The 70,374-nt window shown below is 39.6% G+C and overlaps 6 protein-coding genes and 3 long non-coding RNA genes across 13 annotated transcripts in view; 5 read left to right on the top strand and 4 right to left on the bottom strand.

Moving 5' to 3' along the window:
- Nucleotides 1–528, bottom strand: part of dnaja1 (DnaJ heat shock protein family (Hsp40) member A1) — an 11,195-nt gene extending 10,667 nt beyond the window's left edge. Inside the window, exon 1 of the mRNA XM_079675713.1 lies at nucleotides 389–528. The gene's annotated coding sequence lies outside the window, so the exon portion shown is untranslated. The remainder of the gene's footprint in view (nucleotides 1–388) is intronic.
- Nucleotides 529–532: 4 nt separating this feature from the next.
- aptx (aprataxin) lies at nucleotides 533–3,850 on the top strand. Of its 2 annotated transcripts, XM_079675735.1 has the most exons (7): nucleotides 533–704; nucleotides 1,582–1,628; nucleotides 1,745–2,023; nucleotides 2,159–2,218; nucleotides 2,314–2,540; nucleotides 3,175–3,278; nucleotides 3,385–3,850. In XM_079675735.1, the coding sequence occupies exons 1-7, from the start codon at nucleotides 575–577 to the stop codon at nucleotides 3,537–3,539; spliced, it is 1,002 nt and encodes a 333-aa protein (XP_079531861.1). In that variant the 5' UTR covers nucleotides 533–574; the 3' UTR covers nucleotides 3,540–3,850. The 2 variants fall into 2 exon arrangements, with proteins under 2 accessions (XP_079531861.1, XP_079531862.1); XM_079675736.1 differs by lacking the exon at nucleotides 1,582–1,628 and having other exon boundaries at nucleotides 1,862–2,023.
- A 3,910-nt stretch (nucleotides 3,851–7,760) lies between these two features.
- scpp1 (secretory calcium-binding phosphoprotein 1) lies at nucleotides 7,761–15,968 on the bottom strand. The gene is made up of 10 exons (XM_079675753.1): nucleotides 15,830–15,968; nucleotides 10,865–10,973; nucleotides 10,531–10,585; nucleotides 10,156–10,203; nucleotides 9,792–9,845; nucleotides 9,207–9,233; nucleotides 9,042–9,083; nucleotides 8,751–8,792; nucleotides 8,580–8,639; nucleotides 7,761–8,487 (listed from the first exon to the last, which is right to left on the bottom strand). Exons 3-10 carry the CDS (start codon nucleotides 10,582–10,584, stop codon nucleotides 8,059–8,061), a joined length of 756 nt encoding a protein of 251 aa, XP_079531879.1. The 5' UTR covers nucleotide 10,585; nucleotides 10,865–10,973; nucleotides 15,830–15,968; the 3' UTR covers nucleotides 7,761–8,058.
- On the top strand, nucleotides 13,302–19,696 carry sparcl1 (SPARC-like 1). Its single transcript, XM_079675697.1, has 11 exons — nucleotides 13,302–13,401; nucleotides 14,406–14,461; nucleotides 14,575–14,640; nucleotides 14,737–15,705; nucleotides 16,801–16,909; nucleotides 17,271–17,392; nucleotides 17,483–17,603; nucleotides 17,706–17,842; nucleotides 17,966–18,114; nucleotides 18,426–18,574; nucleotides 19,043–19,696. The coding sequence occupies exons 2-11, from the start codon at nucleotides 14,408–14,410 to the stop codon at nucleotides 19,069–19,071; spliced, it is 1,905 nt and encodes a 634-aa protein (XP_079531823.1). The 5' UTR covers nucleotides 13,302–13,401; nucleotides 14,406–14,407; the 3' UTR covers nucleotides 19,072–19,696.
- A 9,660-nt stretch (nucleotides 19,697–29,356) lies between these two features.
- Nucleotides 29,357–31,611, top strand: odam (odontogenic, ameloblast associated; the record flags this gene model as incomplete). The annotated part of the gene is made up of 10 exons (XM_079649339.1): nucleotides 29,357–29,478; nucleotides 29,595–29,660; nucleotides 29,743–29,778; nucleotides 29,882–29,929; nucleotides 30,043–30,288; nucleotides 30,409–30,465; nucleotides 30,553–30,675; nucleotides 31,217–31,249; nucleotides 31,353–31,436; nucleotides 31,576–31,611. The coding sequence occupies exons 2-10, from the start codon at nucleotides 29,601–29,603 to the stop codon at nucleotides 31,609–31,611; spliced, it is 723 nt and encodes a 240-aa protein (XP_079505465.1). The 5' UTR covers nucleotides 29,357–29,478; nucleotides 29,595–29,600.
- Nucleotides 31,612–31,830: 219 nt separating this feature from the next.
- Nucleotides 31,831–38,517, bottom strand: LOC307041527 (uncharacterized protein). Of its 4 annotated transcripts, none has more exons than XM_079684994.1 (15): nucleotides 38,403–38,517; nucleotides 37,260–37,300; nucleotides 35,323–35,426; nucleotides 35,154–35,234; nucleotides 33,680–33,796; nucleotides 33,366–33,386; nucleotides 33,246–33,266; nucleotides 33,110–33,136; nucleotides 32,964–32,990; nucleotides 32,836–32,865; nucleotides 32,712–32,741; nucleotides 32,519–32,554; nucleotides 32,400–32,435; nucleotides 32,085–32,150; nucleotides 31,831–31,980 (listed from the first exon to the last, which is right to left on the bottom strand). In XM_079684994.1, exons 3-14 carry the CDS (start codon nucleotides 35,410–35,412, stop codon nucleotides 32,097–32,099), a joined length of 570 nt encoding a protein of 189 aa, XP_079541120.1. In that variant the 5' UTR covers nucleotides 35,413–35,426; nucleotides 37,260–37,300; nucleotides 38,403–38,517; the 3' UTR covers nucleotides 31,831–31,980; nucleotides 32,085–32,096. The 4 variants fall into 4 exon arrangements, 3 of the variants coding, with proteins under 3 accessions (XP_079541120.1, XP_079541122.1, XP_079541121.1); XM_079684996.1 differs by having other exon boundaries at nucleotides 32,836–32,862; XR_013808773.1 differs by lacking the exon at nucleotides 31,831–31,980 and having other exon boundaries at nucleotides 32,084–32,150; nucleotides 32,707–32,741.
- Nucleotides 38,518–43,584: 5,067 nt separating this feature from the next.
- Nucleotides 43,585–44,547, top strand: LOC307040528. Its single transcript, XR_013808529.1, has 2 exons — nucleotides 43,585–43,721; nucleotides 44,275–44,547. It is a non-coding gene; the product is annotated as an uncharacterized lncRNA (long non-coding RNA).
- A 5,206-nt stretch (nucleotides 44,548–49,753) lies between these two features.
- LOC307025370 lies at nucleotides 49,754–53,229 on the bottom strand. Its single transcript, XR_013804140.1, has 3 exons — nucleotides 52,950–53,229; nucleotides 51,437–52,051; nucleotides 49,754–50,977 (listed from the first exon to the last, which is right to left on the bottom strand). It is a non-coding gene; the product is annotated as an uncharacterized lncRNA (long non-coding RNA).
- A 2,376-nt stretch (nucleotides 53,230–55,605) lies between these two features.
- LOC307041586 lies at nucleotides 55,606–57,217 on the top strand. The gene is made up of 3 exons (XR_013808802.1): nucleotides 55,606–55,691; nucleotides 56,120–56,461; nucleotides 56,979–57,217. It is a non-coding gene; the product is annotated as an uncharacterized lncRNA (long non-coding RNA).
- The last annotated feature ends 13,157 nt before the right edge of the window (nucleotides 57,218–70,374 follow it).

Raw genomic sequence — 70,374 nt, 5'->3', positions numbered from 1 at the left:
ACGTGTACGATGCAGTTACGAAACTTAACAGATGTGCCTTTCGTCAACAACTACCCTTGAGCTTTTCTAACTATGTTGATCTAAACGTAATCAAGATTGTAATTTTGACATTTTTACCAATATAATAATAAAAAAATGTGAAAGTATGTTTAACGAAGAGTCAATTGCTATTGTGTCTTAACACTGATTCACAACAAGAGAAGCACAAACACGTAAATGCAGAGGCTAAGCCTACGATTATAAAGCTAACTTCATCGTGTACTAGCCAAACCCCTGATAGCAAGGCTAATGCTAACATGCTAGCTCTATGCTTTTTCTGACCACAAATTACTGAATAAACTGTGAAGCTGATATATACACCATATTAAGCATATTATCATTTCCTCACCTTGTATGGAAACAGTAGTTTGAATCCTTACAGCCTCAGTTTACAGAAAGGCTCTTCCAGAAGCTTCCAACTCGCCTCTACAAAAAGCTGATTCAGTGACGTCTATTTCCTGCGACCCGGCTCACCAAAACAAAGCGTGGGCTGAAACCGTTTTGTGACTGTTAAAATCGCACATAATATGCTAAAATGCCGATTTGCTGGCTTATCAGCGAGGAGGGAAATCATAAACCCATCCGACTGCCTCACTTGCAGACTGTGGTCCTGGGTCGAGGTCCAGAGACGAGTATTAAAGACAAAAAATGCTCTCGGCACCAAGGTAACGTAACAAAAAACGATACATTTCTTTTGATGCACTGGCTATGTTAGCTAACATCATCAGTCAAACGTAAACAAATAGTGAAATGCCATAAAAAAAAAAATGCATAGAGACAACATTTCATGCTTCCACCATGGGGTATTGTTTATCATAGTTTTTTCCAACAGACATATATTACATTATACAATGCAGTATAACCAGAGGTGGCACAAGTACTAACATTGTGTACTGAAGTAAAAGTAGAAACACCAGAGTGTAGGAGTACTCAGCATTCAAAATGTTACTCAAGTAAAAGTACAAAAGTATTAGCATCACAATATCCTTAAAGTACAAATAGTAAAAGTTATCTTTATACAGATTGGTCAATTTTAGTAGAATATATGTTATACATTTTGATTATAATTATTGATGCATTAAAGTGTTTATCAATGCTGGTAGATCGGCAGCTAGTGATAATCACATTGTTTACTGCAGGGTAGCTTGTGAATCTACTCCAGGTCTAACTAAAGTCTGATTTAAGTGATTATTATATTGCACATCATTAATCAACATCTGTAAAGTAACTTTATGTAGGCTACTAAATAAATGTAGTGGAGTAAAAGTACATTATTTACCTCTGAATTGTAGTGGAGTAGAAGTACAATGTAACATGGAAATACTCAAGTAAAGTACAAGTATCTCAACATTTTACTTGAGTAAATGTACTTTGTAACTGTAGACCTCTGTTTATAACATAGTACACATAATATGATCAACAGCTGGTTTCAGGCTATCATATACACAATAACACACAAAACACATATTCCTCTCTAATTTCATATACTGTTCTTTTTTATTCAAACTTTAATACTTGCATATTGTATCCCTTCCCAACCAGTTGAATTGAAAGCAGAATGCAACAAAGGTTATGTCAAAGTTAAACAGGTAAGACGCATGTCAGCTTGAAACTCATGCAATGATTGTTTGGTATGCTCAGTCTGAATTACTTTTAATCCACCACTCTCTATTTATCACTCAACATCTTCTGTCTTTATTCCAAGCTGGGCTTGAACCCAACATCCATAGACTCTGTGGTGGTGGGTAAGGACAGTGAGATCAAAATGAAGGCAGGACAGAAGCTTCATATTGTCAACCAGCTCTACCCATACACTGTACAGTTCAAGGAGGATACCACCGGGGGCCACGGGGGAAACAAAAGACCCCGAGAGCTGGCTTCAGAGGAGAGAGAGAGCCACAGAGAGGCTCTGAGTGTGAAAGCAGCCAAACAGACAGAAAAGACCTCTGTGCCAGACAGCCTGGGAGAAAACATAAAAAACACAGTGAGAGAAGAAACTTTTTTGAAATATATATTTTTTAATTACGTCCAAATGTCCAATTATCTTGAATACATTTTCTTAAGACCTGGTACGAGTATGTTACACAGAAAAAAAATCATAATGTTACATTTTTTGCAGGAAAGTTTTGCACCTTGGAGCCAAGGTCTGAAGACCTCAATGCAAGACCCAAAGATGCAGGTAGCTTTTATAAAAAAAACTAAATAACAGTTGCTACAATACTTACTGATCTGGATGTTATCAAATGTTATCAAATAACTGTCTTCATTCTCTAGGTGTATAAGGATGATAAAGTAGTAGTCATTAAAGATAAATACCCCAAAGCTCGCTACCACTGGTTGGTCCTCCCCTGGCAGACCATTTCCAGCCTGAAGGCCTTGCGAGAGGAGCACTGCGATCTAGTGAAACACATGCATCAAGTCGCTGAGCAGATGGTTCAACAATGCCCAGATGCTAAATCATTACGCTTCCGCACCGGGTACCATGCCATCCCCAGTATGAGGTAAGTAATAAAGACCCGGCTGGTGTTTCAGGATTTATTTTAAATACTAGTATTTTACCGGCATTATTTCTACAGGATATTATCTGTTAACATCATGGTTTTTCACTTATAGACAGCCACTGATATCTGTTAAAGCTAGTACAGTAACAGAATAGTTTAAGATAGGCTGCCTTTGACTAAACTAAAAGCATTTATCATTTTCCACCTTGTCTTTACCAGTCTAGATTTATTTTCTGTGATTTCTTCCTTTTGAAATAGTTTCTTCCCTTTTTTAAATCGTCTTTTATTGTTTTATTCAACACTTACCCAAGTTAATTCTCTTTGAGTATTTAATTTGCAGTATCAATGCACTGGCCTCACTCTGCTTTACACGGTACGGCCAAAGCAGGTCACATAATGGCAATAAAATGTTATTATCAAAAGTAAGCCTGTTTTGCTCATTTACTTAAGACAGAAATCAGAAGTCATTGTTGGTGGTGTGCACATTTCATTTACCCCAATACCACCAAAAACAAAAAAACGGTAGTACCCATTTTGCAAATTTGACGCCATAGTTAATGAGCAAAATGGTTAATACATATTTGCTGTAAATGTATATGAAATTAACACATTTTGTGTATATTTTCTCTTACAGTCACGTACACCTGCATGTGATCAGCCAAGACTTCGACTCGCCTTCTTTAAAGAACAAGAAACACTGGAACTCATTCACAACTGACTATTTCATGGACTCCCAAGGTGAAAACAAATTACAAATCTTATAAGTTGACGACTTGAATCATAGTGGTAAATTGTTTCTATAACTACAATATCTCTAACTTTTGACATTTTTTGTTATTTACAGATGTCATTCAGATGCTTGGAACAGATGGGAAAGTAACCGTCAAAGAAGGAACCAGCGAGTTATTGAAACTTCCTCTCCGCTGTCACAACTGTCGTAAAGAGCTTCCCACCATACCAGCGCTAAAGGAACACCTGAAGTCTCACCTCCCCAGATAAGAAAGTGACCTCAAAGGGAACACATGCCTCAGTTAATGTTGGGTTCATTTCAAAATGTAGTCAATTGGGCAATTTTTTTTCAGATTCTAAAGTGACTAGAGCACTATGTTGTAGCTGAAGTTGTATTTTCAACTAGAAAGACACATGTAAGACACATATAATCCCTTTTTGACACAAGAGACAGACAAGCCAACAGAACAAATTCAATTTATGTTAGATTTCCTTAGCCAACTCTCTGGTTTGGAGAATGCCAAAACATTGTATATTTTGGTTTAAATATGTTCTATTAAAAATATTTTCTAAAAACAAAATACGAGGTTCAAATTTGTATTGAAATGATGGCATGTTTTCTCCTATAGAGCAATAACTGTGTACACACCCTTGTGTAAAGCATGATGTCAGTCTGAAAAGCTTTGGAGATTCTTATTCTGTTGTGAATTTAACAGGCTTTTGAGGAGTATGAAGTATCACTGTCAAATATGTCATTAAATGAATTATGATATAAGAAGAGATATTAAGAAGGGTTGGAGCATTACCTCACAGGTAATAATACCAGTGTTTGGAAAAAGACAGTTTTATTCAAGTGAAAGGTGACTTGGAGTTGGATTTTATTCCTTTAGAAGAAGATTTTAAATAACACCCCCCCCCCCCCCCCCCCCGCAAACAATACTTACATATGCTTACAAAATCATTTTCACAACTAAAGAAGAAGCTATGTTACACTGCTGCAAAAATATTTTTGGAATTTAGGCGACCAACCAAATTTGTTGAACTGGTAACTGTGACAAATATTTCTTTAATTTAATTAAATTAAAATATAGGAAATTGAATATTGGTCTCATCATACGGAATAAGTTCAATATTAGTGAGTGATTATTGTGGCTTTAGAGCAGCATTAATGGTTGACTGTCACCATCTAGTGTCAGTTTGTATGTGAGCAGGACTTTACAAACAGCTCCCGGATTTGAGAGCTCTATTTCTGTTCACAAAAATGTTCAAAAAGAGGTAACTACAAAGCGATATTTAACTGAAAATACTAAGGAAATGTTTACTCAGAATTTTTCTTCCACATTTGCCCCTGCTAACATCTCAGTAAATGAGCTAATAGATCATTTTAATTCAAAAATTCAAAAATGTTATAGATGCCATTGCTCCAACTAAGGTAAAGGAAGTGTCTGGCAAGAAAATATCTCCATGGAGAAAGGCCATGACCGTGAGAACAGAGAAGAAAGAGTGTTGAAAAGCTGAACGCAGTTGGCGAAAAACAAATCTCCAGGTTCACTTTGAAATCTATAAAGAGAGACTTGGCCTTTATAATTTGGAATTGAAAAACGCACGACAGTCTTTCTTCTCTGACACCATTACCAAAAACAAAGCACGTGCCTTGTTTGCTACTGTCGACAGACTAACTAACCCCCCAGTGTCAGTAGCCTCTGAATTTCTATCCACCAGGGCGTGCAATGATTTTTCCTCCTTCTTCACTGACAAAATTCAGAAAATCAGACAAGCAGTCAGTGCCTTTGCATCAGGTACAGCACATGTGTGGTCCCTATGTCCACCTAATATCAATTCAGACATCATGACACAATTCCATCAGATTAATGATAAAAACCTAGAGGACATTATTCAACTTCTGAAAACCTCCTCCTGCTGCCTTGATATTATTCCAACAGGATGTGTTTCCTTGCATGGCCTCAGATCTATTTCATATAGTAAACACATCTCTTCACTCAGGTATTTTTCCACAGGCCCTGAAAACTGCAGTCATTAAATCGCTATTAAAAAAGAATAATCTAGATGCTTCAGTAATGAACAATTACAGGCCCATATCAAACCTGCCATTTCTAGGTAAAATCATTGAAAAAGTTGTTTTTCAACAGTTGAGTAATTTCTTGCATTTAAATAACTGTTTCGATGTGTTCCAGTTAGGCTTTCGTCCAAACCACAGCACTGAGACTGCTCTTGTAAAGGTCTTCAATGACATCCACTTAAACACAGACAGTGGCAGAACTTCAGTGTTAGTATTATTAGATCTCAGTGCTGCGTTTGACACTGTTGACCACAACATATTACTAGACCGACTAGAAAACTGGGTGGGACTTTCATCAACAGTTCTACATTGGTTTGAATCCTACTTAAAGGACAGAAACAACTTTGTTTCTATCGGTAAATACACATCTGAGTTGACAAATATGACATGTGGGGTTCCGCAAAGCTCCATCGTGGGGCCTCTTCTCTTTAACGTCTACATGCTACCACTGGCTCAGATAATGAAGAACAACAAAATAAGTTACCATAGCTATGCAGATGACACACAAATTTACGTAACAATTTCACCAGGAGACTATGCTCCAATTCAAACACTGAGTAAGTGCATTGAACAAATCAATGAATGGATGTGTCAGAACTTTCTCCAATTAAACAAAGATAAAACTGAAGTAATGGTTTTTGGAGCCAAGGCAGAACGTATCAAAGTTAGCGCTGAGCTTCAGTCTGCAATGTTCAAAACAAAAGATAAAGCCAGAAATCTAGATGTAGTCATGTACTCTGACCTGAGTTTCAACAGTCACATTAAAACAGTTACTAAAGCCTACTATCACCTAAAGAACATATCTAGGATTAAAAGACTAATGTCACAGCAGGATTTGGAAAAACTTGTACATGCTTTTATCTTCAGTAGACTCGACTACTGCAATGGTGTCTTCACAGGTCTCAATAAAAAATCTATTAGAAAGCTGCAGCTGATTCAGAACACCGCTGCTCGAGTCCTCACTGACACTAAGAAAGTGGATCACATCGCTCCTGTTCTGAAGTCTTTACACTGGCTTCCTGTGTGTCAAAGAATAGATTTCAAAATACTGCTGCTGGTTTATAAAGCTTTGAATGGTTTAGGCCCAAAATACATTTCTGACCTCCTGCTAAATTATGAACCATCCAGATCTCTCAGGTCTTCAGGGACTGGTCAGCTTTCTGTCCCCAGAGTCAGAACTAAACATGGTAAAGCAGCGTTCAGTTATTATGCTCCAAATATCTGCAACAAACTCCCAGAAACCTGCAGGTCCGCTGCAACTCTTACTACTTTTAAATCCAGGCTGAAGACTTTTGTCGCTGCTTTTAATTGAACTATTCATATCTTAGACTGCACTGTAACTTTTATCCATGTATTTTTTTTCTTTTAATGTTTATTTTATTAACTTTTCTTTTTAATGACTGATTTTAAATGTCATTTTCTTAATGTCTTTCATTTTTTGTAAAGCACTTTGAATTGCCTTGTGTTGAAAAGTGCTATATAAATAAACTTGCCTTGCCTTGCCTTCCCATATGATGGTCCTGCGGAAAAAATGTAATGATACATTGTACACATTGGTTAAATTGTAACTCCTCCATGAAAAAAAAGAGTCAGAAGCGAAAAGGATAGATGGCCAGTACGGGTATCGAACCCGCGACCTTGGCGTTATTAGCACCACGCTCTAACCAACTGAGCTAACCGGCCACGTTTGCCTTTTTCAAAATAAAGGTATTTCAATCCTATTTTAAACAATCCGATACACGCTGTCCTCTGAAATGGACAAGGGGTCCCAGGGGCCCCTACAAAGTCAAACGTCGAAACGACCTTCTACAAAAATATTATTTCATCAAGTAACAAGAGGACATCCCCTTTTGCAGTGCTATCAAATTCACTCCACACATTAATGGTCTCTCGTTGGTTAAAGTCACAGATTTTATGGTTAAAATACACAAATCTAGCTTAATCGTGGTGATACAGTAAAGTACCGAAACACTTTAAACATCAATGGTCTACTACCGGTTATATTTCATAACACTTGAAGAAATATGTTTTTTTGTCTTCTTTACAAGAGTCCTGGAATCATTTCTCTATATGGCTGGCCAGTGTCTAAACAAAATCTCTCCTAATACAAACGTACACAGACTGGACAATATGGCAACTTACTGAGTCCTTACCTTCGTTTCCATTGATTTTCTCTCACCAGTAAATGGAAAGAGACAGATTTTTTTTGTTTTGCTTTTTACCTTACTGAACTGTCAAGTTAAGTATAGCTGATGACAAAACATGTTATGTATGTGTGACAAACCCTGGGCCCCTGCATAATTAACCAATCTTTAGACCCTTAAACCAGAGAGAGAGATAGTTGAAGTTAATATACTACACCGTATACTACACTCTGAATGATTATACAAAAAATGTCCAGCAACCAATACCATGGTTACATTATATGTTTATTATTATCAAAACAAAAGTAAATGCTTAATCTTAATCACAGTAATAATCGCACGCACGCACGCACGCACGCACGCACGCACGCACACACACACACACACATATACACACACACACACACATATATATAATTCAGCTGCAGGTAACAGTATATTGCCAAAATTAACATTCAAAGCGATGGGCAAGATTAAAATGTAGCATCCTGAAGTCTTCAAGCAGGCCATTTAATTGTGCAGTAGTTCATAGTGGTAAAACAAAAAGCTGCACAAGAGCATCTCCTCATCTCCTTAAACGTAGCTCCCTTTCAGCCTCCTCTGGCATCATTAGATTGTCCACTGAGTACTGAGCATCGTCTCCTATATCCTGGAAGAAATACTCTTCACTTTCACAGCTTTGAGTTCCCTTCACACAGTCTGGGGCTTTGATTTGCTGCAGCTCATCGCTGTCAATAGCATTACTGTCCTCCAAGCTCTTGCTTTCCTCGCTGCTGCTGTCACTCTCCTCACTGGTCTCGTTGGTCTGGTCGCTTTCACTGCTGGTGCTCTCACTGCTGGTGCTCTCACTGCTGCTTTCGGTGTTGTTCGTGCTGGTGGAGGTAAGAGTGGGCTGTTTCTCAGTCAGGTGGTCTGGTTGAGCCTTGACCTCCATGCTGCTGTTTTCCTCTGCACTCAGGTCTTTGATGACACTTGCGAACTGTTGAACCCAACTCTGATGCAGAGAAAAAGCAGAGCATAGTGTTCACTTTTTATCTTTTAGTTAAATATGGAAATGTAAATAATAAAACTCATTTTTGATCCCACCTTTCGAATATTCTCCTCGCTGCCCATGCTATCATCTCTGGTTTCAATCATAAGATCAATCTGTGGAAATGCAGTGAATAGGATGAGCTTAGAAGAGTCCAGCATTAGGCTGCGTCACATTAACAATTGGCCAACATACTAGATTTGACAAAATACTTGATTTGGTCTTACCGCAACATCCTCATCTGATTGGCTGTTACTCTCCTCTGAAGTCTGCTTGTGGGAAAGGAAAATAAGTATAGGAATATATTCTACATTTTATTTCCACAGATCAGTACAGTATTTCTTAATTTGGTTGTGCTTACTGGGCTTCTCATCACTAAAGATACTACTAGAGTCTGTGCTATAACATCCTCAACTCTTAAAATAAGATGAATTTGAGGTTATGAAACAACCAGGAACATGCTTAATGTAATTTAGTTTACTAATGACAATAATGTTAAAAGTGATTATCCAACCCACCTTGTCCTCTGACGTGGATTCTGATGATTCTGACTCTGAGCTCTGAAAATATGAAAAGGATAATTCAGACATTTATACAGAACATCCTTCATTTAATTATATCAAAAAGATTCAATGTTTCCCTCTTAGGGTCATGCATAATATTGACAAATCCAACTAACTTACTTGAATAGAGTTACTTTCTTCAGAGCTCTGCAACAGAAAAAGGAATACATATCAGTTAAGGTTTAGATCAGCAATGAAAAGTGATGCAAAACTCAATCTGCATCAGAGAATAATAATGTCCTCCTTCCTGGGATAAATGTGTGCATTACACCCCAACCATACACTGTTTATCCCCCTATGTGGCACCCGCTCTGGGACATGCTACCGCAGTCTCCCGGGTAGAACCAACAGGACTACGCACAGCTTCTTCCCTTCAGCAGTCAGACTGCTGACAATGAACCCCACGCTGTCCCAGTGTCGCATACTGCCTAGTTGTTGTCGTGTGTTGTGCTGAAGCGCAATTATTCTTGTACGTTACTGTTTTATATACAGTACTGTATTCACTGTATTTATTATTATCTGTGTATTTATTCTTATTTATACATTTCCCATCTATTTACCTTTATTTTCGTATCATTTATTTTGTACATACTTCTGATAATTGTGTATATAACTGACTGTTTTGCACCCTGGTTAGACCCTCCTTAATTTCGTTACACTGTGCTTGCATTTTGTATTGACAATAAAGTAATGTAATCTAATTACCTGAAGCTCTGAGGTGTCATTTTCTGAAGATTGTGAAACCGACAAACTTTCAGTCTGTGAAGGAGAAACAAAGTAAGCATATATCGCAATATATTTAATTATACCTTACAACTGCAAAAGAAACAATCATCACATTCAAGCTATGGCTGCAGACACATAGTATAGTAAACAATACTGTCTGGAATGGGAATTGTCTTGAGATCTTTGAGCAACCACACCTATTGTTGGGTTTTCTGCTTACTAAGACGGAGGAGCCATGGTGCCTGCAGTCAATGATTTATGTTTAAACAATGTTGAGTTCCTATGCTGAAATCCAAAGAGTCAAATATGATATTAGGAAAGTGCGATTTAGAAAAGCACTCACCGAGTTTGAGTCAAGCGAATTTGTTTCCGAAATGGCACTGAAAAAAATCTGTTGGAGAGAAATAACAGGTCAGTTGATAATCAAAGATAAATGTTTGTTTTAACTCTAATATGTTTTCTTGAATGACTGAGCCTTCCTGCTCTGCTGTTATCTAGTTATAGTTATTATATAATATACATATTTTACTGCGGGCTGAAATGCTCACATGTGCACTTAAGGGTTGTAAAGTAAACTCTCTAATTTGTTTGCCATACGTATATTATGCATATTCCTTAGTAGAACAAATAATATATTATGTGCAAAATGTGCATTGAATTGTATATTATTTTCATCAAAAAGTACATCTTACACTAATTGTATTATTTTCATACTTACTGGGTTGGCAAAAACTGCTCCAATCAGGCAAAACATTACTACGGTACCCCTCATTCTGTAACAGACATACAGTATGTGATTAATATTATTACACATTTGATTCAATAACATTTGAAATACTTCTCCTTTGTATGTTTCCCAAAAGGAAATTTGGGGCAAGTAAAAAAAACCAAATTCACAAAAAGGAAACATTAATAAATAATCAATAAACAATGAATACATACTCTAAAATATATATATAAATAATACAAATTAAAGCAATGGCAGTTTGAAATAATGTTAACCCATCGTAATATATCAGCAACATAAACCTGTGTAATATGTGAAAGTGTACCTCTTTGTTTGTTAGTTGCAGAGCTGCTGAGAGAAATGTTGTCAGTGGTCCTTGTTCAGTGTGTGTAGCAGCAAACAGGAGAACCCAGAGCCTTTTCTGAGCTGGAGAGCTGGTGGTTGAGGCAGTAAAAGCACAATGTGTGGATATGCTGAAGGAAACTCCAAGGATCACTCTATATAAGTAATTAAAACGATTGCATCACTTCCTCCCGGATGTCTCCTTTCCACACATGAAGGTGTATTTGTTCCGGTGAAAAAAAACATCCACACACACTGGCAAGATAGTGGTTGCACATACACACCGCAAATACACGCACACACAGTTATTTCATTCAGTCACTACTAGTTCTCCACCCCCTCTGAAGTCGCTAGTGAAATATAGTTCAGCGCACTAAAACATAGGTTTGTGGCCTGTTGAGAAAACAAACTCACCCACTCGGAGAGGAAAGGAGGGCCAGATTGGGTCATGTTTGTTTCCGGTGAAGTGGATGTTTTTCTCTCCTTATACTATCTAGTCTACAATTAGTTATATTATTTTTTATAATAGTTGTACAACTTGAATAGTATTTTCACATTAACCACATGAGGAATGACTTGAAGGATTGAAAAAAAAACAAATACACGTTTTGTAAACCATTCTCTTACACTATTGTATCTGTTTTATTTGTTCTATATATACAGTATATGTTGCACTGTTGGAAGAGCCTGTGACCTAAGTTTATGTAGCTATAGCTAATGTTCAAAAGACAATAAAGGCTTGAAACTTGAATTGTCCTCAGCGTTATATGATGTTTTTGGATAAACCTCGTTCTTGCAAATAGAGCATGTACAGTAGAAAGGCTAAATAAAGATTTCTATATTTCCTCTCTCAGGCTCATAATTGCTTCCTGGATCTCCATATATGGTGAGGCCTTAAATATGATTAAAGAATTCCTTGTTTAACCTCACATAGGATTTCAACCGTGCAAACGAAACATGTAATTAGACTGGATGTTCAGCAGTCTGGAGCTGTTTGCCAGAAACCACAGCTACCAGTTGTTGTAAAGTCCTGCTTTAGAAAAAAGGGAGGAGTGAGTAGAGGACGACTGATGCTCGTTGTGGCAGTCAACAGTGTCTGCCCAAAGGTTACTCAAGTATTTATAAAATATTGATGCATTCAGCCAGACATCTGATGCATTTAGGTTATCGCTTGCAACTGGAGATTTACACCAAGAAAAACTACTAATAGAGCAGTGGTATTTACATCTGATCCTTAAGGGACAAGTGATGCAGGTTTTAGTTGTCTCCTGTTTTTTATTGAGCACCATCTTGGTCAACTAAAGTTAGTTAGTGCACTGTAATGAAAGTATTAAGTCTTGATCTCAGTTATGGGCAGTCTGAAAATGTAGCTATTGTACTTGATTACAATATATAGGGACTGTACTTGACCATTATCATTTTATGCCTAACCCATTACTTTTCAGTGTCAAGTATTAAGCAGTGGCTGACAACAAATCTCACCTCAAGGTCCATTTTATTAACTTTTCTGAAATCAGAAAATCTATATTTTCATTACAAATCTAACTTAACATAAAAATGATCTGTCAATTAATACTACTGAGTTATTATTAGAAGATTTGAAAAAGTCTTGCAATAGTGAACATAACTGCAACTCATTCTGTCGTAATGAGTAGTGGATCACAGGCATAGCAGCGACATCTAGTGGCTAAAATTATTTCTGTCCTAAAAACGCATTTCGTTTAAGAAGTATCAGACGTTGGCTTGGTTTTATTCTGTCATTAACAAGCTACCGAAACAACTTCAGTCAAATATTCACTAAACACAAAATCAATCCAACTTGAGAGATAGACATTACATTCAAAAATTGCAGACATCCCTGATAAGGAAAAGAGCACTAAAGCAAGAGTTAAAATTACATTACTCATTTATCTTTTTCTATATTATCCTTTGTGTGATTTAACAATGTGTCTACATATCATAAGCTTATCCTCAACAACACACTTTAATCTTATTATATAGTCAGATTTTCATTTTGTGGTTATTGTTTTGTATACATTCCAATACAAAATAGTCAATACAAATGAAAGACAAAGGAAGTGTAACAAAATAAATTGTTGTTGTTGAAACAAAGCACCAAACTGACATTCAGTACAGGATCTGTTGCCCTCCCTCTTTCTGAATCTCTATAGCCCAAAGACCCTCCCAAAGTAAAAAAAAAGTGTTGGCACCCTAAGCCCAGAAAACTGTGTATGTGTATGTGTATGTGTATGTGTATGTGTATGTGTGTGTGTGTGTGTGTGTGTGTGTGTGTGTGTGTGTGTGTGTGTGTGTGTGTGTGTGTGTGTGTGTGTGTGTGTGTGTGTGTGTGTGTGTGTGTGCGTGTGCGTGTGCGTGTGTGTGTGTGTGTGTGTGTGTGTGTGTTTGTACAGCTTGCCAGTTTATGTAGACAGTGTGAGCGCTGTTTCTAATACAAAAGGACACCTTCACAGGTTCAACACAGACGAGGATTCTCATTTCTCTTGTTACCGCCAGCCTCAGGTAAAATCCAAATAACTAAAATCTTCCATTGATTTGTATGTAGATTAGTTAATGATCAAATCTAGATGTGTAATGAAATGCTGCTGTTTACCAACTTTGTGTTTTTCATTAAGCATAAGCTGCCTTGTTTATACTGGAGATTTGTTATGATAGCCTTTACTTTATATTGAACTTAAATTTGTGTAATGGGAAGCCCTATTTAATTTTATGTAAAGAGATAGTGACTAGATGTATACTAATAAGCTGTGTATAATAAAGAAACATTCAAATTAAGCCCTCTTACGGTTGTATATAACCTATACCTTAAGCATTGTAAATATTAAAGTTTTCGTGAAAAAATCCTTAAACGATCAAATGTTTTAAATATAATAATGTTATATATATATTTAAGAATATGATTTAAAATATAAAATGAATGCTGAAGTGTTTCTTTTTTAACATTACTTTATTATTGTTAATATTAAATAAAATAGTTTGATTTACCACTTTGGGTGGATTTTCATACACCCCCCCTGTCTGCACCTATTTGGTGTTTAGTGGGCCGAGCCAGAGAGCCATTGTTCTCCTGGACAGGCCCATAGTGTCTGTTTTGTTTCCATCCAGAGAGACAAAAAGTGTGTGGACTAAGTCCACTTTTTTCCAGTCTGGTAGTTTCTGATGTTTACTTTAGCTCTGAATGTGACTTTTGAGAGAGAGGCGCATCTCAAGCCTGTAACCTTGACAACAGTGGAGGCCATTCCCGCAACTCTGCTCATCATGAAAGTATTGTCAGGACACACATTCACTCATTCATTTGAACTTTGAGAGATTTGCCAAGTTCTTGTCTTTGTTTTTGACTGTATAGGAGTCAGATTATATTGTATTGGTTGTTCATAATGTGCTCTGTTTAGGCAGTATTGAGGTTTCATCTCGGCAGTAACTCCCAGTAATGTTAATGAGCATATATAAATAAATGTTGTCTCGATTTTTGTCGAATTTATAAACTACTCTTTTCATTGTTTCAGGTATGAGGGCCTGCTTAGTATTCATTTGCTTACTGTCAGCAACATTTGCCCTGTCTGTGAGTAATATCTTTCTTACTTATACTGACAAATGTGAGGGGGTTTGTTGTTATTTGGAGTTTTGACCTTAACTGAATGAATGTTCATAATCAACTATCCCCACAACATATAGGTCAAAAGTAAACATCATGGAAAACATCATGGATTGCATAAGACTTCACATAAAACAAAAGAAAAGGTAGAGCAGGCCTCTTAACTAATTTATCAAAATTATATTTTAAACATAAAATGATTCCTTGTTGTAAAATGTATATTCTCTTTCCTCAAAAATAAGGACATCGTCGCAGAGGAGGCCAACGAGCCACAGATCTTACCAACTTTAGTCACATTTGAGGCCAGCAGCCAGGAGCAAGACGATGAGGAACTGAGCTCCCAAGACAATGCTAATGCTAATGCTAATGCTAGCAAGCAGGAGGAAGAGTTTGAGGTGACTGAAAAGAGCGATAAACCTACAGCAGTCCTGCTTAGTGAAGAGGAGTTGGTGGACCTCCTGAAGAAAGAAGCAGAAGAAGAGCAGGAAGCTGAAGAAAGAGTGCTAGAGGAAGATGAAGATGAGATGGACAAAGGCAAGGAGGAGTCTGATGAGACTGTGGAGACCATTGAGGAGGGTGAGGGACAGGAGGAAGATGACAAACTAGAGATGGAAGAAAAAGAAGTAAACAAAGAGATTGTTGGAGATGCCGAAATGCTGGAGAAAGAAGAAAAAGAGGTGGAAAAGTCTGGCGAAATAGTAACAGACGGAAAGACGTTGCTGGAGGAAACAGATGGTAGCACCGAGTCTGAGATCCCTGTTGATCTAGACTACGCTGCTGATAGTGGCATCTTACCTCTACAGATTCTATCTGTTAAAATAAAACCCCACACTCATGACATCCAGCCTCCTTCAAAAGAAGACATCAAAGAGAAGGAAACCAGTGACAAAACACTGCCCACCATTGCAGATGAAGAAGATGTCCAAAACACTCAAGCAGTGGACCCTGAAGAACCAAAGAGCAATACAGAGTTTGAATCAGAGTCCCGACTGGCAGGAAAGGAAGAGGAGAAAAGCAAAAATGACAGTGGAAGCAACACCAAGGGAAAGACAAGGAAGCAGAAGAAGAACAAGCGTGCGAGGAAGCACTCTCCACAGAGTGAGGAAACACAGTCTGGACAGGAACAGAGCCAACAAGATCCTCAGCCGTCTGAAGCCAGCAGCATTGACAATACAGTTCAAAAGGCAAAGAGGAGAAGGGCAGGAAAATGGGTAATGCATCATCTGTACACTTTATTTCTTTATAATCAATATGTTTTAATGGGTCACAAAACGACTTGCGAATGTGGTCACACATAGTGGCAAAGTGATCCCCCCACAATGCAGTTCCCCTTACCTCCAAAGCGCTTTTTAGTATTCAATTGATGTGTTGGTCCCACTGGTGTTCATTGAGCAGCTGAAAGTTAGGAGAATATTTGATTTACAAATACTGGATGGTCAGAAACACGACTCCAATGTTGCTCAAATTGTCAAAGTTTCCCACAGAAGGCACTTTGATGTAGGAGAAGCACAGGTGTAAACAATAAGGGATGGCTGAATTCCATTTAACTTTATTTGAGGTTCCTGTTATTGTGTGTTATGTAGCTTTCTCTGCATGTAAACGGTCTGTAAAGTCACAAACCCTCAAAGTACACCCTGTAGCGAGTAAAACTCTAACACAGAAAATACCTGTCTATGCTGTACTAGAACGCCTCATTGGAGATTTCTCTTTTTCCATTGTTTTCTTGCCCATACCCAAATGGACCCATTGGTCCAAATGGACCAATCCATGGAGCCGTTACGTTAAGTCCGTGGATTGGTCCAAATTGACCAATCCGCGGACTTCCTCACACACACACACTCAATCTTTTCTCAGCTGCAGCTCTGCCGAGACGGCGGGATGCTGCGAGGCTGTGAGTCGGTGTGTGAGCAGAGCACACACACAAACTCCCAGCCAGGCTGCGGGAGTGTGTGTTCGGGCTGGTTTCGCTGTGTCTCGCTGTGTCTCGCTGTGTCTCGCTGTCTCACAGATGGCCACTGGGCTCATTGGGAGGAGGGGCAGGAGCTCCAACAAGCCGTTTAGGACAGAGAGTGAATACACATACTATACAGAGATGCTGTATGAGAAACCAATGTGATTTTGGAAAATTGCACATTATAAATCTATTTTAGTAGACCTCAACAATGAAATTATGATCAGTAGAAATGGCCATGACATGGGACCTTTAAGGATATGTGACTTTTTATTTTGCTGTGGTGCTGCAATCAGATACAAAGTTGGTAAATGCAAATTTGTTTTAAAATTACTTTTTCCTTTGACCTTTTCAGGGCCCTCTAGTCGGAATGAATCCAGTGCAGATAAGAGCGACAGTGGATCTCTACCCAGGATCCAGGCCCTCTCCTGGTGGAGGCGTACATCGCCCAGAAGCCCCTGCCGGTTGGTTTATTTAGCAATCCCCTTACTGACTAATGCATTATCCCAACAAACTCACACGGGAATCTGCTGACTGGATCATTTAGCTAAAACTTCCGCATGAATGGTGTCATTCTGCTTCACGGTCACTACCAAAACACAGCTCTGGGGGATTAAGAAAAGAATAATGGAGATCAAGTTGATTTGATCGCTGTGCAAACTCAAATGTCAGTGGAATGTAGAGGATGGCCTGTAGTGATTATTGCTCATTGGTTTCCAGACAAAACACTGGAAAAAAAACAGAACCTTATTCCTGATAACATTGGTTTTAGGATTCAGACAGAGCAAAGGTCAAATGTCATGCAGGGCTTTTTTCCCCTTATAGATCCATGTGACAACTTCCCCTGCAAACGTGGAAAGACATGTAAACTTGATGCGGACAAAAAGCCAGGCTGCGCGTGTCAAGAGCCGGCAGATTGTCCTCACAGTGCCAATGAGTTTGATAATGTAAGTATTTGAGATCTGTCGAAAATTAAACTGGATTTGTTTTCAACAGCTGCTGGATTTAATTAGACTTTTGCTTGTGCATTTCTGTAGGTTTGTGGCACAAACAACAAAACATACGATACATCATGTGAACTCTTTGCCACTAAATGCAACCTGGAGGGCACTAAGAGAGGACACAGACTTCACATGGACTACACTGGGCCATGCAAATGTGAGAGTTATCCACTTACAGAATAATTGGTATTAAAGCAGTTTTTCTATTTGAAGTATGGTGCATGGTTGATCATGATCTTTCTTTCTGTTTATCTCTCAGTAATACCTCAATGTGTGGACACTGAGCTGGTCCAGTTCCCATTACGAATGAGGGATTGGCTGAAGAATGTTCTCCTGCAGCTTTTTGAACATGACTCCATGTCTCCTGGCTTCCTCACGCCTAAACAACGTTTTAGAGTGGGACTCTGTAGTTTATTAAGAACTACCTATTTTAATCTTGATTAAAAACGTAATTGTCCATAACTTCACATAGCATGTTGGTAAAAAGAAAATATGATGTTTAATGTTCTGAATTTGTAGGTGAAGAAAATCTTTGAGAGTGAGAGGCGTCTGCATGCTGGTGATCACTCCGTTGAGCTGCTGGCGCAGGACTTTGAGAAGAACTACAACATGTACATCTACCCAGTGCACTGGCAGTTTGCACAACTGGACCAACACCCATCTGACAGGTACATTTTATCACTCTGTGTTTACAGTGAACTTTTATCAACTTCTAGATTAAGTTTTAAAATGATCATAGAGTGATGACTATAGGGTTTCACTAGTAGCCTATGTGTTAGAACACGTATACAGCACTGTAGTCATTCAAGCCAATTGTGTGGCTTTTGTTTTTGATTTTTCTCATCATTGTCATGCCAAAAGCATGACTGGCTAATATATCACAATAACCTAGCCAGAACTAAGCTAGGAAATCATACTGTACTCTACATAAATCAGATGCTCAAAATGATCAAATTGGGTATTTTTCCATCCTGTGCAGAATCTTGTCCCACTCAGAGCTGGCCCCACTTAGAGTCCCTCTGGTGCCGATGGAGCACTGCACCTCCCGCTTCTTTCAAGAGTGCGATGCTGACAAGGACAAGCAGGTGTCCTTTAAAGAGTGGACTTCCTGTTTCGGTATCAAAAATGGTATGAGCCACACATATTCACTAAGCTACTATGGTACACTTTTCTAATCAGTGAGTATGGCTTTTGTGCTTTGGTTTTAATATGACGCTACCTTCTGAATGAGAGTCTGTACATGTTCACAATAAATGAGTACTACTACTAACTAAATACTGTATTTAGGGACAATTCATGTCTTTGTGTCTCGTTATTTTGACAGCATTCGTAAACTAGTATCTTGACATTTCTTTTTTTTAAGTTATTTTAAATTTAATTCAGTCAGGTAATAACACAACATCAAATAGTATACATAAAAATAGTTTTTAATGGGTTCCAGTAAAAAGAAAACTGTCAATTATTCCAAGGTTTCAAAAAAATATTTGTCTGCTTTGATTCTCATGCACTTCTAAAGCATATAGCAAATACCGTTGATGTTGGCAAATTCTATTTCAGTTTTTTAACATATTAATGACTCATTTTTTTCATCCACAGATGATATGGATGTCAACCTGCTGTTCTGAGCTCCACTTTGTACCTCACCTACAACACGAGCCTGTTTAAGCTGCTCCAACAGCCTGAAGCATCCATGAACCTCTGCAACATTAGGAAATCTGACAGATACAGATTGTAGAAACTCCTTTTTATTTCCTGCTACAGAGGGTGTTGGTGGTAGTTCCTGTTGTCGTGTGTCAAGCTAAGCTTGGACATTTGGATATTTGTTCTGTAATTTAGACTGAGCAGCTAGAATCATTATATTATAATATAAGAAACTGTTTTATTTAGCTGGTTTTATCCAGAAAGGTATTTCTAATGCATTCCAAATTGGGGAAAAGTTTACATCAGCTCATTATTAGAAAAGTTGTTGTACATAGTACCAGGCTTCAAAATAATAACTGTGGTTTGTATGTAAGAGTGATTTAGTCGATAATTACTCTTTAAATCAAGATAAAACAGCCTTGTGTTACAAAATGTTAAAAAAAAATCTTGTGTTTCTTATCTTAGTAGCTAAATGCTGTAAATGTTTGTCTTTGCATTCACGTTTCATTGTAGATCTAAGTAAGGCTTTATTGACAGCTGAGGACTTGAATATTTCAGTGCACACGTTGTTAATGATGACTTTCTTTACACTCGTGTAATAAAGTTGTAGCATTATATTGGTTGGGATGTATCAGTTTATACTCTAATACCATGTTTTTTTCACCAATCAATACCCCAATGCCACCATGACATGAAAATATGACCATGGCAACAATAGTTTTAGAAATGCAAGTCACTAACAACTGGTTGAGTTTGGCCACTTAACACTTAATAATGGCCCTCTATAAGGTAACAAAGCAAAAAATAGCCTGCAGCATGGTCATGATGAGTACAGTGACTTGTTGTTTTGAGATAAAGGGCTGGACCTTTGTTAGTGATCACTGAATCTGACACTCTATATAAGCACAGAGAGAAGCAGCTCTGTACCTGTCGCCTGTCTGCTGTGACTGAGATTAAACATGTTCCGCACACTGGGGGTTCTCTTCTACACCTTTGCTCTTGTGGTGGAGGGTGGTGCGTCTTCAGGGAGTGCTGAGGCCCTTGCCAATGTGGGAGTGAATAACAATAGAGCAGCAGCTGGCAACAATGCCAACGCTGGGGTTCCAAATGGGATCCCACTAAACGGTTCACCCCTTGTGGGACACTTAGTCCAACTTGGTGGCTCCTTTTTTATCCAGCCAGTCAGAAACCAAGTAGGTCAGCCTCCTCTGCAGCAGCTGATTCCCATCGGAGCTCTCCAACAAGGTGGAGCATTCCTTGTGGGGCAGGGAGGCACTGGTGCCAATGTGAATCCACAGGGGCAGTTGACTCAGGTTGCTGGGGGTGGGCCGCTCACATTGTTTGCCGTGCTGCCGCAGAGAAATGCTGGAGGACTCCCACAGGGCTCTCTGTTGACTCCCGGCCAGGTGCAGCTGATCTCATTGGCCGGGGTGAACAACCAGCCACAGCCGGGTGTCGCTGGTGGGAGGGCGGCTGGAGGAGTGAGGTTCCAGCGGTCAGTTGCAACTCGCCTCAGGAGGACACAGCCTCCCGTGATGAAGGTGGTGGCAGTCGATGAGGATGAAGAATGCTCTGGGACAGATTTGGAGGAGAAGCAAGCCAAATGAGACAGCTTTCAGCAATATGTCATGATTCATTCCCTTAATCCTGCTCATGCTTGCATGTTATAAATCATTGTCCTCATAACTAATAACCAATAAATTATGGAAGTCAATTGCTGAATCTTTCTTGAGTCGAAGTTCCAACATATCAATAAAATACATGTACATGTTTTCACATTACCATGGAGCCCAAAATATGTCTGTCAAAGTGTACTTGAGCAAAACAACTGAACAACATCAAGCCTCATGGGTGGTTTCATCTGATGTTATGTTTACGTATGAGACTGGTACAAATATGCGCACATTTCTATTTACAGTACGCTGCTTGCAACTACTTGCTACATGGTGATTAAGGTCTCATATTACTCGAGTCTTGGCAGAACAGACTCTTGTTTATTGAATCCTGTCTGTGAACTATGAAAAATAAATCCTCATTAAATTGATAAATCTTACATATTTACATAATTACATAGGGGAAATAGTGTTTTTTACGATGCTTTTTACAACATTAAACTACAAACATGAAAAACTGTTACTTCATTTGAACTACATGACAGTGTGTAATTAGCACAAATCTCCAGACCAGACTTCCACAGAGGGTGTTTACCTGGTCGGCTGTGGGGTGCCCAGACAGCAGAAAAAGCAAAAAAAAAGTTCCCAGACAGCCTCAGTATGTGACAACATATCCAGCCAACCACACTGGGGATGCATTTAATGTCCCTAAACATCTTGTGAAAATATTCTGATGAAGCATGAAAAATATCTGCAATTTATATGGGCAAGAATGGAGTGTTTACAAATGAACGCTGTCTTACAGTGTCATCACTGCTGAGTTGTTGTGCTGTATGAGTTGTTATGTTAAGGCTTGTGTTTTATAAGCTATCCTTTATTTAACCAGGTACAGGTCACATTGAGATTAAAATCTCTTTTTCATGAGTGACTTGGCCAAGAGGGCAGCATGAACAAAGTTACAACAAATGAACACAAAACAATACAGGCAGACGAATACAGCTGTAAAAAACAAATTAAATGGCACATTAACCATGCAAATAAAAGAAACTGCTATACAACATAAAAAACTGGCACAATTTTAAAACAACTTAAATTAGGGGATATAAGAGCAATCACATCGACCAATGGTTTCTTGTTCTCTGTCCTTTAAGATGGACTTTAACTCCCTCATAGTGATACAATTATGTTAGTTAAGTCAGCTTGAGGCATGTCACACAAATTGCTTTAGGGCTTTCTTGAGACATGTTAAGGACATTTTGCGATCAATTGTGTTAACATTGCCAACCTTAGTTTCTTTAATTAGGTCATCCCTTGGGAGTGAACCTTAAATGTATGTGTGATCAACAGACGTGTTTAGGGGTGAGGTTTTTGCATACTGTGTCTGAGGGGTGTCTGTATATCCCATTGTCTTGTAGGGTGTGATGGTTTTGCAAACAGTGCCAGAGCTGGCCTCCCAGAATGTTGTTGTAATGTAAATCTGCTTTGAGGTCCTCTTATAAAGAGAGCCTGTTTCACTCAGAACGGTACATTATCTTTTGGAGTGCTGAGCTTCAGCCTACAATGTTCAAAACAACAGATAAAGCCAGAAATCTAGGTGTAGTCATGGACTCTGACCTGAGTTTCAACAGTCACATTAAAACAGTTACTAAATCAGCCTACTATCACCTAAAGAACATATTTAGGATTAAAAGACTAATGTCACAGCAGGATTTGGAAAAACTTGTCCATGCTTTTATCTTCAGTAGACTCGACTACTGTAATGGTGTCTTCACAGGTCTCACTAAAAGATATATTAGAAAGCTGCAGCTGATTCAGAACGCTGCTGCTCGAGTCCTCACTGAGAAAAGTGGATCACATCACTCCTGTTCTGAAGTCTTTACACTGGCTTCCTGTGTGTCAAAGAATAGATTTCAAAAATATTGCTGCTGGTTTATAAAGCACCGAATGGTTTAGGCCCAAAATACATTTCTGATCTACTGCTAAATTATGAACCATCCAGATCTCTCAGGTCTTCAGGGACTGGTCAGCTTTCTGTCCCCAGAGTCAGAACTAAACATGGTAAAGCAGCGTTCAGTTGTTATGCTCCAAATATCTGGAACAAACTCCCAGAAACCTGCAGGTCCGCTGCAACTCTTACCACTTTTAAATCCAAGGCAATTTTATTTATATAGCACTTTTCAGCACGTGGCGATTCAAAGTGCTTTACAGATTAAAAGCAAAAGACATTTAAGAACAAATACAGCATAAATACATTATTAAAAAGGCATTTAAAACAGGCATAATAAGCAAAGGTAATGAAATTAAATAAATAAATAAACATAGCAGGTACAGAATACATGACTAAAAAGGCATACTGTAGTGTGAGTATGGGCAGCTCAATTAAAAGCAGCGGCAAATAGGTGCGTTTTTAGTCGGGATTTAAAAATAGGAAGTGTTTCGGCGGACGTGCACGATTTAGGCAGTTTGTTCCAAATTGTTGAGGCATAATAACTAAAAGCTGCTTTTCCATGTTTATGGGTTATTCTCGGAACAGAGAGCAGACCTGACCCAGAAGACCTGAGACTCCTGGATGCTTCATAGTGATGGAGTAGGTCGTCTATATACCTCGGTCCTAAGCCATTTAGTGATTTAAAAACTAGCAGTAGTATTTTAAAATCAATTATTTGGCAGACTGGAAGCCAGTGTAATGATCTCAGAAGCGGAGTGATGTGATCCACTTTTCTAGTGTCAGTGAGAACTCGAGCAGCAGCGTTCTGAATCAGCTGCAGCTTTCTGATGGATTTTTTTGTCAGCCCTGTGAATACACTATTGCAGTAGTCGAGTCTACTGAAAATAAAAGAATGGATAGGTTTTTCTAAATCTTGTTGCGACATTAGTTTTTTAATCCTTGATATATTCTTCAGGTGGTAGTATGCAGACCTAATAACTGTTGTAATGTGACTGTTAAAATTCAGGTCTGAGTCCATCACTACACCCAGATTTCTTGCTTTGTGAGTTACCGACTGAAGCTCTGTGATTACTTTTAATCCGTCCTTCTTTGCTCCTAAAACAATGATCTCAGTTTTTTGTTTGTTCAATTGGAGAAAGTTCTGAGTCATCCAGTCAGTGATGTGCTCAATGCACTTGCTCAGTGTTCTAACCGGAGAGTAGTCTCCCGGTGTAATTTTAAAATAAATCTGGGTGTCGTCTGCATAGATGTGATAGCTTAGATCGCTCTTTTTAATAATTTCAGCCAGAGGTAGCATATAAATATTAAAAAGCAAAGGTCCTAAGATGGAGCCTTGAGGAACCCCGCATGACATATTTATCAGTGTTGATTTGTAATTGCCTATTGAGACAAAGTTTGTTCTGTTCTTCAAGTAGGAGCTAAACCAGTTTAGAGCTGTTGCTGAAACTCCCACCCAGTTTTCAAGACGGTCTAGCAATATGTTGTGGTCAACAGTATCAAAGGCAGCGCTGAGATCTAATACTAACACTGACATTCTGCCACTGTCTGTGTTCAAATGGATGTCATTTCCAGGCTGAAGACTTTTCTTTTTGCCGCTGCTTTTAATTGAAACTGAGCCGTTGTGTTTGGTTTTTGGTTAATGAACATTTGTGGTTAGTAACCCCAGGGAATCAGTGTCTGGAGACTCTGTCCTGGCTGGTTTTCTCTGTGTATACTGCTCGGGACGTATGTGCCATACAAGCATACACAGCTCATGTTCGGAGAAACCTTGGAAGGGCATCATTAAAGTGGAACTTCTGTGTGAACTATTCATATCTTAAACTGCACTTTAACTTTTTATTCATGTATTTTTTTCTTTTAATGTTTATTTTATTATCTTTTCTTTTTAATGACTGTTTTTAAATGCCTTTGTCTGAATGTCTTTCATTTTTGTAAAGCCCCTTGAATTGCCTTGTGTTGAAAGGGGCTATATAAATAAACTTGCCTTGCCTTGCCTTTGGAGGAGACATCATACTTGCAAGTATAAAGGTCTTTATTGCCTTAATATGAATATTGTGTTAATACTGTACGTTTGTTACCTAACTGATTATTCTCTCTAGACCACAGCTGATTTTAAAGCTGCGACGACAGACATGACTAGTATTTAATCATTGGATTTTATTAGAGATATTTGCACAGACATTAAAAAACACAGAAGTTGTTATTCTTAGCTGTGTTCCTGATGTCGCAATAATCCTCTGATAAACAGCATACTGTTTTCAGGGTATAGTTCTTAATTACATCAAGCATACATCAAGCATTTGTTCTAGTTTCTCAATAAAATCAGTTAAAGATGATGTCAGTTGTTTGCCTGCTGTGGCAATTACCCGCAACATTTTGATGGTTCATGGTGGATTTTGGTCAGTGGCTTTCAGAAACCCCGACACAATGAATCACTCTGTTATTGTTTGCGGTCACTCAGCTGTGTAGAGAACAATGTTAAATGGTTGAAGTGAATGGTGAAGTGACTTGAAAATAAGTAGCTCACTGTTACATTCTTTAAATCAAGCTTTGCAGAAAAAGCATATGTCATATCACAAGGTATACACACAGGTGACAAATATTGGTTGTCAACAAGTCAGTGTTCTCCTTTCTAATTGGTTCATAATAATCTCGGAGACTGATAAAAGGTGCTCTAAATTCAGAGAGCAACTATAGTCCTCCTTGGCACATAACATTTCAGAGGAATAAAAAGGTATGTATTGCACTCTTGAGATTTTCTAACAATGTGGTCCCAATGTGTAGGAACAATCCAACATGAAAATACAAAAGTATTCATGTTCCAACTAATATTTTACAAAAATATTGGTTTTTTATGAGTTTAATGCACCTATTCTGGTCTTTTTCTTACGTCTCAGACTGCAAAATGAGGCTTCTTCTCCTTACAACATTTATTGCAACCATCTGCTGTGTGAGTACAATCCATATATGTATCTATGTATCAATCTAACATACAAAGCAGTGCTTGTAACTGTCTGTTGTTTCTTTACAAAATGCAGGTCAATGCAGGCAAGGTAAGAAAAACGTATAATTTATGTGTCATTATTGCCATTCTCCAAAATAAGATTGTATTATTAAGAATGCACTTTCTCCCCCTCACACAGACACAGAAGTTGTTGGCAGCTATGCTTGGTATGAACCCTGGGATGATGGCTGGTATGAACGGAGGAATGGCAAACGGAGTGGTGAACCCTGGGATACTGGCTGGAGGCCTGAACCCTGGGATGATGGCAGGTATGAACCCTCGGATGATGGCAGGTATGAACCCTGGGATGATGGCAGGTATGAACCCTGGGATGATGGCAGGTATGAACCCTGGGATGTTGGCTGGAGGAATGGCAAACGGAGTGGTGTATCCCCGGTTAATGGCAGGAGGCCTGAACCCTGCCATGGTAGCTGGTGGAGGGGCAGGTTTCATCGGGCAGCCGCAGTTCGTCCAGGTGAGTCTTTCAAGCTTCCATTGATCATCTCAGTTCCACAGCAAAGAACATTACCAAATACAATTCAAAATTCATAAGAAGAGTCAGCGACTTAGATGTTATTTAAAATGCGTATTATATCCTTGCCTTAATCTGGGTATTAGTAGCTGACTGGAAAGATCTAAACTTGGTGTCAAAACAATAAAAAAGACAAATGTGACATTGTAACAAAAAAGGTTAATATATAATGCAAAACATGTCCAGTACATGCATGGTACAACAATACATTTGATAACAATTATTTGTTTCGTTTGATCTCTTACTGTAACTACACCACAAGTTGGCATTGGTGGAATTCAGAATTCATGTAATGCATTCAGCTAATGCATTACATGAATTGTGTTACAATATGACCATATTTACAAAATATCTGATCTGATCCATTTGGCAACACTTAAACACAAACACCCCAACATGAACAATCATATATTTCTCCCTCTCTTATAGTTTGTTCCACGAGTTCCTGCTTTTGCTGCTCCAGCCCCTATTGCCAATGTGTACGCTGTCCCTGCAGTCAATGGGGTTAGTGTTGCAAATACTGTAATTGTATAACAACACACTTGATATTGTTTCGGGCTTTATAGTACCACAAAAAACAACAACATTGATTTATGTCTTTCCTTACTGGCAGTTTCCCTTCATGGGAGTGCCTCAAGGGGCACAAATGAATCCTCCTCAGCAGCCTCAGATGGTAATCAATCTTGTTTTCATCTCATCACAACACACTTTATTACAGGTTACATGATTTGTTGATGACAATAAAAAAACCAATTGGATAACAAAACCTTGCTGCCTTTGTTTAGGGGGTCCCAGGTGGTGCCATGCAACAGCAGGTTCCCCTCCAGGCTGATCCATTCAGAAGATTCAGGGTAGTTACAAAATGAACTGTGCCTCTATGTGAATACTGATGAAAGCTGCTCTGTCTAACTGTTGTTTTTTCACTCTCCAGCGTCAGAATATGAAACAAGACAACACCTTGAAGGCCACTGTGGATACCCAGGTAATATTATGCAGTTTACAAGAAAAAGTAATAGATCTAGGTGGATAACATCATCAACACTCTCTGGTATCATTGCTTCTCTTTTTAGATGTTTCATTCATTCACTCTTTGTTCATTTCCTCAGATTCCAGCTCCCATTGAAGCTATTACAACCACTCCCTGTGAGGGGGGAGTTCGTCATGAAGATTATTAAGATGACAGTGATACATTTTAATCAGATATGCAAGAAGTATCAAAATTATAATAAAACTTGATTTGTATGATTTTGTCTCGACCAATGACAATGGAATCTGTTTGTCTTATTAATTATGACAATACTTTAGATTAACTTAATGATCTCAGTAAAAACAAGTGTGTGGCATGTTAACTGTGAAATAAAATAAACGATTCTTTAATCAAAGTTTGTGATGTTGAATCCACTGATTTCACTCCAATGTATTGACACATTCTCACCAATAAACAGGGATTATCGTTGCACCGTATAGTGGATCTTTGCTGCCATCTAAAGGATAATAAGTACTGAAACAAATGAAACAACAATTTCTCAAGAACCATGACTTCAATAAAGAAGATAGCTGAAGAATTTTGCTGACAAGAGAAAAATTAAATAATAATTGTTTTAACAAAGCCAATAATTAAATGGGCTTTTTTGGGTTTCATTGGTGCATTGGGGTTAATCAAAATATGGTGAGGAGTTACACACTACGAAGCTAATGCTGGAGTGAGCTATGGTGGTGCAACATAAAACATCTATCACATAAAGGCGTTGTTCTTGTAAGACATTTTGAGATGTCACAAATGGGAAAATCACACTGGAAAAAATGCTGCTCCAAAAACGAGTTGAAAAAATTATGAAAACAAGCTGTTTTCACTTGAAATAAGTAAATCTGCCAATAGAACAAGTACAAATTAGCTTGGTAAGATTTCTTGAAATAAGAAGGGATATTTAGATAAATCAGATCTTGTTATTAGCTGGGAAAACTTATTTTGAACTATATTTTACCAGAATCAGGAAATGTTGTGTTACAATATAAGCCGCAAATGCTCAAAAGTGTTCTGCTTTCTGATGTTAGTTGGTGATTTTCCAATAAATATGTGAAAAAATAGTTTTTAATCTGAGATACAACTCAAAATAAGATTATTTGACTTAACAAGATGATGCATTGTCTTAAAACAAGACCCGGTATCTCACTGCATTGTTACTTCTGAAGTTATTATGGCTTATAGCAAGTGTAAAAACATATTATGACTAGATATTAGAAAAATATACTTGGCAACATTTCGAGTTTTTGTAGTGCAGGTGTAAATCATTTTCATGACGCTTGAATAGAACACAGCCATTGTTAATGTTTTTAGTACCACCTGTGCTTTTGCTGCTGTAAAGCGTCATTTCAGCTCTAAAACTAAAAGAATGTAGGTCACAGGTTTGCAAACAGGGGCAAGTTTAAGTTAAAGTATAATATTAATTTTAGCCTGAAATAAGATACAACCAAGCACAGAAAAACAAACATATCCAAAGCACATGTGTGCATGGAAAACAGATTACAGTAAAAATATAGTCCCTGGCTTTTGAATTATCTATCAACGCTGTTTTAGAAAATAGCTACTGTGCCTTGTGAACTATGGAGATGTGAAAGTCGTACACCTGTTGTTGGATTCTAAAGATATTTGAATTCATATATTCATTGCTGTGTATCCTCAACATAAATTCCAACTCAGTCAATTATTATAACATATCATTTACCAATTAGATGGCAACATCAGTTGGTGCATGATAAACAACTTGTGACAAATGTCTGACAATAAGCTCCCAGCTCCTGTTTGCTTTTTTTTTCTCAAGCCCAAAAAATATGTCGGGTTTCAATGTCTGTAATTAAATCCTGAAGCACCACTCTTGTAAACTATGCACATAAACTTGACTCAAGAGAACATAAAGAAGTGTACTTTACTAAAACAGCCCTTTAAACCAAAGGTCATTGGCCTGTTAAAGCAAAACGTTCACCTATACGTTATAGGGTTCGTGGAAAACACATGACATTTTAAATTCAGATACTTCAGGGGTTTGTTAACAACTTGGCAGAGACCGTGTCATGGCGTTTAGAGACACAAATTACATCTAATAACATACTTACCTGCCCTGTGTTGTAAGTGTCTGAGTCGGAGGCCATGAGAAATGTCTGTCACTGACCACACATTGTCTGGAGGAGTGGGCAGGGGACTATATCAGCTCACATGAAGAATTTAAAAGGAATATCGACAGGGTGAGGAGAAAGGCAACAGAAAGAGAAACAGAACCAGAGAAACAACAGGAGGTAAGCTGATTTTGTAATGCTCATGTTTCTAGTGAAAGTTTTTTTTTGTCTTTGAGAAATGTATATTATGGATATGGATGTATTAAAGCATGCTTTGTGTTTTTTATGGACTGTAGGACATCATGAAGCTGCCGACTGCACTTGTGTTGATCTGTCTATTCAGGACTAGCTTTTCTCTACCAGTAAGTTGGATATCTTGCTAAAGTAAATATTTGTTGTCATCTAAAATGTCAGAGATAAAGAGTTATTTTTTGTGTTTTACAGTTTCAGATTGGAATTATTGCAAGCAACAGCAACGAGGTAGGCCTAAATATAGTTTTTTGTTTTTGTCTGTTAAATAAAGTTGAAATTGTTATACAGGAATAGTGGTATCAAGTTTAAAACAACCCTTTTGTGTGTTCAGATCCTACGACTGAATGGACTAACTCTTGCAACTCTGGGACAAACACAGGTACTGAAAACTGTTTTGCGATCCACTTACCACCTTGAGCTACAACACATGTCAGATGATAGAGTTTCAATTTGTGAATACAAGTAATACGATTTAAATCTTCTATTTTCCAGGGGTCTTCCATATTACCCCAGTATGTGTTCCAGCAGCAGCGGCCCGAGGTGCTGTTTCCACAGATGGTGAACTTTAACCCTCAATTAGCCAATCCCTTCGGGCCCCAGGGGCCTCAGCTGTTTTTCCCCAATCAGGGCAACCAACTCACGCCAATGATGTTCCCCAACGGCCAGCAAGAGCAGCTTGGACCTCCACAGGATCCCAACGCCCCTGAAGTTCCTCAGCAGGCCCAAAACCCTTTTCAGGTACAACCAAACAGCATGGACACACACGGATACTTTGTTTAAATACTCAGCATTATCGCTTCCCCTGCTGCTTCTCACAGTCATGTAGAGAAATTATTAACTTTTTAAAATTTCTTTTAGATGTTTCCACAATTTCAATACCCATCTTATGGATTTCCTCAGTTTCCCAGACAGCAGGTAGGAAAACGTTTTAACCTTTGTTCAAACCTAAACATCTTTATTTAGATGCTGACTTCAGACTTAAAGTGATTCCTTTATCCACAGGGCTACCCTTACTTTGTGCCTCCCTACGGCTATCCCCAGCAGAGGAACACTGTGTTGATGCAGCCCAACAACGGCCAGCAGCAGCTGGAGAGAGCCACACAGAGACCACAGCTCCCTCTGCAGGTGAGACACGCAACATGACATGAAATAATCCACCCTAACTGAATAGAGATTTGCTTTGTAGAGGGCAGTCTAGATGTCTTTATTTGATATCTTCTACACATTTACTGAATAAAGTAACACGAAGAACAGCTACTACTAAAACATTTTAAAACGTGATTGTGTAGCAACATCCTTTTGCCCCTTTAATTAAGGGTTTTGAAAAACCACTAAAGATAACATTTAATGATGATAACATAGCTGCAGATGCTGAGTCATCTGCGGTGACTCCGATGCAAAATCGACTGTCTGCCTTTTGACCACACGCTGCTGAAATCATGTTACCTCAGTCCCATTCCAGTGTTGAATAAGTAATTGTAACATCTGCACTGTTAAAAGATGCCTTATGCAGTTTGTATATTTCATGCTCAACACTATTATCTAGTTTCTTTGTTAATTTGTGAAATGTTGGTGTCTCACATTTGTGTATCTAATTTCAAAATTGTAATGACGTGTGTAGGAAAATACTTATTTGTATGTACTTTGCATATCTTCCCATTTTCAGCAGCCTTCCCAGCCTAAGGTGCAAACTGAAAAAGTGAGTACAACCTATTGATTTTTGTAAATATACTAATAAACCAAGGAGACAAATGTGCACCAGTCTAGACTAATTGCTGTGTTTTTATAATTTTCTACATCAGACATGGCCAATGGGGACAAAGAGAGAGTCTACTACGATCCCTCCTGATCCTCGTGGTGACACCTCCGGCCCAGGGATTGATGAGGTATAATTTCCAATGTTGATGCCTTTAAAGCTTATGTACTTTCATTTGTATGCATGCAAACAAAACATGATTTATGTAATTTGTCAATGTCAAAGCTTTGCAAGATTGAGAATTGTTTTGTTTTGTTATGTTTCTCCAGGGTAACTCCAACTTCCCCTTCCTTTTTGAGCCTTAGATGGGAAAAAACAACAATTCAATCATTCAAAATGCACTTCTGTGTTCGGCAATGCCCCTTATTTGTCTGCAATATGTAATGGGGTGTGCTTTCCCCCAAATGCAATTTATACTTTTTATACTACACTGAAACCATCTTGCTTGTTTCAGGAATTTGCTCCTCGCTTTCACAACATGTCGAATAAAGAACTTTGCTAAAGTAATTTGTTTAAGACTTTTATTGTAGTACACAGAAATTAGGATTTTACAGTACAGGTAACACAAATCATTTCTCAGAATATACTACAGGATAGAAAACCACAATCTTCTTTAATTAAAGTTGGTTGATCAAACTTAGTTGTTGTTGTTGTTGTTGTTGTTGTTTTTCTTCCTGAGGAAAGTGTGAGGGGATAAACATTGTCAGCATAAGTCACTGTGGAAGATTGATGTTCAGGTGATCAATTTGAAATATTATCTCTCCAGTAACACCTTCACCTTTTGAAGTTGTCAGAAATCTTCTTCTGGATTTTCATCCTCTCCAGCATATTCACCAAGGGTTATCTTGAAAAAAGAGTTCAAATTAAACAAACAACATCAATCACCATTTGCGGAAGTTTCTTTAAATGTGAGAACAGTTTTATTTGTTTTACTGGCTTATTTCCACAAAGTTCTGTGTTTCCCAGTTCAGTATAACAGTAATTATATGATTGGGACATTAACTGGTGATTTAATTGGAGTTTTGCATCACCATGTTTTAACATGACATAATATATAGAAATCAATTTGTATATCAATCTTGTCTGTACTTACAGGTTTCAAAGCCCCAAACTCAATGGAGACCATGTTCTTTGAATGGAAAAAGAGAAATTATGATTGAAATATGTATTATATTAAATATATTAGATATATAGTGAATATCAGGAATTTACCGGCTCCGTGGCATTGTAGATTAGCTTCACATATTGCTGAAAAGACAAACATATATCACAATGCAGAATACAGAAAAGGGAAACATTTATTAAAAAACATTTAATATCAAATCAAGCTAAATTCTGGAGTGTAAGTGTAAACAATGTAGAATATAAAAAAAAAAAACTAGAATTAGAGTTCAACAAACCATACCCCACTCTGTGGAGGCCTGTGTCTTCCTCCCTATACAAGAAGTAACGATAAAAATCACATTCTCTCTATGTCTGAGCTTTGATAATGCAACCATTGCTAAAAAGAGTTAAATAATCATTTATACCCGATGATGGTGAGGTCCTCTTCTACCCTGCTAGGAATGGAGTGTCATTCATTAGAATGTAATGATAATACAACAAATAAATAAATAATTATTTAACCACACACAAAATTGATTCTTCAGAAAAATACCTTCGGTGCCAGAAATATGTTCTCCCCCTGTAGGAGTTTCACACAAAATGTCAGGGAAATATTAACATTTCATAAGATAGTGTGATTTACAACATACAGTGAGTGGGTTTCATATTTTAAGTTAACTATCTAATAAAAATGTTTACCTCCTTCAGTGAGACATCGGTGGTGCTCTATGAACGAAACGCATACAAAAAGTAAATATCTGGTCTTTCATGTCAAACATACAGTGTACTGTAAAGTACTAAACATTAAAAAAAAAAAGTCAAGTCATACTCTTACCTGAAATGTCACGTTGTCAACCTTAAAATGAATTAGAATTAAAAAAAATCTGAGTTTTTGCCAAACGCTCTAGTAAATTGTTAAGTGTGATACAATGATATCACATGACAGAAAGCCTACCTTGAATGAAGGGGAAAACACCTAAAACCAGAAAGAAATCATCGTAATTAATTATTGTGACTCAAGACCAAACCAATGTTCAAGTTTAATAGTAAGCTACTTTCAAAGTCAGACATCCAATACTGATTCAGAATAAAAGACATACTGTAAGCAACTAACATAAAATATAAATGATTTATCCAAATACAAAAGAACAGTAATAGAGGGAGTATGGGACGTATGAACTAAAGACTTTAATGAAGTAGAGACTTAAATAATTACACTTTGTATTACTTTTCCATTTGAGTACAGCTACAGTGTCTTTGTGAGCTTACCACTTCAACAGGTTTCCTCCTGTTGGGCCTGTGGCCTCTTGAAGGTCCTCTGTGTCCCCTATGCCTGCCGAACCTGTGATGAGGGACTCCAGAGACATCGGACATGAAACCAGGAGCCTGTGACGAGGAGAGATACAATGCTGAGTACAGATAACAGCACAAGGAAAAGGTAAAGTATGGCATGTTGCAATAGGTTTTGATAACCACTATGGTAATGTCTAAGCAAAATATAGAATATAGAAGTTGTTATTTTTTTAGGTAGTCTTTTTAATTGTAGGGACTTGTCCATATTTAGTGAAATAGGTCAGATGTAAGGTCAACTCTTGTTCAGATAATTACACTAAACGAATCAAAAATATAGGCTAGTTATTACCTTTAGAGCACTTTATTACAGTAGGAGATCTCCTTTGCTCGCAACTGAATTATTTTAGCCCACTCCATGTCTTCGTTTTTTTACAGTTGAATATCCTGTACCCAGTTTATTAGCTGTAAGCATAATTCTTATTTTTTATTTCCAAAACAAACAGAAATGTAAAAACAACAATTTGTGGTTTTTCGAGAGGGTGGATGGTGTAACATTGATTGATTAATCACAGGTTGTCTGCACAGTATGCTGGTTGCCAAATAACTTCATTGTGACACCATGACTCTAGAAAGCCTCAACGTGTGTTTAAATGGTAACAGAGCATAAATTCCCGCGAAACCAAAAAACATTCAGATAATTTTTTTGTAGACCAACAAAACTGAACAAACTATAACAACTATAAGATTATTCCCAACATTTTCAAATATCCCTTGAAGGAGACAAACAAGCTGAATTATAGATACCACTAACTTCCCCAGATGATTATTAAGATTAAGGTTAACATTTTCTATATTACAGATTTCTTGAAATGATATGTTTAAATATGCAAATATGACAATATATTTTTTGCTATGAGTTCTTTTAATTATTTTTAAAAGAGAAATATGAACATTAGAATAAGCAAGGTTCAACATTTGTATTTCATTTTGTTGACATATTAGGGTCAATTTTTTTTTGAACAACAGTCATTTTGTTATCAGTCAGTTGTTTGTCATGTATCTAGGTATAATACAGTTGTTTGTATAAATCAGGCTATGAATACAATATAAAGAAGCCCCTCTGTAAAAACCTTCAGGAAATAGATATGAATGAATGAAATATATTATATTTTATTTGATGTATAAACACTAAGTTCCACTGAACTGGAGAGTACTACAATGACTAATTTGAAGGTAACATCCCTTAAAAATATATATTTTAAAATAACATATGTACATATACTTACTAAAAAATATTACAGGTTGAATAAAGCAAGAGTAATTAACTAAAATATATCATGTAAATTCCCGAGTTTAGTGGAACAAGAGATGAGATCGGAATAACTGATTATCTGCAACCAACATTGCATCAAAATGAAATAATAAGTATAGCGTTTGAAACAACACATACCCATGATGGCCGTCCAGATTCTTCACCTGACCCGCATCCATCTTCAGGGGCTTGGGTCACCAATAGCTCATCGTCACCTCGCTAAACACATACATTAAAAACATGAATATTTGCAGAGGGTAAAAGCACTTCTGGACCCGCGTGTCTCTTAATATTTTTACTCTGTTACCTTAGAGTCTGCACCCAGCCTGCGTCCACCTGCAGGCGGCTGAGCAGCTACTGCTGCCAAAAGTAAAGCTACAATACACAAGAGCTGCATGGCTTTTCAAGAACCTGGAAGAAATATAGAATTTAAATTCAACTTTGGCCCCTTTACACCCATAAAACAGACATGTAACATAGCTGAACACTTACCGTATAGCATCTACTGTAAGAAGTATGTGTGTGGGCCCTCATGCATTGATACTTATATCAGACATCAGATATTGAGACACACCAAACATTTCTCAAAGCAACACATCTTAGTCACAATCACCCAATCATGTGCAAAACAGCAATTACCTCACAAATAGATGCTAATGTCTTCCTTATTGACTTTGATCCCTGTTCTTTGCAACATTATACAAAAAAACAACATTGGTGTCAGATATCTATAATTAATCATATATACAGAAAATCTCTTTAGATATTTTTTTGTATCAGTTTTCTTTTCAAACTTTTTGGGGAAATTGAGGGGAAAATGTTATTTAATTTCCTAGACCAAATAGATGCATAATGAAATGCTTTCATCATTGGGTGGCGGCCGCTTCCTGTCTAAGCCTTTAAGTCACCTTATTTGTAATCATAAGACCAGGTATTATGATGTCTGTATTTTTGTTGCTAAAAGTAAAGGGTTGAGAATAAGGAGAAGGAATAGTTCGTACATAATGGTGGTAAGAAACACATTTTTCTGACTATATTAAATTGATATAATGATTACCATTTGAGAAAAATCCAACGGACTATCATTTCTGATACAATCTAGGAAATGAATTCTGCCTATGATCCGAGGGTGGTTTCCATCTCTGATGATTAGCCACACACCTTGACATTTTGAGGTGGAATATTTCCTAAACTTGTTTGTAATTTCACAACCTCGCTGTTTGCTAATGAGATGACATGCGCTTCTGTACCTGTTTATAAGCAAAGCTCAACACTCAGAGAAACTCAAAAACCTCCTTGACTCTCTACGAGACAATCTTCTGAAGTTGTGAAGAATTGAAGGTAATTATATATTTTCTTTCTATACTTCTAAGTGGGAATTTGCTCATATTTTAGAAAACCTGCATCACTCTTTATTTCTTCCTTCTAACAGAGAGATCACTGTAACCATGCTGAAGCTAGCTCTTGTTCTTGGATGCCTCCTGAGCCTGGCTCTGGCTCAGCCTGTAAGTGTAACATTTTCAAACTTAATATCAATACTTTTCTTCTTATACCGTGATAAAAGTATTAAAATTGCAAAAGTAAAATGAAGGCAGTATCATAATTGTGGCTTTCCCTACAGATGGACACCGAGCACAAAAGACTTGCTCGCTCAAGCTCTGGCTCTGACTCAAATTCAAATGAGGTGACTGCTTTCTCTATCCTCTACAGTTCAACATTCAAAACACTTGATTGTGAAATGATATACAATTCCCTAGCTACTCCTCTGTTTTCTATTTGACAATGACTCTCTGATTTTCTTGCAGAACAACAACAACAACAACAACAACAACAACAACAACAACAACCAGCAGGCCATTAACGCCCAGTTGATTCAGATTATCCTGCAGCTGTTAAACCGGCTAGCGACCACTGCAGCTACAACTACAGCTGCTCCTACTACAACTACTGCTGCTCCTACTACCACAGTGGTCACTACCCCTCCGATAGGGATCACTATTTGATAAGAACACTGAGTTGGATGGAAAACCATGTCATTTGTTGTGTAAATGTGTGATGAAAATGTTTGTTTACACAATTTTCCTACTTCATTGAATTGTATTTATTCTCTGTAGTTTCTACAAAATAAACTTCAATGTAAACAATATACCAGACATATTTGCTTTTCTTAAAACATAATGTGTATGATTAACTGTGTATTTGTGTATCATAAACATAATTATAGATAGATAGATAGTTACTCACAGTTTTTTGGGGAGATGGAAGCTGTGGAGGACCTCAGGGATCTTTCAGCAACATAAAATGAAAGAAGATTGTGTTGTTTAAAGCGCCATAAACACAGTTATAACACCTTCACTGTTTTCACCTCTGAGTATCTGTCTGACCCAGTTGGCCAGCTAATTGGATGACTGAGGATTATAAAAGGTGGACCTGCTGACGGAGGACCATTGCAAACGCTTGGTGACTTCCATTTAAATCATAAAAGAAAGTCATTAGAGGAATCATTGAGTATAGGTAGGCCTAGCTGCAAATATATATACATATTTTAAAATTCTATATAATATACATCTTTCAAAATTCACAAACAGTTTGGTTACATGGTTATATACCATTGTAAAAACATTTCAACTTAAATGTAAGTCCTATCATCAAATCAAAAATACCTGTGAATTTAACTTAACATGATACATTACTCATTTACAGAACTGCACAAACTCCTTTTTGGGACTCTGAATGGCTCTTTTCATATAAGAGTACATTGATGAGCTTTGTGAAGACAGATAACACACATTTCGTAAATTGTATATGGACAACATTTGTTATATATGGTCATATTTTATGAAGTTAATTTGATGCCAATGTTTGATGTAAGTAGAATGATAAGGACAATATCATACAATTTAACAAGAGACAAAAACAACAGAGCTGATGTTGAAAACAGTGATTTAAAGGTCCCATGTCATGGCCATTAATACTGATCATAATTCCATTGTTGAGGTCTACTAGAATAGATTTCCATTGTTCAATGTTCCAAAATCACATTGGTTTCTCATACAGCACCTCTGTATGTGTATTCACTCTCTGTCCTAAGCGGCTTGTTGGAGCTCCTGCCCCCCCCCTATGAGCCCACTGTGCTCTGATTGGTCAGCTCGCACACTATGTTCTGATGGGTTCACCACCGTTACAGCGGAACATCAAATCAAATCAAGTTTTATTTATATAGCACATTTAGAAACGATTTTTGGTCTAGCCAAAGTGCTGTACATATAATAAAAATACTGCAAAAGAGCTGTGCCTTTTACTGTTTCCTTCACTGCGTTTCCGTTCATTAGAACAGCTGAATAGAGATCGAGGCTGCTACGTTTAACCACATACACCTATACATACATCAAACTGCACGATTATTCCCCCTCGTTTTATGAAGGAGGTCCTGTCACCGGGGCGCATGATGTGTGTGTGTCAAGCGGCAAACTCTGTGGAAGAGCCGGGACGCCAATACGGAAGTGGCACACACTGCAGTTCATATATTGGCCGATAGGGACTGACTGCAGAAAGGAGCAATTTCCATTTCCCCATGTTAAAATGGCCAACTTTACAGCAGAAAAAAACATGTTTCTACCCATGGATGCAATAAATATTATTATGAATATATTTAGATTCCACCTTCATGATTATGGATCTGAGAGTGAATTGTTTTCTAACACAACCCTTTTATTTATATTAGGTCTTAAAGTTGTTGCATAAATTAGGGCGTGGTCACATTGAGTGACGGCTCTGTGAAGTGACTGCTGCTGCTAGCTTCTTGTCTCTCTGCTAGCTGCTCCGTGAAGCTACAGGCACTCTGCCTGTTCAGCTCATCCAGGGAACACAACTTTCCCCCGGCCGTGTTTGTTTGTTCTTCATGCTTATATATCGGACTATTGTGACTCGCTCTGCGGTTGAAACAGACGGTGCATGAATGCGGATTTGCGATAAGTGAAATTTGAGTGCTTTATTTATGTGTTAATGATTTTAATCAGTTACGTAATTAATGTTAAGGGTTAGCGTGTAAGCGAGTGGTAGCTACATCGGTGCTAACGATGCTAATAGTAGCCTCCAAGTTAAAATCATAAACTGTATATATAAAGGTTAAAACGAAATAGAGAAGTGTTAAGCGTTAAGTGGGATAATACTGTACAACAAACGGCTTCTGTTTGAGGTTGATAAAATAAGGTCATCCTTGTAACTTAGAGAGATGATTATTATGTAGGTAGGAACTGTATGCAGCACTAAAGTTAATTTAAATTGGCTATGCTCAAGTATGTAGACGAGCTAATGTCGAAGTAGTGTATGTGAAATCAACCTCACAATAAGATGTGTGTTGTTGACAGAGTCACATGTATAGCAATAAACTGGTCATGACGACGAGGTATTCTTTAGCCTTAACTGGCGTGGTTTATTTTCATATGTGCATTGCACCACTTGACCTGCTCTCCATGAGAGCTAGAGAGAGAGAGAGAGAGAGAAGGGGAGGGAACAATCCCTTATATCTGATAACTGACGTCAGCTACAATAGCTGCGCCTCCTTACGCCTATAGCGCCCTCTTACTGTGGAATAGTTATAGTGCAGTTACATGCAGACATATTAATACTTACACTTAACACTCCCACTTATGAATGACGTGTATACTGTACAACTTTTCCAAGAAAAATAACAGTTCAAAACATCAAAAGAACATGGCAGTCAATATTACATAGTAGGCAATATTTTACACACCGAAGATGACCCCTGCACATTTTTTCAATTTCAGTTTGGAGACAGGCTTGGTTATAGCGTCTGCAACCATGTCATCTGTAGGACAGTAAACCAGTGTCATCTTTCCTTCTCTGATGACAGATCTAATGAAGTGATATTCAATTAGACATGTATGAAGCATCTCGTTCCAATTTCGCCCAGACTGTTTCAGGCCGTAAATGGATTTTTCTAGCTTGCACACTAGCTTCTCTCCTTTCTTCTCGTAACCTTCAGGTTGTTCCATATATATGTCCCTATCAATGGGTGCGTGCAGGTAGGCTGTCTTCACATCCATCTGGTGTAAAATCAAGTCGTCTTCGGCTGCCTTCTGCATAACTACTCGTACACTGGTCAGATTAGCTGTAGGGGAGAATGTCTCACCGTAGTCTATTCCTTCCCTCTGACTGTAGCCTTTAGCTACAAACCCGGCCTTGTACCTGTCGTGCCCTTCAATACCCTCCTTGATTGAGTACACCCACTTGCCTCCCACTGTCTGTCTACCCTCGGGTAATTTTGTTAGAGTAAAAGTATGATTGTCCTCCAGGGACCTCATCTCCTCATCCATCGCTCTCTCCCATTTTCCTGATTCAGGGGATATCATGGCCTCTTTAAAGGTCTGAGGTACACCACTCACTACTCTGTAGCAGTAATCTATGCTGGTAAGTGTACTGGCATCCTCGTCACTTTCTCTCTGGGCATAGTCTTTCAGATACTTTGGGGGTTTATGTTCCCGGGGGGGATATCTCCCACTGCATGAGGCACGTGACGTCACCCTAGGGTGCTTCTCGCCATCATCCTCCGGTGGCTGTTGATCGTCTGTCTGCATGTCTGTGCTCAGTACACTAGGCTGTGTCGTCTCTCTTTTCTCACACCCTACTATGGAGTCCAGCTCTGGCTCCTGTGTCTGTGTCTCATTCTCACATGTTGTCTTTGTGACAAACTTTACTAACCTGTGCTTTTGCACTTTCCCCTTACCGGGATAATAGACTAGAAAAGTGGGGCTGCCTTTGTCATGCCCTACAAAAAGTCCTTTCTCACACCTGGACTCGAGTTTCCCTCTGTCCTGTTGGTAAGCATAACACACTGACCCAAACTTGTGCATCCTGGCTAGATCACACCTTTTTCCTGTCAGTGCTGTATATGGGGTGGTGCCCGTGTGCTTGTTAAAACAAGCTGCTTCTTGGACCGCATAATGCCATAGACTCTTAGGTAAGTTACCGTCTATTAGCTTACACCTAGCCATTTCGAAAAGAGTGCGCCCTTCCCTCTCAGCTATCCCGTTCTGGTGCGGGGAGTAAGGACAGGACGTTTCGTGTCTGATCTTGTTCCTTCTCAGCAGTGACTGAAACTCTCTATTTGTAAACTCTGTTCCGTTGTCGGACCTCAGGCATTTTACGCTGCCATACGGAGCTACATCTGCAAGGAATTTCTCCGTGGCCTGAAGTGCGTCACTCATTGCTTTGAGAAAGTAAACAAACACTGCTCCTGTACACACATCTGTGAAAGACTGCATATATTTAAAGCCACCTATGGACTCATTAGTTACTGGACCGGCTAGATCTGTGTTAACTAGCTCAAGTGGTGTCTTTACTTTTTCTGTGGGACCTCTGTTCCTTGTTTGAGTCAACTTTCCCTTTATACACACATCACATTCTTTGTTAGTTCTATGCTTTTCACCGTTAATGTGCATGCCTACTGTTACCGCCTGCAGCTTCAGTATATCCTCGTAATTACAATGACCCATGATCTCATGCCATGTCTGAATATCATGACTGACATTACACACATCATTTTCATTACATTCTGTTTGTAGATAGTACATTCTCTTGTACACCTCAATGTTAAATCTCGTACCGTCAGGCTCAACAAGAACATCGTTACCTTCATTGAAGAACACCTTGGCACCATTTGCAGTAGCAGATTTGACAGAAAATAGTTCTTGGGGGAACGAGGGTATGTAGAGGGCGTTCTTCAACGTCACTGTACACCGGCGCCCCTCACTGTCTATGAGGCATACCTGTGCGTCTCCTCTCCCGTGCGCCAACCCGAAAGTGCGCTTCCCGTCTGCCAGCTCCATGCTGTATCTCTCCGGCTCGAAGTTGCTGTCAAAGTTCTTGAATCGGTTCCTGTCGTTGATAATGTGGGACGACGCACCTGTGTCCACGATCAGTCCCTTCCTTTTGGCCTGCTGCTGCTGCGCTGACCAGCTGGTGTATGCTGTCTGCGCCCCGAAGGTGAAGTCCTCTCTTCCCGCTGCTCTCCGGGCGTCGTCTCGACTCGCCTCACGTCCACCGCTGCCGCCATCTTGTCCACAGCCGCCATCTTGCACGCACGCGTACCGAGCACTCTTTTCGCGCTTCTTTCTACACACTCTGTCTGCGTGTCCCGAAGTTGTACAGAAACTACACCAAACAGTTTTTGTGCAATTATCTTTTCAGTGACCCTTTTCTCCACATCGCCAACACGCCATCTCCGTCGGGGGTCCGGTCTTTTTCTTTGGCGCTGCCCGGGCCTTCATTACCCTTTCTCCCGCCTCCTCGGCGACCGGGTCTGAGTCTTCTGAGGCCTCGTAGTTCCGCAACTTGGCCTTGAACTCCCCCAGCGACATGTCCGCTGAACCGTGCGTCACCAACAGTGTGAACGGTTTATACATCTCCGGTAGTCCCCTCATAACCATTGCCATCATTATTCCATCGCTCGGTGCTTCTCCTGCACTTTTGAGCGCCGTGATGATCTGCTCCGCCCTGATGACGTATTCAGTCACGGTCTCTGTGTTAGCTTACTTCAGCGCGGTCAATGTTATATACAGGGATACAATCCGGGGCCTACCTCTGCAGTGTTCTCTTCACACTTTTAGACTCTCTCGGCCTTTGTCCTTTGTGTCCCGGAATATCAGCCCCAAGCTCGTGTTGTCTAGGAGTGGTGCTAGCTCGCAGTATGCGTCAGCGTTCAGCTTAGTATCCAGGGAGTTATTTCTCCCGTGAGGCCCGTCAAAATTGTCTCTTTCAGCCCCACTCCTTGCATACAGCACAACATCCGCTCTTCCCAGAGCTTGTATTCTTCTGCCCTTCCGTCAAACGTGGGCCACTTGCTTCTGCCTCTTGTCGCCATCTTTTGATTGTAGCTTAGCTTAGCTGCCCGTTAGCTTAGCTTTAGCGTCCCGCGGTTTTCCCGCCGCTAAACTAGCCTAAACTTTTCAGCTAACTAGCTATCGTTATTTCGCTCTTCCGTGATCTGGGCCCATAACCTGTTGACAGTCACATGTATAGCAATAAACTGGTCATGACGACGAGGTATTCTTTAGCCTTAACTGGCGTGGTTTATTTTCGTATGTGCATTGCACCACTTGACCTGCTCTCCATGAGAGCTAGAGAGAGAGAGAGAGAAGGGGAGGGAACAATCCCTTATATCTGATAACTGACGTCAGCTACAATAGCTGCGCCTCCTTACGCCTATAGCGCCTTCTTACTGTGGAACAGTTATAGTGCATTTACATGCAGACATATTAATACTTACACTTAACAATGTGTGTATATTACAATTATTAATGTCATATTTCAAGATGATTACTTAGATATTACAATATGGTTGGTTGAGCTGGAGTTCATTATTGAGCTTACACGTTAACTCACAGTCATCTGAAAAACAAACCCAAACCTTGTTGTTTTTATGAATTGCATTACCAAATGGGTATCACATAAACAGTAAGCATTGGTAACACAACTTCCAAAGTTACAGTAGAATAAAAAGGACCCTGACTCGGACAATACACAATCCAACATGTTCAACAGAAGAGAATCAGTTATATTGTTTGTACACATGGTACTTTACATATATATCTGTTTGTTTAAGGTGTCCAGGTGATGCAGACAGGCTGGACCAGAGAGTGAGAGACAGCACTGGACTCCTCACAGCTGTGAACTTCAGCTCAGGTACAAATGCTCTTTTTTTTCCTACTGTAAAAAGAATCAAGAAAGTATTGGTTTAAATGAATGAAGTATTGACTTTAATACACTGATATACATTCCATTAAACAATACTAAATACTAGATCACCTACACACCAGTGAAGTTGAGGGTTTTTTCTGTGCAAAAAGTTACATTTAGATGTTAACAAGCAATGTGATTTTGTCAGCTTTCTAATTTAATGTATTGAAGGCAAAGATATTTAACACATAGTGAGAACTGCTACTATTTATCTCTCAATATTGTCTGTAAAAAACGTGGTAAAAGTTATTCTTTCAGTGAGACAACAGAGCAAGCTTCTACAGTTGCACTACTTTTTGATAAGTTAAATATTATTTTGATAATAACATATATTTAAATGTTGATGAACTTCATACTGTTCATTCATAATCTGATTGTCTTTGTAGCTCACTGTTGAAATAAATTTTTTTTTACAATTAAACACACAAACACACCGCTTTCATAAATAACACACTTGTTCTGCAATAATATGTTTTATGTTTCCTGTAATTTTTGTTAGGAAAGGATATGCCTGGAAGACATCTCCTCTTTCTCTGAGGGTGAAGAGGGACATCCAAGAGGAACATTAAAAGCTGATGTTATGAGATTTTAAGACCAGTACACTAAGAAACTACTTTTATTGTAAAAACAGTCAGCTGATCGAATGCACCTATTTCCACATCTACACTCCATCAGATGATTATTTCTATTTTCCTCGCTTTATGAGCTTCACATCACTTGTGCCTTGTACCGCAGAGTTTGCAACATCACAAATAAATGGGGCCAATCTTCAGTCAGATGTGGATGTGTAATTTAACATTTTCAGTAAGTATAATGGACGAAAGGAGTGCAAATACAAATACAATTTATTGAAATGTGAACCCAAAGTTAATCAAATGTTTTAAATAAAACGCACATATGGACAGAAGGTGTAAACCTATTACATTTATAAGTAAACACATGTAGTCAAATAAAGTGACAGACTAGGCCTGTGCAGTTGGTATCAGCTTTGCCCAGCATGGGCTCCTCCATCAGGCCTGGGCCTCCTCACAGAGGAAAGACCCTCAGTCCTCTCCAAACCAACAGACAGGACGTCCATTACACAGAGGTTTCTCCCTGAAGTCTCTGCAGCTTTCTGGACACCACGCTGTCTCAATCCGTCCACACTGAATATGAGAGGGGGAAAATGAAAATAACAAATGCTTTAGACCAGAGGTGCCCAGTACGTCGACCGCCGTCGACCGGTCGACCGCGGGGGCAATGCTGGTAGATCGCGAGTCATTCATAAATAAATAAAAATCCAGCTCCGTTAAAATAGACAAAACAGGTTTTGATCCCTCCTCCCTTGGCCTCCCTGCCACTTAATTCAGGAGTTGACTTGATTGACAGAAAAAGCCACCTATTGCTTTCCAGTCTGTTAACCCAGAATGCAAAGCGATACAAAATCAGTCAAGTGCCGGGAGAGACAAACAACAAAATGAGTGCGGGAACGAGCAAACAGCTAAAGACATACCACTTCCACACAGAATGAGAGGGAGAATCTTTTTGGTGATGTCACATTCTAAGGTTATTTGCCTTATTTGTAAAGCAAGCGTCGCTCTGCCAAAGAAAGGTAACGTGGAGAGGCATTATCGGAGTGTTCACAAGGCATATGACAGCGACTTCCCTCCGAGTAGCGAGTTGAGAAAGAGAAAGGTCATGTATTATTGCTACACAAACATTATCTCTTGGTCTTAGTGTCGACAACTCGTTTCTAACATGCAAAAAGACAAACAAATGCGTCTATAGTCGGTGTATTTTCTATCTTTCCAATCCAGAAGAGATCTCTCTCTCCCCCGTCTGTTTGCAAGGGGGCGGGGCAGTTTACACACACGCATCTGCTACATGCAGCAACACACGGAGGAGATGGTGGAGAGAAGCGCTCCAAGGTGTGGTTACATGTTACCCGTCTTGAGGTGGACAATGCTCGTCACCAAAAGTGTTTAGCATGTAAGGGCGGTAACACGAGCAATTTGTCTAAACATTTAGCAAAAGTGCACCACATTCAGACGGACGAATGCACCGGGTTTGACTATCTTTCTAGTAGCTCTGTGGCCCCATCCACGAGTAACGTTTCCACGTCAGGTGTTATGTATGCTAGCAGCAACACACGGAGTTAACTACATTATACAAACATGGGTTAATGATTAGAGGTAACTGAGTTATTTATTTTGTTAAAGTTTCAGCTATTCTGTTTCCAGTTCTGTCATAAGATTATTTAATAAGATTTGTTAAAACATTGTTGTTTCTTTTGATGTGAAATATTATTTATTTAATTCAAATAAAAAGCAATGTTAATTTTGTTCACAATTTGTTAAGTTAATTTAATAATATATGTATTTTTGAATCAAGTATTCATCTTTATTGTCTTCATTGTTAGTTTCCACATGCCTAAAACAACCTCAAACTAAATCTAAAAGTTGATGGCTAAATAAGAGCGTTTGAGAAATTGTGCAAGGCACACAGTAGTAGTCCGAATAGTCGATTAATCGTTTCATTAATCTATAGATTAATCGATAATCAAATTAGTCGTTTGTTGCAGCCCTATTGTAGTTATCCCATGTAAAAATAAAACGTGTTATTCAGCAACCCTTGCAATTTGGGATTTTATTTTTGGTTGGTAGACCTCGGTTAGCTGGTCATTTCAAAAGTAGCTCACCAGCCAAAAAAGTGTGGGCACCCCTGCTTTAGACAATAAGAAATATAAAGTTGACTGTTGAGTTGCTCAGTCTTTTTAGATTGTCAATACTATTACTGTATAACTAATATCTCAGGTTAAGATTGGTCTTTAAATACATGTTGTCTTTTGAATTGTTTGTCTAAAGTCAAGGACCTAGAACTGGTACTTAGTTTTAATGATACAGTCTGGTTATTATGCTGTTTGGAGGAGGCCTCACAGGTAAGAGCACTAACTAGCTACCATCACATGTACCTTAGCTTGACTTAAATGTATTAAACGTATAGTTAAGTGATATCAAAATATAAATAACTAATGTCATGCAAACATATTAATATTTGCTTGATTCCAGTATTGAATTTAGCACAATTGCATACAAACGTTAAGGGATTTTAAGATTCTGAAGTATTATGCTAAAAACTCAATAACTTAGATTATTATTTATAGTTTTGCTGAATAGTTTAATGTCCACTTACCTTAGAAACGTAAGATGCCACGGCAGTGTGCAAATGGGGAGCATGTTAGCTTAGCTTGGTAACTTCAGCTAGCTCTGGAACTTCCAGGGTTATGGCTAGAAAGGATCCGTCTAGTGTAAAACTCTGGCGAGAGTTTGGCTGAATGTCACGTGGCTGAATGTTTACGTTTGGCAGGTAGCCTTTCAGTTACGATCGTCAACATCAGTTGGCCACAGCAAATGATGGTGAGAAGCTAAACAATCTATTAATTATGTCAATGACAGGGAGTGTGATTGTTGAAATAGGGTGTTAGCGGTCTTGTTGGTGTTCAAAGAAGAATGACAACACTGTAGATCACCAACACTATGGTTTATTTTTTATTCACAGGCAAGTCAACATTGTCGCAGTAAAAGTCCCAAGATAGCTCCTGGTGCAATAAAATGTTCCCTTGCAGTGTTTTACTATTATGTCTGAGGTTTCTCTATTAATATTGCTGCTGCATTAATGTGTATGTTGCATCATGTTACTGCTGTAGATGTGTTTCCGAGCCGCTCCGATTACAACGAGAGTTACAACGAGAACGTGAGGTCATATTTACACTAGACGGATCCTTTCTAGCCATAACCAGCGCCGTATAGACTGAGAGTTATGTCATCTCCGTTCACTCCAATGGACCACTTTTTTACAGCAATGGCGGATCGTGGAGCCTCTCAATCGTTCCCCGGAAGTTAGCGCCAAGGCTAGCAGCGCAGTAGAGTTGCAGCATAATAGATCGTTTGTGACGGACTTTTAAAGGTAAGAAGAAGTTTAAAGATTTATATTGCGGATATTATCAGTACATCTGATTCAAATTAACATGTGTATTAAGGGATGTCAGTGGGTTATCCCTAAATTAGTAGATTTAGGGAACGTTTACAGATAACAGATAAAGCTACCAGATCAAGTTAGCAGCACACGTTGAACAGCCTTTTAATTGTAAATTCCGTTCTCTTAATGTCATTTCGTCCAACATTGTTGAATTAAGAAGAGGGGCTTCTAAACTGGATTGTATGCGGGGGTGGAGGGAGTTAAATATTAGATAAATATAAAGTTTGGTGCGTGTAAGAGTGAGTGTTTTTAGCAGAGCCATATTGTGTCCTTGTGATTATGTTGATTATTACCTGTCTGTATAATGTTGCAGCTCAGCTGATTTTGGATTGATGTCAAAGGGAGAGGGACTTAAGTGAGAGTGAAAACACAAGGTAAGTTTAATACTACTGTTTTATATAAGTAAGCATACTAAACATGTATTATATCACTGTATTATATAAGTAATCTTGTTAGTAACCTACTGTATGGCAGGTGGAGGGGCAGTGATGTTACAGGTGGAGGAGCCAGGGGCGCAGCTGCCCTGTGTCAGGGGGGTATGCAGCAACAATTTTGGCGCCCCCCCCCAAATTTTTTTTTTTATATATATATATAGTAATAATAAATAAATAAGTCTGCTGGACATCGCCTTTAAATAATAAGGGTTTATTTTAAAGCATATCAGCCACTGTAGGTCTACCATCATTAAATAATAAACAAATTTACACATTTACAATCATTATAATCAATGCAACATAAAACATTAAAACATTAAAATGCAAAAGTAAGCTTACAAAGATCCATTAGAACACACTCTGTTAACAACAACCACAGATGTAAATCACTTTATAGCTAACTCTGGTACCTGAACTGTCTTGTACACGGCCCCTGACAAATAAGCTAATAAATTAAAAAAATTAAAAAATGATGTAGCTTATGTAACAATGTTGCTACCTGAGATTGTAGTAGAGCACTCTTTAGTTGCTACTAAATCGTAACATGGCGTGCCTTTGCACTTGCCCATTTATCTAGTATTGCATCGAATGAAACAGTTCGTGCCACACTGTTTTCAATTGAAATGACTGCTAATTGGGTTAAGCGATCATTGCTCATGTTGGAACGAAGGTATGTTTTAATCAGCTTTAGCTTGCTGAATGATCTCTCGGCAGAGGCAACTGTCATAGGCATTGTCAGGAAAACTCTCAGGGCTACTGTCAGATTTGGGAAAACCAAATCAAGGTTCTCCTGTAGGAGGACATTTAGTTTATCCAGAGCCTTTTCATGCCCCCTAAGTAGACGGCTTGCTGGGTAAATTTCCTGAATGATATCCCTTGAAACATCATCGGTAGCCAGTGCATATCTTGTCACTGATTCCTCCAACTCAGCTTTTGTCATGTGTTCCATTTTGTAAATGAACTTAAACTTTTCGGACACAAGCTGAAGATTGCAAAATCTGTCAGACAACTCCTGAATTACAGTGTCAACAATAACATTAAAAACCATGCACCTAAAATGGGTCTCAGGTTCCTGTTCAAAATGGCCAGTGCTTGAATCATCTCCATGAAATCTCTTTTGCTTTCTGCAACGTCTTTCCTTAAAGTCAGGGGAAGCATCCATCTCAATGGCTAGTCTGCGTGCAATGTCAAGGGATTTCTGAAACCCCTCCTCTCTATACTTACAGAAGAATTCTTTCAGAGAATCGATCATCCTTATGGCAGTGTCCATCGAAATGTTCACTGCTTGCATTGCCTTGCTAACAAACGTGATCTCTGACAATAGATCATACCAAATCAAGAGGCACATCAGAAACTCCATGGTAACAATCTCGCCAGAGAGCGACTTTGCCTCTGAGACTGTTTTGCCGTCTTTTTCCACTTCCTCAAGCTTTTCCAAAGCGTCAAGAATCCCCCCTAACTGGAAACGCACAGCATTGACAGAGTCTATTTTCGCCTCCCACCTGGTTTCACTGAGAGGCTTTAGAGTAATGTCCACAAACTCTTTGAGGATATCCCACCTCTTCACCGAAGCTGAAAAAATGGTGTACAGTCTCTGGATAGTGCCAAAAAAGGTAAGACACACTCTGTTTGATGATGCAGCATCACATAGGAGAAGGTTGAGACTGTGGCTACAGCAGGGGATAAATAGTGCCTCTGGACACTTCTGCTGCACCAAGGCTTGAACACCTTTGTGTATACCTCTCATATTCGAGCCATTGTCATAACTCTGTCCCCTACAATTCTTCAACTCCAACCCCAGGCTATCCAGCACCCCAGTCAGTGTTTCTGTGAGACCTTTACCAGTTGTGTCCTTCACAACTATGAAGCCAACAAAAGACTCATTGATGGTGGCTTTCTTTTTGTCGTCCGTATGAACATACCGGATTATGACTGAGGCCTGCTCCTGCTTTGAAATGTCAGGAGTGCAATCCAACTCCACAGCAAAGTACTTGGAGGCTTTGACCTGGGCACAAATTTTACCAAGTACACAGTCTGCAATTGAATCTAAAAATTCATTCTGAGTGCACCAGGAAAGATATCCTGTGGTTTTTTTAGCCGCTACCTTTCTAAGATGCTCTGCTAGTGTGACATCATATCGTGCTATGACCTCAAGGACACCCAGAAAATTTCCATTTTTAGGATCTCCTAATGTAGCATTCTTCCCCCTCAGTGGCAAGTTCCTTTCTGCGAGAAAGAGTATGCAATCGATCACTCTCGTTAACACGCTTCTCCAGTGTGCCTTTTCAGCTTCTATGGCTTTTTGCAAGGTACTGTCAATTGTCTTACCAAGGCGTAAGCGAGATGTTAATTCTTTCCACAAAAGATACGCGTTGATGTGTAAACCACTGGTTTCATGGTGCTGCAGCGTTTTTGAAAGACTCTGCCAGTTATTATATCCCACCACAAAGCGTGTGTCAACAACGCTAGCTCCACCGAAAAGTTTACACGCAAAACAATACACCTTATTCGTACTTTTAGAATACAGTAACCAATCTCGTGCAACTTTCTCTCCATTTGACATTGTGCGAAAACAATACGCTTTCGAAAAACACCTTCTAGACTTCTCTGATCTTGGATATGGCCCATCAGGACATTTGTTTGGGCCATTTTCAACAACACACTGCCTAAATGAGTCCCCAATCTGATGTGGTGGTGGCCAGTCTGATGGATCTTCTGAGTAAGGCCTTGACTCAGCCCTCTCCTCTTCACCTCTCTGTTCCACAACCTCATCTTCACCTCTCTGTTCGACATTCTCTTCCACCTCATCTTCACCTCTCTGTTCCACATTCTCTTCCACCTCATCTTCACCTCTCGGTTCGACATTCTCTTCCACCTCATCTTCACCTCTCTGTTCCACATTCTCTTCCACCTCATCTTCACCTCTCGGTTCGACATTCTCTTCCACCTCATCTTCACCTCTCGGTTCGACAATCTCTTCCACCTCATCTTCACCTCTCTGTTCCACATTCTCTTCCACCTCATCTTCACCTCTCGGTTCGACATTCTCTTCCACCTCATCTTCACCTCTCGGTTCGACAATCTCTTCCACCTCATCTTCACCTCTCTGTTCGACATTCTCTTCCACCTCATCTTCACCTCTCTGTTCCACATTCTCTTCCACCTCATCTTCACCTCTCGGTTCGACATTCTCTTCCACCTCATCTTCACCTCTCTGTTCCACATTCTCTTCCACCTCATCTTCACCTCTCTGTTCCACATTCTCTTCCACCTCATCTTCACCTCTCTGTTCGACATTCTCTTCCACCTCATCTTCACCTCTCTGTTCCACATTCTCTTCCACCTCATCTTCACCTCTCGGTTCGACATTCTCTTCCACCTCATCGTCACCTCTCGGTTCGACAATCTCCTCAAATTCCACCTCTGTGGTGAGTGGCTCTCCATCTCTGTCTGCACTATTATCCCCAAAAAGGACACAGTGAATAGGTTGGTCAACAGAACTTCAAACCATACTGGACATTGAGTTTTGTGTGGTCAAACTAATAGAACTCCTACTACCTGACATCATCACTGGTCTCATCTGTACTTGATGCCATCGCCGACCTCATGTCTGTCTCATTCACTCCTTGCCTGTGTTCTTTTCCACTAAGATATATTGTCAAACAAACATTATGAAATAGATTTTCCATATTAGTTTTTCCTTATTAATAATATTAAAATAATATTAAGAAATGAATCTGTTGGTATCAAGACCCCTACACTTACACCTAATGTTAGACCTACCTGTTGCCTTCCCCTGTCTTTCCTGAGCCACCATCCTCACACCTGAATAAAATGAATTCACTGTTAAAGCAGCTGTCTAAATTAAATTATTATATCAGCCCAGTGATAAGGCAACTTAATAATAAAAAAAACAACACTATTATGCCGTGTAAGGTTGTGCTGCTGTTGAAAGTACATTCACATTTTGGATTTTAAAAGAACAAATAAAAAACACTATTATGCCGTGTAAGGTTGTGCTGCTGTTGAAAGTACATTCACATTTTGAATTTTAAAAGAACAAATACGGAGAGCTACTTAGCACAGACCTGTAAAGAGATGTGACCCTGTAATAACAGCTTCTGTGTCACCAAACAGATGTATAGCCTGTATGTCTGACAGCACAGCTAACATAGACAGCTAATGGCAGCACAACATATTTAAATGATTCCATGGTTAGCTATGTTTTCCAGCTTCTTGACATTTATTGTGCATGCTACCTTATATTTACCAGTTGTTATTTTACCTTAATACAATTTGGACGTGACATGCATGGGGTTTAACCAAAATCTAAATGTAGCTATCAGAAACATCGGTTTGCATTAAAGCTAGCCGTAAACCACACTTCAGCTGCTAGTGTTAGCAAACACTAGCCAATCTGAGAACAGTCTGTTAACATGAACTGACATTTGCAAGCCTCTTATTTGGTAGCAAATGTGTGCATGATTCCATGATAAACCAGAGTTATTGCATTAGTTATGTTTTCCAGATTCTTGTCATTTATTGTACATGCTACCTCATACTTTCCATGTCAGCGCTGGCGCAGCAACATTGGTTTGCATATTCTAAGCTAGCCATAAACCCACCCACCTTTGGCTGCTACATGCCCAGTGTTAGCATACGCTAGCCAGTCAATATTTCCAAGCACAGACAGACGTCACACTTTAAATCATCCTATTCCTACCTGTTGCCTTTCAACATCCACTTATTTAGCTGTTGTCGCATCCCTTGACACGCCGTCTCCTTTTCCCTCTTTCTTTTTCTATTTTCTGCCCCCGACCGCTTTTTTGGTTTATCCATGATTTCTTTTTGACGTTAACTCACAACGAGCGCCTGCTCCTCAGTGTTCACGGCGTCCCTGCTCGTGCTCCCTCCTCTATGTCAAAATTCTATGATGGAATCTTATGAGATAGGGCGCCCTTCTCTAGCATATTACTCCTCTAAAATGTTTTAAAACCTTAAGGAAATGCAGAAACCATTTAGAAACATAAAGAAAATACCATTTTATTTTTATTTAATTTAATTTTTTTTTTTTACCATCGCTTGTTGGGCGCCCCCACTGGTGTGGCGCCCCTATGCGTTGCATATAGTGCATACCCACTTTTTGCGCCACTGGGAGGAGCAAGACTGCAAACTCACAAGACAGAGAAATCAAAGTTTGTTCTCCAGAGAAGAGGTTGATTTCACTTCAATTTTTTATTTCATATTTTCTAAAGATGTAGAAATGGCACAAAAAAAACTTGAGAGGTGTAACCAAGACAACTGTAACAACATGAGTAGAGATCTACCAAGGTTTTTCAAGTCCCTCTCTCACTCCATTTTGCCAACCCAAACTTCCAGGTACATGACGGGAAACCTTGCTTGTTTTTGTTGTTTGCGCTCCTCTGGCTGGGTGCTGGCAGGTGGAGGGCAGTGATGTTGGCAGGTGGAGGGGCAGTGATGTTACGGGTGGAGGGGCAGTGATGTTACGGGTGGAGGGGCAGTGATGTTAGCTGGGTGCTGACAGGTGGAAGAGCAATGTTTAGTCCAAATATTTCCATTGCAACGACTAATGGAAATGATTGCAGCTGTGGATCTGTTTGGGGGTTGCTGGATGTGGTAGCTTGGCTGCTGTTGTTCCTTTTCACCTTTTTGGATTGGCTCTTGCTTCCAAAATGGAAGAACACACACAATGGAAAAACACTTTATACTTACTGGACATGTTATACTCATTACATACTGTATATAAAATATGACCAAGAATGTGAGACAACTTTATAGAAATTCATATCACATTTGTTACTGATGCCATTTGTCATACTTTGTTAAACTCACAAATAATAAAGTTCCATAACTTCAGTTGGGAACAAAGACCACACCTTATCTCCCCAAGGCAATTTCCCATCCAATAGGTGTGCTATATAGGTGTGTATAACCCTTTCTCCTGTCTGTTACTCCCTCTTTCAGCACAAGAACCAGAGGGGGATTCAATGGAGCCTGAATACCTGCATTGAGACCCTCACCCTGCACCCTGAGTCTCAACTCTGTGTTTTTCAAGCCTTTCCCTGTTTTTTTGTATTAAAACAAACATTAAGCTTTCCCAATGGTGTGGTTTTCGTTTTGTGAAAAAGTGCAAATGCAGTGTTTGTATATAATTACCTCACATATTTTTTTGCTGTTGGTCGTGAAATTGCTCCTGCTGACTTGAGCCAGCCATTTTTTCCTCCGCTCTGTGTCAGTGGGGAAGCCGTACATTCGTACTCCTTTCTCTGAGCGATTTGAGCATCCCCAGGCAGCACAGCAAACCATGGTGGTGACTAGGAGGCAGCACAGCAAACCAGGACAACACGGAGGAAAAGGCACAGACAAACGGCATGATATGCTATTCAATTTTTATTGAATTCCATGTATTTGCAATGGATGTTCCTAAAACAACACATTTAACATCATCATCATCATCATCATGCTGCTGCTGCTGCTGCTGCTAGTCCTTTGATAGTCACCTGTCGGTCTCCTGTCCTTTCTGAAAGCCATAAAGATGACATTATTCATTTAGATAACTTGTGTCCTCAATTACCATGGGATTACTGAAACTACCATGAATTTAAGAAAATGGTAGAAATGAATCTAATCTGAATTTTGAAGCATTCCTTTAGATACCCTCCCTCTAAATATATCAATACACATTAGAAAGTGATGCTCCTGACTACCATACAAGTTTAAGAAGATAATATTGTTTTTAAAGAATTCAAAGCTATAAACAGCAACAGGCTCTTTAGCCAATGCACTGTTAGCCTTACATGTAAACTAGTTGTTCACACTAATCCTAATATTATCACTTAATATTAGCAAATTCTATTTTATTTTTTAAAACATATTGATGTAAATACATACTCATATCGATTTGTTGTATAAATATTGCAAATCAAAACCTTTATTCACTAATAATTACCAAAAATCGTAGTTCTATCTCCTGTTATCAATGCATTCACATTGCCCGCCATGAACTTCCGGGGAACGATTCTCGTCTGCATGAACCACGTGACGATAACCGTTTTTGGACTTCCGCTGTCGTAACTCTTCTATCTATATGGCGCTGGCCATAACCAACTTCCAGCTCGGCGGCAGAAGGTCCCGCCTCAGCTCCGCCTCTTTGCCCTTATTTGGAGCAGGCTGGAGAAGGCGGGAGTTGAACTCTGACGTCACTGTCGAGCCGTGAGTGGCCGACTCCGCCGACTAAGGGCTTCTCGGCCACTCTGCAGAAACCTATGGGTGACGTCAGGGACCCTACGTCCATTTATATGTCTATGGTGTGAGAAGAGTTACGACAGCGGAAGTCCAACAACGGTTATCGTCACGTGGTTCATGTGGAAGAGGATCGTTCCCCAGAAGTTCATGGCGGTCAATGTGAATGCATTGATAACAGGAGATAGAACTACGATTTTTGGTAATTATTAGTGAATAAAGGTTTTGATTTGCAATATTTATACAACAAATCGATATGAGTATGTATTTACATCAATATGTTTTAAAGATAAAATAGAATTTGCTAATATTAAGTGATAATATTAGGATTAGTGTGAACAACTAGTTTACATGTTAGGCTAACAGTGCCTTGGTTAAAGAGCCTGTTGCTGTTTATAAATTTGAATTCTTTAAAAACAATATTATCTTCTTAAACTTGTATGGTAGTCAGGAGCATCACTTTCTAATGTTTATTGATATATTTAGAGGGAGGGGATCTAAAGGAATGCTTCAAAATTCAGATTAGATTAATTTCTACCATTTTCTTAAATTCATGGTAGTTTCAGTAATCCCATGGTAATTGAGGACACAAGTTATCTAAATGACTAATGTCTTCTTTATGGCTTTCAGAAAGGACAGGAGACCGACAGGTGACTATCAAAGGACTAGCAGCAGCAGCAGCAGCAGCAGTATGATGATGATGTTAAATGTGTTGTTTTAGGAACATCCATTGCAAATACATGGAATAGCATATCATGCAGTTTGTCTGTGCCTTTTCCTCCGTGTTGTCCTGGTTTGCTGTGCTGCCTCCTAGTCACCACCATGGTTTGCTGTGCTGCCTGGGGATGCTCAAACCGCTCAGAGAAAGGAGTACGAATGTACGGCTTCCCCACTGACACAGAGCGGAGGAAAAAATGGCTGGCTCAAGTCAGCAGGAGCAATTTCACGACCAACAGCAAAAAAATATGTGAGGTAATTATATACAAACACTGCATTTGCACTTTTTCACAAAACGAAAACCACACCATTGGGAAAGCTTAATGTTTTGTTTAATACAAAAAAACAGGGAAAGGCTTGAAAAAAACAGAGTTGAGACTCAGGGTGCAGGGTGAGGGTCTCAATGCAGGTATTTAGGCTCCATTGAATCCCCCTCTTGTTCTTGTGCTGAAAGAGGGAGTAACAGACAGCAGAAATTGCCTTGGGGAGATAAGGTGTGGTCTTTGTTCCCAACTGAAGTTATGGAACTTTATTATTTGTGAGTTTAACAAAGTATGACAAATGGCATCAGTAACAGATGTGATATGAATTTATATAAAGTTGTCTCACATTCTTGGTCATATTTTATATACAGTATGTAATAATGAGTATAACATGTCCAGTAAGTATAAAGTGTTTCCTAATGCTGTGTATCCAACCACTATGGAATATGTATGTGGGCAGACAAAACTGAGTTGTTCTGTGTGTGAAGTAACCTCAAGTCACTCCGCAGGCACATTTTGATGCAGACCAGTTTGTCAAGACAAAAAAGGGCAAGACTAGACTGAGAGCAGAGGCTTGTGGTCAAAAAGAGAAGGGCCCCTGCACCACGATTCACCCCGGGACCTGTATCTACAAAGCCCATAGCTCATGATCACAGCTATAGTGTGAAAGGTGACACAGGTATAATAAGTATGACCTCTTAGTAACAAAAGTCATATTTCTTATTTTTAAGTGGTATAATATTTTAAATGTTCGAAAATCTACAGTGCCATGTCTTCTACTTACATTAGTCTCAAAGATTGAGGGAAGAAGGGATGAGGAGACTGAGAGAAAGGAAAGTGAGGGTGAAGAAAGAGAGGACATGGCTAGTGAGGAGAGACAGGGAGGGTGGACACCACCCACTCAGCCAGCAGCCAGTCAGCATACGAGGGAACCAGCAGCCAGTCAGCATACAAGGGAACCAGCAGCCAGTCAGCATACAAGGGAACCAGCAGCCAGTCAGCATACAAGGGAACCAGCAGCCAGTAAGCATACGAGGGAACCAGCAGCCAGTCAGCATACGAGGGAACCAGCAGCCAGTCAGCATACAAGGGAACCAGCAGCCAGTCAGCATACGAGGGAACCAGCAGCCAGTCAGCATACAAGGGAACCAGCAACCAGTCAGCATACGAGGGAACCAGCAGCCAGTCAAATAGATCTATTAAGAAAATTAAAGAGAAAATTAAAGAGCCAAGAAGGAATCACCAAAAAAGCAAAGGCTGCACTAAGAAAAATCATGAAGGAAAATGCAGCTCTCAAGAAAACAATGAAAATTAGGGAAAACAAATATAAGAAAACGTTTTCAAAAGACCAACTTAAGGCATTAGGCAGACTCACCACAAAGGGGATGAAATGGAGCAATGAGACAATTAAGAAGGCTTTAAAAATTCGCTTTGCGTGCAGACCAACGAGTTACAAAACTCTGCAGGAATTGCAGATTCCCCTTCCAGGAATAAGGACACTGCAAAGAAGGATGCAATGTGTTAAGTTTGAGCCTGGTGTGTAACAGCTAACTTCACTGCCCCTCCACCCGTAACATCACTGCCCCTCCACCTGCCAACATCACACTGCCCTCAACCTGCCAGCACCCAGCCAGAGGAGCGCAAACAACAAAAACAAGCAAGGTGTCCCGTCATGTACCTGGAAGTTTGGGTTGGCAAAATGGAGTAAGAGAGGGACTTGAAAAACCTTGGTGGCTCTCTACTCATGTTGATACAGTTGTCTTGGTTGCAGCTCTCAAGTTTTTTTTGTTGCCATTTCCACATCTTTAGAAAATATGAAATAAATGAAGTGAAATCAACCTCTTCTCTGGAGAACAAACTTTGATTTCTCTGTCTTGTGAGTTTGCAGTCTTGCAGTTTTGCTCCTCCACCTTTAACATCACTGCCCCTCCACCTGCCATACAGTAGGTTACTAACAAGATTACTTATATAATACAGTGATAGAATATATGTTTAGTATGCTTACCTATATAAAACAGTAGTATTAAACTTACCTTGTGTTTTCACTCTCACTTAAGTCCCTCTCCCTTTGCCATCAATCCGAAAATCAGCTGAGCTGCAACATTATACAGACAGGTAATAATCAACATAATCACAAGGACACAATATGGCTCTGCTAAAAACACTCACTCTTACACGCACCAAAGTTATATTGATCTAATATTGAACTCCCTCCGCCCCCGCATACAATCCTGTTTAGAAGCCCCTCTTCTCTAATTCAACAACGTTGGACGAAATGACATTAAGAGAACGGAATTTACAATTAAAAGGCTGTTCAACGTGTGTTGCTAACTTTATCTGGTATCCTAGCTTTATCTGTTATCTGTAAACGTTCCCTAAATCTACTAATTTAGGGATAATCCACTGACATCCTTTAATACACATGTTAATTTGAATCAGATGTACTGATAATATCTGCAATATAAATCTTTAAACTTCTTCTTGCCTTTAAAAGTCCGTCACGAACGGTCTATTATGCTGCAACTCTACAGCTCTGCTAGCCTTGGCGCTAACTTCCGGGGAATGATTGAGAGGCTCCACGATCCGCCATTGCTGTAAAAAAGTGGTCCATTGGAGTGAACGGAGATGACGTAACTCTCAGTCTATACGGCGCTGGTGTGTGTGTGTGTGTGTGTGTGTGTGTGTGTGTGTGTGTGTGTGTGTGTGTGTGTGTGTGTGTGTGTGTGTGTGTGTGTGTGTGTGTGTGTGAGGTGTGATTTGTGCCAATGAACCAACTCACTGAGCTCACTAACGTGTCGATCGTCGCCTACCATGCCGTGAACTATGCCGCGAGAGAAGTAACGTGACACTCGTCGCCACCCCTCTCGTCTGAGAAGCTACGTGACGTCTGCGTCTGAAGTTACTTTTATTTTGGTAGCTTTCACCAAATAACCCAGTAATGTTACAGACGCAGTTGCTGTTCAAGCGAGACTCTATTTCAATATAGTTTTGGTATTAAAATAATGTTACACCCCTTGTATGCCCTGAACGCAAAAACAACCACAAACAAGAATATATATTTGTAATGATCAAAATGATAACAAAGGCTGAAAAAACAGGAGAAGCCTGTCTTCCCTTGGTCTCCAGGAGAAAACTGTATATCACCAAGTTTTCATAGTTTTGTGTGTAAAATAGATCGCTGCAGTGAACACGACTTTATGTATTTGTTTATGTTTTTTTTATATGGAGGGATGCAAGAAGTTCAGAGAAGAAGCAACCCCTATATATTGTTTATTTTATTTCTTTTCATTTTGGCCCCATGGTAGAGGCAAATATAGAGTTAATGTGCGGAGATTGTAATGTCCCGTTTACTAAAATATGTATTGTTTTATGATGTTTAGTTGACAAAATAGTCACTGAGCTACATTTTGCTGCACTCAAGCATACATCTGAAGACAAGAGTTGTGTATATATATTAGGGCTGTCAGTCGGTTAAAATATTTAATCGCGATTCATCGCATGATTGTCCATAGTTAATCGCAAATTAATCACACATTTTTTATCTGTTCTAAATGTAGAGGGATATTTTTCAAGCTTTTAATACTCTTATCAACATATGAGTGGACAAATATGCTTTATGCAAATGTTTATTATCATTTGAACAATGAAAAATATTCTCATGAATATTAAACACAACAACCTCTGAACATTACAAATATTCGCCTCAATTCGAACTTCTCTCATACAATAATAGAATACAAAGTGTGTGTGTGTGTGTGTGTGTGTGTGTGTGTGTGTGTGTGTGTGTGTGTGTGTGCGTGCGTGCGTGCGTGCGTGCGTGTGTGTGTGTGGAGAGACACTGTGATGGATCGTTGGAGCTGTGCAGCTCAAGGCATATGCTCGAACGGGAGCTGCCTGGACGCTTTCTGTAATCATGTTGCGCGCACTATCCGTGCTGAGTGTGCTGACTTTTCGTACAATGTCCCACTGTCTGGCTACCTGCATAAAGTCAAGTGCTCGGCGCAGTTGTCGGCGAAATGTCGCTCCTCTGTTTTCATTGAAACAGCTCCTTATATCCGTTAGCGCAGCTAGCCAGCACCAGATGCTAACAACAACAATACACGTAAGGTCTCTCTCTCGCTCGCTCGCGCCACACATACACACACCCTGCCGGTCCTCCCGATGGCCAGTCCGGGCCTGCCGGTGAGCGTGGAAGTGTGGTCTGCCACAAGCGGGCGGCAGGAGCGGGGCTGTCAGCTTGTAGATGGTATTTTAAACTCGATGCGCTCTGAAACTACGGGGCGCCCGAGGACCAAAAATACACATGCTTTAATCGCGTTAAAATAATGAGTGGCGTTAATTTTTTTTTGCGTTAACGCGTTAACTTGACAGCCCTAATATATATATATATATATATATTTTTTGTATAGATGTTGCAACTATACAGAGCTTTGGCAATACTATATGTAACTGAGGTCATGCTAATTGAATTGAATTGAGTATACCTTTAAGTGGGCTATCAGGAAGAAACAAAAGTTCGCCAACACATTACTCTACTGCTGAGATAGGCTGTACAAAGACGTGAAACGATATGCTGCAATGTCTGTGTATTTTTGAAGTAACAACTTGCACTGAGTCTTAATCAGGGGCGCCGCCAGGGATTTTGGGCCCCATGAAAAGATATCACATTGGGCCCCACCACCAGGCCCAGGCCACGCCAACCAAGCACAATGCTGTAACCACACCTCAAGAACCCAACCGACTAATTTATGCTTTAAATAACTCTACCTGTACAGGCTTGCATCTATCTTGTAGTCCAATACTAACTACACAATGTTTACTGACACTGAGCGGTGATCATATAACACTGTGCAGACGTGTAACATTCTACTGCAGTATAATTCACTATTTGATATAACACTAACATTCCTGACAATAGATCTCAATAGTCATCTGTTATGGTGTACATGCCTTTTTAATAAGATTTTTCAATGGAACATTCAAAAATCTAAATAAATATAACTTAAATATACATGACCTCTTAAATTAAAATAAAGTGAACATTAACACCAATATTATCATTTATAACATGCTATGACAAAAAAAATAACATAAGCAGCAGATTTATTTTATTAAATATACATACTACAAAATAAGCAGGTATTAAAGTCTAAACGGACAACAAAACGGAAATGGAAATGAAAAGGCCTGATGGTGGTGCTAAATCAGAGCCTATTACCTGTTCTCAGACTTTTTCTCATCATGCGTCTTGTGTGTACTGATCCAATATCGTTACCATAGCCTTGCCCTTTAACAGTTATTACGAGCCCTGGCTCAGCCTTACTCACCAAGAGCCCAGCACCTAGCCTTCTTATAGGCAAAGTCACTGATCAAGTGCTTGAAGTCCAGCTTTCTAGCCAACTGGCTTTCAATGGACAGCGTGGCAAGACTGCAAAGCCTTATGGGGGGACAGGGCTGCTGAGCCTAAAGATGGATCTGTTGGTCCTGGCACCAGGGGAGGGACAACTGATTTAGTATGAATAGCTGCTAAAAATGTACCTGCATTTATTAAATGTCAGCTAAAAGAGGAGTGAAATGAAAAACCTCTGAATTTTCTGTGAAGATATTAACAGTACTTAAAGGTCGGGTAGGTCATTTTGGAGAAACCAGCTTGAGTGCGCTAGAATTTGAAAATACACAACCGGAAAAAATCTGCCACTTCCTTCAGACTTCCTTACAGAGCCCCTCCTCCAACACACACGAACACGCACATAACCAATGAGGGCACAAGATAAGTTTGTGCACAGATGGAAGGCTGACAGGCAGGTAGGCCATCCAGTTATTTTAGCCGGGCCGGCTCAGATGATTGGTCGTGCTTTTTATAGTACTAGGGCTTCCACAGATGACATTTTTTTATGGATTTATTGTCAAAGCACTTAAGATATTCATTGCTATCGGGATGTTAAGAGCATTCCATGGAATATAACAAAAAGTGTATCTCGAGTGGGTTTCTCAAACTTACCTACCCCACCTTTAATGTCAGCAAAACATTACAATTATTATTTACAATGGACTACGCTTAGCTAACAGACTAATTTCCACCACTCATGGACCACACCCACCTTTTCTTTTGAAAAACTGGGTGACATACTGTCACCCTTTAGTCCCGCTCTCTTGTCTTTCTCTGCTTTCTTTTCTTTCTTGAAAGCCTGACTTTGTTAGTCATTGAAACATCGTACACACGTAAGTAGGCACTAGCATCCCTGCTCACATGCTCTCACTCTCTGCTAGAAAGGGCCGGTGCTGCACAGCGTTTGGAGGCAGGACCAAACCATTACATGTAAATAGAGGGGGGTGTTTGATGCTTTGGATAATTAACTTTTGGAAGAAAATAAGTTAAATGAATCATACGTTTAGTGAGTACATTATCAATATGACGTTATATTAATGTTAATTATTGATGATTGATGAAAGGTTATTTAAAAAAAAAAATCTTAATGTTCTAACATTTTTTGGGGCCCCTGTCAGTCACAGGCCCTTAGAATCATCCTAACTTTTCACCCCCTTACGGCGCCCCTGGTCTTAATACATCACTTTATTTCATTATTTTCCCCCTTCATTTGAGAAACACTATCCAATGATTTATTATGTTTGTGTTACACACACACACCATTACTGAATTAATTCTAAAAACAAGAATAACCTATACAACAATAGGGAGCCCTGGCTCAAGGACGGACAAAACAAGGACACCACACATGATTCTTTTCCAATTACAGTATATTTATTTAAAGAGAGTAACTAAATTGTGATATCAGTTTAATCACTAATGTGTGTGTAGTGTACGGGTGTGTGATGTGTCAGCAGGGCCGGACTGGGACCAAAGGTCAGGCCGGGAATTATACACCCAGCCAGGCCATACCAGTTTGTTTTGGGGGCGTTTTGCTGGATGTATCGTCAATATCTACAACGTTCCTGTCCTACTCAGTTGCAATTTCCCTTGTGCCTGAATCTTGACTTGTCTCGTCAACCTCCTCAGCATCTGCTGGTACTGAATAAGAACCGGCATTGGGATGGATTAAACTCTGATCAATAACTATAATAACTTATTGAGAGAACATGAACATAGCTTTCTTATACTGTTGTCATTACATTTCCTTTGGTTTTGTTCAGTGTCAGTCATAGCTGAAACAGTTTCCTCTGTACCTGCCAGTTCTGTCCACTGAGCTCTGCATCTCTCCCTCAGGGCCATCACCATCAGCATCATCTGATAGTGTTACTGAATAAGGAGAACATGTAATCATTACATTAACAACTATGTATGAAATAACATTATTCAAGAACATATATTACACAACACTTATTTTATCACTTAGTTGATCCTGTATTTGCATGGCCTAATACCATAATGATTGTCTCCCCTTTAGACAACATAACTATCTCAAGTTATTCACTCACAGTATGAGAGGTTTGTATACAGTTAGCTGCAGTCTAACGGTTATACATATATTTGCCTTGAGTAACATTAAGGACATGTTTGGGTTTTGTGTAGCTTTATAGTCTCCAGTCACACAGAGCCTGCCACTAACTTAGCATTGGACTGAGAAACTGTTTTGTTGACAGTCAATGTGCTATCAGGCTACAATATATAATAAGAAAAGTGGCTCATATAGTGGCACTGACACTAGAAAAGTGGATCACATCACTCCGGTTCTGAGATCATTACACTGGCTTCCAGTCTGCCAAATAATTGATTTTAAAATACTACTGCTAGTTTTGAAATCACTAAATGGCTTAGGACCGTGGTATAGACTACCTACTCCACTGGCGGCACATATCAAACCCGGGCCGGGGGGCGGGGCCAGATGACCGGGCGCTTTAAACCCAATAAAGCTTGACAAAAATATCGGGAGTCCGCGGTATGGTAATCTGACGCTCGTGCGTAAAAAGTCGCTCAGTCAGTAAGATTACAATTTAAAACAATGTTTGAAAGAAAAGTAACTAAAGAAAAGGTGTAATATTTAAGATTTCGTTTCTGCAAAGGGTATAGAAACAAAATATATATCAGAGATAATAATGATATAACATGACATAAAGTCCAACAAACCACAAGGACAACGAAAACATAGCCTAATAAAATGACTACATTTCTGACACACCATTCACCATGGACAGCCAGCCGCCACCATGAGAGCACAGCAGTGTAAAATTGGCACGGCGGCCCATACATTCACGTACAAGTAGGCTACTGTACAAATTAAATTTGAAGTGTACTCCCCACTACTTGAAGGGCACTCGGCGAGCCTTGCGCTCCGCGAACTCGTCCACAATCCGCTGTATGTCCAATTTCTTGGCTCGGTCACTTTCGATGGACAGCAAGGCCAGTCCACTCAGTCTCTCCTGTCCCATCGTGCTCCTCAAATAGTTTTTGATGAGTTTTAATTTGGAGAAAGAGCGCTCGGCGGTTGCCACGGTGACAGGAAGAGTCAGAAATAAGATGAAGGCTGTGCAAACCTTACTGAATGTAGATGTTACTGCTGGGTTGTAAACAATTAGCATTTTTACCAGATCCGCGACAGATTTTAGTTTTTGTATTTTGTCCCTGAAACAGGTTCTGAAAGAAAGCAGCTGGCCAGGGAAGCTGGCGGCGATGTCCCGACTGTAATAATAATAATAATAATGCATTTTATTTATATAGCGCTTTTCACGACTCAAAGACGCTTTACAATATGAGGGAGGGTAGACAAACAAGGACAGGCAAACAAGTAAGTATAGTAAAATAAATAAAAAGGCAGTCAAGAGGAAATTGATTGAGAGGAGGGGGGCTTATGGGTAGGCAGAGTTGAAAAGATGTGTTTTGAGGCGGGACTGAAAGACTGTGAGGGACTCAGAGTCACGGAGATCTTGGGGGAGGGAATTCCAGAGCCTAGGAGCTGCCACTGAGAAGGCTCTGTCCCCAAAGCTGCAGAGTGTGGATGTGGGAATGGATAGGAGTCCGGCTGCTGTGGATCTGAGGGACCGTGGGGGTTTATAAGGAGTGAGAAGGTTTGTGAGATAAGGGGGGGCCAAATGGTGGAGTGCTTTGTAGGTGAGGACCATCATTTTGTAATTGATGCGATGGGAGACAGGAAGCCAGTGGAGCTCTTTGAGGACTGGGCTGATGTGATGCCATGATTTGGTATGTGTGAGGAGACGTGCAGCTGCATTTTGACTGTAGTGCTCTCTAAGCCGCTGGGCAGCTTGGTGTAAATCCTCATCCTTTGCTTGTAGTAGTGTGTTGGGGTGAATTGCCTCAAACATGTTCACAGTTGCATTTAAGATGGTGAATCTTTGGGACAGTTGCTGGATGATTATATCGAGACATGCATTGAAAACGGTCACCCGAAAGTTGCTCTCTGCGTCAGTGAGGCGGCTGTCTTCAGAAAGTTCATCAAAGTGTCTCTTAACTTTCCTGGCCCTGGTTGTTTCAAACTGTGTTTGACTTCCCCATTTAGTAGCCAGGGCAAGAGTGGCGGACTTCGCCTCATCAAATTGTCCCCTATACTCCACCAAAACACTGATGGCATTTTGCAGTAGAGTAGATGCTTTGAGAATATCCGCGTCTTTTGCTTGCATTAACTGTGAAGCACAATTTATGCTTTCCAAAATCTTGGTCTGCATGTTGACCAAAAATAGAAAGCTAAATTTGCTTATGGCATTCTTGAGTACACTTGCTTCATTGCGCTCATCCTTTTTGTCACTGGTAAGGGATATTTTGACGAGTGCTTTTATAATGTCTCCATATCTGTGCCTTAACGCAACAAGCGCATCATGGCGAGATGACCAGCGAGTTGGACATAAGCGTTTTAATGTGATAGTTCTGCTCTCTGGCGTGATTAACTCACTGAGCAATGCCCATCGTTTGATACTGTGACCAAAAAAGTTGTAGAGCGTCCCTACAGTGTCATAGAACTGCTTCACTCCAGGGATATTTTTAACAGTCGTTGAGTGCTAGGTTGAGATTATGAGCAGCGCAATGAACATAGTGGGCAAGGGGCTCCTTCTCGGCTATTCTTGCTTGCACGCCTGAATACACACCAATCATATTAGCCGCCCCTTCATAGCCCTGTCCGTGACATTTAGACAGATCTAATCCGTTTTTCTCTATAGAACCAAGGATTTTGTTTTCAAGCTCTGAAGCTGATGAACCTTTAGTCACTTCAAAACCCAAAAAGACTTAATTGATCTGTATATCTGTTGCAATATCCATGTCGTTCTTAACAGCAGTTATGTAGCGGTAAACCTGACTCAACTGGTCTATCTTTGACACATCTTGCGTTGTGTCCATGATGACGGAATAAAATGGGGCTTCGTTTATTTCATCAATGATGTCTGCTTTCACACGTTGAGATAATATGTAAATAATCTCATCTTGAATCTGGTGACTGAGGTATTTCACTGACCCTTCTGTTCGGTTGATTAGCTCTTTCAAAACAGGGTCGTAGCGAGCCAATAATTCTATTATTGACAAAAAGTTGCCAGCTTTTCCCTGACCTAGAACCTCTCGATGGCCCCTGAATGCCAAGTTGCTTGAAGCTAGAGTGAGAGTTACATTAACAATGCGCTCCACGACCTGTCTCCAAAATTGGGCGGCATTACGCACATTCCTCTCCATGTCAGCGTCTATTGTGCCGTTGGTTTTCCACTGCTCATATACTACGCATGCACCAAGGTGTATTTGAGTGGATTCATGCCTCTCAATTTTAGTAGAAAGATGTTTCCAGTCTTTTATTCCGTTTACCCATGCATAGTTGTAGAACGGTGCCTTTCGGTTGGCAAAAAGCCAGCAAGGCTCACAGTAGCAGCAGTCCAATTTTGGGGAATAGCACATCCAGCTGCGTGGAAATTTCATCCCAACTTTAGTGGTGGAGGTGTAATAGCTTTCTGAAAAGCAACGGTTATCCTTGTCTTTGGGAAATGGACCTTTGGGTTTGCATGGGCCCATTTTAAAGATATATCTTTTGATATTGGCGTCCTCAATGTTTTCAAAAATAGTTTGCCCGATCAGTCGGAAAACGCTCCAGAGGATAATTGCAGGACACATCATGATCCGTGGTCTGAGTTTCACCCGTAGGAGTAGCGTGAGGAGGAGACCTGTTGCTGCTTTCATTCCCAGTGTCCGGTACTTCTTCACCTTGCGGCGCAGCAGGTAAGGAGCCGGAGGGGGAGGGGTGCGGCTGGTCAAGCGTCAGGCCTGGCTCTCCTCTAGACGAGCAGCTAGCAGCTGCTGAGTCGTCCCTATTATTATTATTATTATTATTATTATTATTATTATTATCATCATCACTACAGCCGAGAGACAGAAAAGGAAATAAGCTAGACGAAGTAACAACAACCATGATATCAACATTTACCACAAACTCACATTTTCTTGTTGACAGTGTGTGTCCGTGATTGTAGCCTACCTGTAAATCTGGCTAACCCCCACTAACGTTGTTGGCGGGCTGGGGCTCGGGGATGAAACACGGCTGGCTGTGGCAACAACTTCAGGTTCATCTCCCGCAGGAGGAGGAGTAGGACAAAAAAAATATCCATCTAGCTTGGACAATTTGGCTTTTCCTTGGTCCTTTTTATCTTTTTCTTTGCGTTTTGTAGCTCCACTTTTGTGTTTATAACTGCTCATGCTTAGACAGTGCTCTGTTGAATGAAAAGTGATTGATGATGACGTTGACGTTCATTTACGTATGATGTTGATGGACGGCTGTTGATGACGATTTTACCCAAAATACATTTGGAGACAATAGAAGGGATTCACTTGCAATTGTTCATGTTTTAATGTTAAATGTGAGTGTGAAAATAGCAGCACAAGTTCAACTCATATTATAGGCTACAATGCTTTATACCTAATATGACTAGGCACGTCAGTGCACTCAGTGGCGCGAGGCAGCAGGGCCCGCCGGCGAATATCTCGGGGGCGGAGCCTGCTGCCTCGGCGACGGGCCCCCATTGGGTCCCGACCGTCCCGGGCCCGGGGAGCCCTGCCCCTACAGCCCCCCCTGAAGCTCCGCCCCTGAGTCCTACTCCATCACTATGAAGCATCCAGGAGTCTCAGGTCTTCTGGGTCGGGTCTGCTCTCTGTTCCGAGAATAACCACTAAACATGGAAAAGCAGCTTTTAGTTATTATGCCCCAACAATTTAGAACAAACTGCCTATATCATGCACGTCCACCGAAACACTTCCTATTTTTAAATCCAGACTAAAAACGCACCTATTTGCCGCTGTATTCTGTACCAGCTGTGTTTATTTATTTATTTTATTTCATTACCTTTGCTTATTATGCCTGTTTTTAAATGCCTTTTTAAAAATGTATTTGTTCTTAAATGTCTTTTGCTTTTAATCTGCAAAGCACTTTGAATCGCTACGTGCTGAAAAGTGCTATATCAATAAAGTTGCCTTGCCTTGCCATAATGTTCACTCACTTATTTTCTCTATACCATACGGGGGTTCTGAATAAATCAGTGATTTTAGCACATTTCGCTGCCTTTTTGTTGCAGGATGGGGGTCCATCCTTCCACAATAATTAACCTTGCCGTCAGTTTCAGTCGGTCCAGTCAACACTAATGTAAACAGCAGCGCGCTGGTCTCGTGAGAAACGGAGAGTGGAACAACCAATCACATCTTCAATATTCTCCTGAAATTGAAATGTGCCCATTCGCTAGTCTGACAGGTGCGTGGTTCTCACGGCGCCTCATAACGGTGCAACTTTGAACAACTTCACAAATATATGCCGCATTAATGGATTTGGCCTGCAGTCACGGCATCTGGGCTGAATTAAACACGTATTATTTTAGTCCTGTGTGTTTTTTAGATACCATGTCAGCAGGCCACATCATATTATGCCAGGGTTGCGTTCACAAGACATACAAGCCACAAACTGGCAATCGAAACATGCTACAACCTGAGAGACAGTGAATGAGACACACAGACACACACACCTTGAGGGAGGGAGGGACACCTGATCGACATGCAGCAATCAGCTGTTCCCGAGCAGAGAGAGAGAGAGAGCTGCTAGACACAACTCTTATTAATCCCTTTACCAGATAACCTATACTATACAATGCTAACGGAGGCGAGACATACGTTATTCACACGCTTATCCACACGTACGTTATCAACACGCATATCTAAGATAGCGCTTTCTAAGCTACGCCGCCGCCACGTGAGCGCGTACTTTGATCGCACCTATGATACGTCGCCGTGACGTCTGACGTCATGGGCTACACAAAATGTGTACATGTTTTGTTTTATAAAAATTGCCATGAGTGGAATTAACTAATAAATAAATAGATGGATAGATAGATAGATGGATATATGAACATACAGATATCAATTGGATTTATTTTCATAATCAGCAAACATTGTATATTAACACTGTTATCTAGGTTTACTAGGTTTACACTACACCCTTCAGTGTTGGCCAATCAGACAGAGATGTAATCAACTAAATGTCTTGCATGGACTCTCTACTTGTGAGACTACCTGAGCCAGCTTTGTACATCATATAATACAAACATTTCACCACTGTCTACAGCATGTAAAACATTTCTGGAGGTATCTGAAGAGGATGAGAACGATATATGTGAATGCTAAGACAACAGCGTGTATTCCTGGAGACAGTTTGGTTGGAAAATATAATAGGATACATTGTTTTGTAACTCTAACATTTTATTTAATTCAAAGGCTTATCAGAGAGTGGAAGAACACTGGAGGCAATGGGATAAATGAGATGAATTGCTGACTATTTTGATATTTCTTGGCAAGAGATAGGTTAAAAATATTAAACATATTTCAAACAGAATTGCATTGCTCTCTTTTTGTAGTCTCCCCAGCTGACTTGTGACAGCTTTCTTGCCAAACACATTTCATCACATAGATAAAGTCTATCC

This window comes from Notothenia rossii (genome assembly GCF_949606895.1).
Source record: "Notothenia rossii genome assembly, chromosome: 1".
Lineage (NCBI taxonomy): Eukaryota > Metazoa > Chordata > Actinopteri > Perciformes > Nototheniidae > Notothenia > Notothenia rossii.
The sequence above is the reverse complement of the archived record's forward strand: the minus strand, read 5'-3'. Positions and strand labels throughout refer to the sequence as shown.

Bases quoted from the DNA above. Each gene is read 5' to 3' on its own strand.
- scpp1 (XM_079675753.1), bottom strand. From the start codon at position 10,584: ATGAGGGGTACCGTAGTAATGTTTTGCCTGATTGGAGCAGTTTTTGCC. The intron at 10,204-10,530 runs GTAAGTATGAAA...TCTCTCCAACAG, and splicing joins GAGCAGTTTTTGCCAACCCA to ATTTTTTTCAGTGCCATTTC. The intron at 9,234-9,791 runs GTAATTAGATTA...TTTCTGTTGCAG, and splicing joins ATGACACCTCAGAGCTTCAG to AGCTCTGAAGAAAGTAACTC.
- LOC307041527 (XM_079684994.1), bottom strand. From the start codon at position 35,412: ATGCAGCTCTTGTGTATTGTAGCTTTACTTTTGGCAGCAGTAGCTGCT. The intron at 32,742-32,835 runs GTATAAATGATT...CTTCTTGTATAG, and splicing joins GAGGACCTCACCATCATCGG to GGAGGAAGACACAGGCCTCC. The intron at 32,436-32,518 runs GTAAATTCCTGA...TTCCATTCAAAG, and splicing joins TCTACAATGCCACGGAGCCG to AACATGGTCTCCATTGAGTT.
- aptx (XM_079675735.1), top strand. From the start codon at position 575: ATGCCGATTTGCTGGCTTATCAGCGAGGAGGGAAATCATAAACCCATC. The intron at 2,024-2,158 runs GTGAGAGAAGAA...CATTTTTTGCAG, and splicing joins GAGAAAACATAAAAAACACA to GAAAGTTTTGCACCTTGGAG. The intron at 2,541-3,174 runs GTAAGTAATAAA...TTTCTCTTACAG, and splicing joins CATGCCATCCCCAGTATGAG to TCACGTACACCTGCATGTGA.
- sparcl1 (XM_079675697.1), top strand. From the start codon at position 14,408: ATGAGGGCCTGCTTAGTATTCATTTGCTTACTGTCAGCAACATTTGCC. The intron at 16,910-17,270 runs GTTGGTTTATTT...TTCCCCTTATAG, and splicing joins TCGCCCAGAAGCCCCTGCCG to ATCCATGTGACAACTTCCCC. The intron at 17,604-17,705 runs GTGAGAGTTATC...TTTATCTCTCAG, and splicing joins CTACACTGGGCCATGCAAAT to TAATACCTCAATGTGTGGAC.